The sequence below is a fragment of the Lepidochelys kempii genome, chromosome 16 (assembly GCF_965140265.1).
Source record: "Lepidochelys kempii isolate rLepKem1 chromosome 16, rLepKem1.hap2, whole genome shotgun sequence".
NCBI classification, from domain to species: Eukaryota; Metazoa; Chordata; order Testudines; family Cheloniidae; genus Lepidochelys; species Lepidochelys kempii.
This window is the reverse complement of record NC_133271.1, coordinates 17,325,407-17,395,323: the sequence shown is the minus strand read 5'-3', so window position 1 is coordinate 17,395,323 and position 69,917 is coordinate 17,325,407. Positions and strand designations below refer to the sequence as shown.

The following is a 69,917-nucleotide window of genomic DNA, read 5'->3' as shown; positions in this document are numbered from 1 at the left end:
GCTCCGTGGCTCTGCTATTTCCCGTTCTCCCCCCCCCACCACCACCACCACTCAGCAGCGAGATGGGAAAAGACTGAACTAAAAAGAAAAAAAAGAAAAAAGAAAAAATCAAAGCTGCACATATTGGATCCAGATGTGCTCCCTTGTATACAGCCCTCTCCAGCAATTTAATTAAATTCCCCCAGACAGCCAGGAGGGTTTCTTAATGATCAAATTTCTCTGGCTCTCCTCCTAAAATGCCCTCTCTCTCTCTCTCCCTTGCTCTGTCTCCCTGATGGATAGCCAACTGCATTCTTCCTGCAATCAGCCCAGCCAAAGCGATCTGGAAAGGGGGCAGGTCCCACCTCTGTTATTCTAGCAGGGCACAGAATGCTTGTGGCTGGCGGTGGCTAGAGAAGCTTTTATTCACAAGGCAATCGCTGCTTGTTTCCCATAAAAATGCACTTCTTCCAGCTCTGGAATCTGGAGTCACTTCCCCACTGGGAAGGCTTGGCTTGCAGGGTTTGGAGCTGGATATCTAGAGTGGGAGAGATTTGAAGAGGGATGTTATACACATGGATACTTTGACCCCGTTCTCCCTCATTGGGACGAGGGACAATAAAGAGGCACTCACCTATGCTTTGGGAGGCATAAATATTCATTAATAAGGCGGGGCTTGACCCATTGGATCCCTCTGGCCATTACACCTCCCAAGGCTGTTTTTGATCTGCCTTTGGCACCGAGCATGGACCCCTCTAAACTAATTTCTGACCAGCAGGGGCTATTCAGAGGTGGGGGAGGGCCTGCCTGGCCAGATCCACAGACTGCTGTACCCCTGCACCATGCCAATGGCATTTCACCGCTCAGGGCTACAATGGGCCATGATGGGGCAAAGGCTGGAGTCCTTTAAATATGGTTAATGAGAAACTCTACTAGGCTGACAGGGCCATTTCTGCAGCCAGCTCTGCTTGTCTTATGGCCAGCAATCAACCTTTGATGGGAGAAAAAAAGATTTAGATAAGTTCCTGGAGGATAGGTCCATCAATGGCGATTAGACAGAGATGCAACCCCATGCCCTGGGTGTCCTTAGCCTCTGATTGCCAGAAGCTGGGACTGGACAACAGGAGATGGATCATTTGATAATTGCCCTGTTCTGTTCATTCCCTCTGACGCATCTGGCCCCGGTCACTGTTGGAAGACAGGTTACTGGACTAGGTGGACCATTGGTCTGACCCAGTCTCGCCATTCTAATGGTCTTATGAGAAAGGGCTGAAAACCCTGTTCATTGGGTACCACCCCTCCACCGGAAAGGTGGTGGAGCATGTGAGAGCCAGGCCTGAAGGATGATGATGATAAGACCTCATGCTTATCTAGCACTGCCTTTCAGCTGAGTACCCTCGATTGACAGATGGGGAAACAGTGACCTAAGAGGGGTTCAGTGACTTGCACATGATGGCACAGCAAGACAGTGGCAGAACTGGAAATGGACCCCTGGAGTCTTGAAACCCAGCCTCACTGCTCTAACCAGTAGCCCACACTGCAGAGGCGGGCATCAAGTGCTTGTTCCTGCTCCCATTAATGACAATGGCAAAATGTCCATTGACTTCGATGGTCTGGCTCAAACCCCAAGAGGCGGACGCGTCCCCAGGGGGCATGGGGATATAACTAGGCTCTATGATCAGGGCGGTAGAAATGCAGTAGGAGGAATTAGCCTCAGTTTCACAACATAGCTCATGAACACATACAGTCTTTAAGCTGTTTCTAAGCCCCTTAATAGATGAAGAGGAAAATTTTGGTAAACGCTTCCAAACAGTTAATGTGTTTGGTAGCACGAGGGATTTTTTTTTCTGTTTTCCTTGCATGGGGCTATAAGACACGTTCATTTCCCCCCTCCAGAGTGGTGCATGTAGGAAACCACAGCGCCTGGCGATGACACACAATGCCTCCCCCACCCCCACCCGAATGCACTAATGTCTGTGAAGCGTTTGGAGCGCCCCTTCTGAGGAGCAAACTATTGTTAACGTGTCCCTGTGCAGCAACGAACCCAGGAGCCTCAGCCACTGCTGCTTGCTAGCCCCAGCAGCGACGGACGCCCCTGCTAGCCCACTGCCACAACTGAATAGTTACACTCAGGGACTCAGCCGCCCAGGGGCTACGCTCATGTAGGAGATGGGGTAGCCTGTGGTGCCTTGAGACCATGATTTGAGGCCTGCCGTAACTCAGCCAGAGGTTAGGGGGTCTATGTCAGGAGCGGGTGAGAGTCTGTGGCGTGCAGGAGGTCAGAGTAGCTGATCACGATGGTCCCTTCTGCCCTTAGAGTCTATGAGGCAAAGCCCATTTTAGGCAACAGGAGACTTTCCGGAGCCAAAGCCCACTGAAGCCAATGCTTTGGGGCAGACCCTTTGTTGGCCCACAGGTTCAGTGCCAGACAGCCTGCAGAAGCCCGTGCTCTGGGAAAGAAAGGAACAATTGTGAGCTGGGTGGTGAGTGAACTGGGGCAGATGGTTCTTTATGGACCTCACCGCAGCCTTCCCGTATGCCTTTGGGCAAGTCACTTAGCAGCTTGGTTCCCCATCTGTAACATGAGGCTAATAGCCTCGCCCCACCTCACAGGGCGTGGTGAGGCTAAATCTATTATAGCTCGAGGGGTGCTCAGATACTCCAGCAAGGGGGACTTGCTAAGTACCATCGATCACTAGCCCTGAAGACTTTATGCCTGGCAGCGCCGGGGTTTGGGAACAGGCGCACTCAATGGGCGGGCGATGTAAGGCTCTGCATAGTGGTAGCTTCCATTGCTTCCTCTCCTTCAGAGGTTTGTGTGTCGTGCCCTGATGGGGGACAACTGATTGGCGCCATTGTACAAACGTGTCCCCTGCACTCCCGGCCATTTTGGGCTCTGGTTCAAGCTCGGATGGCAGCATTGCTATGAATCTGCGTTCCTGGGGACCGCTGTGTCCTGCTGAGGAACCTAGTGGAGTTAAAGTACCTCCCCACAGTTACATCTCGGCTCCAGTTTAAAACTGCTGGGGTGGGGGGATGGGATTGGATCACATAGGACTGGTACAGGGCTCCATCCCGTTCATCGCCAGTCACATCTACTTCAGGTCAACAGCACTCAGAAGCCAGTCGTCCCAGTCTGACTGTATCCAGCTGTTGTCTCTCGTCACACTTAAATCATAAGCGCTTTGGGGCAGGGACTGCCTTTTTGTTCTGTGTGTACAGCGCCTAGCACATGAGAGGGAAGGGGCACATCCACAACTGGGGCTCCTAGGCACTAGGCTACTAACACTAACTAACTGACTACGCTGGGCTGCAGGAACTGAGTTCAGAAGATCAGTCTAGGCCCCAGGGAGAGCTGTCTGCCTTCCAGTAACGCTCACCAAGATTGGCATTTACACCCCCCTTTCCACTCCCCCCCCCCACTTTCTTGGTGGTCTCAGCAGGGAAGCCAAGAATTGACTGTGGAATCTGATCTCCCTTCTCACCACTAGAGGGAGACAGGCAACGCCCGGGCTGGGCTGAGGCGCACTGGCAGGGGGCAAGGTGAGGGAACTCATCATAACCCATAGAAGGTGAATTGGAGGCTGAGGCACAGAAGATAAGAGTCCACTACTGCTGCGAGACAACGGCATTAATCCATTGGTTAAAATGGCAGCGGTGCATGCTTTTAGCCCTGGCAGTCACAAGTTCAAACCCCACCGGTAGCTCAAGTGAGGGGCTGTTATACTTATTCTGTGGGGGAGAGGCTCTCTATAACCCCACCCTTTTGCTCTGCCTCCTACAGGAGACGCAAAGAGGAGGATAAAGGAGGGAGCATTTCATGACTACATGTCAGAAAAATCCCAAATTATTTGGGCTGCATGCCTTCTCTGACCACTCCCCCCCCCCCCGTCCCTCCCCGGGATGCAACTGTGTGTTGAAATTTGGATTGATTCCATTTAAAAAAAAAACCCATCACCAACCCTGCTTCACTTATTGTTAACTTTTCAGAGATCCAAATGTCTGGAAATGCTAATAGCATTGCTAAGACAAAATCAAAATCCTGGGATAACACCACCCTTCCCCTCCAGCCCACCCAGCTGTGTCAGCCTTGAGAGAGGGGCAGGGGAGATGTTGGCTGTAGGCTCACTGGATTCATTTGGCTGGAGAGCTTGGGCTCAGGAAGTCATCTCCCGGGGCTGCAATGCAAGAGGGGACCAGGCCAGGGCCTGCTGCAGATGGAGGAGAAAGCTAACATCAGCCTTGCAAGCACACACGCAGCTGAGCTCTTCCCTGCAGAAAGTACTGTTAATCGGGGCCAGGCATGTGAGTGAAGGAACAGACCTGGTGCTGGGCCCTGCAGTTGTGAGTGGGCACAGGGAGAGAGGGGTTTTTTGGGAGACAGTAGGTAGCAACAGTCCCGCCACACTGGGATTTCCGTACCCTGGGATGATGCTATTTTTGGATTTCTGTAGCATCTTGACCCTCCCTTGGGGTGAAGTGTTTTGCAGATTGTGCGACTGATTCTCAGATGCCCTGCACTTTTTGTAGCCATTTACACCAGTGCAAAATGGATGGATATAAAGATCCTAGGCTATTGGGTTAGGCAAGCTGCACTCTTTACTAGTCTCTGAGTACCCTGACAGGCTGCAGCTCCCAGTGTCTCCAAAATGCCTGCCTCGATTCTTCTCCAGCAGGACAGTCAGCAACTGGACAGTGAGGAAAAGTCCGGGGGAGGGAACGGCTCTGAACAAATCCTTCTTCCAGTATCTCAGTATGTGGGGAAATTAAAGTAGCAAAAGCAAGAAAGAAAGTGAGACGAGATGATCACAATGGAGCTGTCAGGTCTTGGCATCTGTAGGCCAAAGAAAGGGTGGAGGAAAACCAACATGAAATCAGCCCAGAGAAGGGAGCGTAGCTGAAAGCTGCATCTGAAGAACTCCTTTGGAAATAGCTGTAACCGATCTGCTCTGCCAGCAGATTTTCCTCTTGTTTGCATCTCCAACTTCCAGGTGCTAGGCCTCAGGTCTGACAGGTCTGGCTGTCTAAGAGCCTGGAGAGTTTTCCCAGGAAAACTCTGATGAAAGATTGAGTGAGTTTCACACCCATTCCAGGGCAGGAATAGTGGCAAGGGAGTGCGCCTCTTCCCCAGATTACAAACTGCTAATTAATTGGTGACAGAGCGGAAGCCAGCCTGTGGCTTACTGGCTTGGCCTCACAGCCTTCTGAACGCAGGGTTCTGACCTACCCATCAAGGTGGGGTAGTTGTCAGGGTTCATTTTCTCCCTAGGGAGCTAGCAAACACCCAGCTGTGATGCCCTCAGCACTTCCCAACCGAGGCTCAAGGAAATGTTTCAAAGTGCTGTCATGCTCCTGGATCACGAGCGGAAAGGCACACACTCGGAAAGGCTGGGACGTGCTGGCTGCATGTGAGTGGCACCTGGCCGGAGTTCCCTTTGCCTTTGGTTTTGCATGGCCTACAAGGAGATCATGGCAAACATCTAACAGCTGGCCAGAATACAGGGGTAGAAGGAGCTGGGAAAGTCTCAGCTTCACAGCTGACTTGGGGGCTTTACTAAAACTTAAAGGCCGGAGTCTCCTCTCACTTGCACTAGTGTAAATCCCTGGATTTTTGTGGCTTCATTCCTTGTCTACAAGAGAGGACGATCAAGTTCTTAGAGCTAGGAAGCCCAGGCTTCACCCCTCTAAGCAATGACTCTGTCTTGGATCCTATCGTGTTTACACAGTACAGTGAAGGGCGCTGGAGAAAATCCTTGGCTATGGAAGGTAGAGAATTTGTTCCTGCCATACACTGCAGGAAAGGCTGCTCCCTACCCCAGGATTGTCTTCACAGACTCTCCATGCAACCCTGCTCCTCTCCAACTCTCGGCCTCCCTCCTTCTGCTCCCTGCAGAGATGGCTTCAGCACGCAGCACGCTGTCTCCTCAGAGCTGAGCTGCTTGCGGCCACAAACTCACTCTTCATTCCCCACTCAGACAAGCTCCTGATCACACCCCCTCCACAGTGGGCATGGGCCACGTACAGATCTGGGAACCAGACACGGCTTTTTCCAGCTGCAGGTCAGATTCATGGCCCCGAGGAATCGCAGGGCCCTGGGTGCCTCCATCCCTTCACGAGTATGGCCATAGCTCAGAAAATACGAAGGACCCTCATCACTACTCCCCCAGCCCCCCACTGTGATCATGGCCCTAAGAAACACAGGGCCCGCCCCCCAGCAGTAATACAGCCCTGGGAAAGCCAGCCTGCAAACCAAACTGCACCATGCATCAAGAGACTAGCAGGATGATACAATGTCCATGGCGAAAAAACACGGGGTGGGTGAGGGAGGAGCGGAATACTCATAAAGCAGGCCGAAGCTCTGAGAAGCGGGGTATTAACTAGCAGCTGATGGAGCTGGGTAGTAAACAAGTCATTTTTTATTAACAGAAAGGTTAACAGGCAGATGAATTTCTAAAGACAGGAGCCTGACATTATGACCTGCGGAGTGGCAGTTATCAAAGGTAAGTCCCGCTGCCTCAGTTTCAAAATTGGGCCAGCACCAGTGCAGAGAGGAAGAGCCCCCTGGTCGTGGTGACTAGCCATTGGCCTTGCCCCTGTTAAAAAATCTTTTGCTTCATCAGTGTCTGGCATATGGGGCTCAGGCCCTACAATGATGTGGGCCCTGGAAGGACCTACATTATCCCTCTGACTAAAGCAGTGTGACTAATGGACTCTTCGGTTTGCTGGCCATTTGGGGGGCGGGGGGGGCACGAAAAGGTTTTGGACTGAATGGAAAACAATTTTTAAAAATTTTTTTTGGTGAATTGAAAAGTCGAAAAAAATTGTCTCAGTTGAAACAAAATATTTCCGGTTGCGTTTTGAGCATCATAAAACATCTTATTTTTTTTAAATGTAAAATTAAAGGGTTTTTTGAAACAAAAAGTCATTTTCAATTGGAAAATCTAAAGGTTTTGATCGTTGGAATGTTGCAGGGGGGAGGCTATTCGGGTTGGGTTTTTTGTTTGTTTGGTTTTGACTAAAACAATTCAGTGGAAATGACACAAATTTGCAAAATGTCACTGAATCTGCCCTATTTGGGGCGGGGGAAGTGCCCAGCTCTGCCTCTGAATCTTTGCTCTGTTTCTCCCCTAGGACTGCATGTGCCATGCCACATGTACTGTACTTCTGACTCTGATACAAGGCAGAGGGTGACAGGATTAACATGGGCAAAGGGCTAGCCTGGAGCCCTGTGAAAAAGCAGATCCGTAACTCTGGTTTCAGTGTCCCCAGAGCAGAGTGCACGATGCTTTATATCGAGACGTGGCAGAAGCAGGTTTGTTGGGTATAATTTCAATCAATCATATTGATGTGTATTTTAAGCATTTTTGTCTCTGTTTAGCTATTTAAATTTCCACACTTGCATGAAATGATGGGGACGGGGATCAGACAACGAGGGTCAGACAGTAATTATTTAATGACAGTAAACGCGCTGCGATTCAAAAAGTTAAACCATTGTGCACACAAATTGTGAGCATCACAGCAAAATGTACAAAGTGAAAAAAATCCTTAACTCAAATGCTAATAAGAAGTTGTCAAGCAGCTTTTTTCTTACTTAGCTTAGCTGTGAAGTTTGATTTTTGGTAGACAGATTATCTCTCTGACTAAAGCAGTGTGACTAATGGACTGGTGAAATCAAAGGTTACTGATTAAAAGCTAACCCTTCTTAGCCCACCCTTGCCTCAGGTCCCAAGAGACTGCACCAGTCTTCGAGGACCGAATGGGATGCTGCAGCTTCTGTGAGGGTCACTTGGGGGGAGCTATAAGGGGCATGATGTAATTACAAGCGCTTTCCCCTACTTACAAGTGGGGAGAGCAAGGCTGAGAGCCTAAGAGTGAAATTTTGGCCCCATTGATGTCAATGGCAAAATGCCCATTGACATCAGTGGGGCCAGAATTTCACCCGATAAGATTTGTTCTGTGACAGACGGAGCCCGTGTCAAAGACGGGATTAGAATGCTGGACTGCTGGGCTCACCCTCTTTTGCTTAGACCAGGTTTCTCTCCGTGTCAAATAAAAGGGGTTTTGCAAAACCTCATAGCAGCAGAAATGGTTACACATGAAAAAACAAATCACTGAAAACCATTTTTAAAATGAAAAGGAGTACTTGTGGCACCTTAGAGACTAACCAATTTATTTGCCCTCAAATAAATTGGTTAGTCTCTAAGGTGCCACAAGTACTCCTTTTCTTTTTGCGAATACAGACTAACACGGCTGTTAATCTGAAACCTGCCATTTTTAAAACGTGACTAATCCTTTGGGTTTTGTAAATCCAAGTGGTGATATTGTCCTAGCCTTGGAGAACCCAAAAGAGCTCTTGACCATAACAAAAAAGAAAATGACCTGCCTATTTTCACTGTCCAACTGAGTGAGCTGTAAAAACTAAATAAGCAGTACCTTAGTTTGGTTTATGGTTGTTGCAGTTGCAATAACTTAAGTAGTTTTCTTATCTTATTTATCTTGGTATCTTGGGTATTTCTAAGGCAGCTATCACCAAAGTTTCTAAGTGGCACATAGCTTATGTGAAGTATGTGTTTATTTAAAGTGTTTGCTCTCCAGGAGCACCTCACAAAAAAACAAACCTTGCTTCATGACTCGCCCAAGGAGCCAAGCAGGCATACAGACAACCCCCTGTGTTGTTCAGAGGCCTCTGAATCCAAAACCTTCCTGCACCATCAGACGATGCTTAGGGCAAGAAAAGGTGCTACCATCTCTGCCTAGCACTGTTCCCTCTAAGCTGTGTGCGTGATCCTACACCCCACGCACATGGTGAAATATCGCACGCACAAACATTTGCACAGAAGACATTTTTTGTGCACACGGCCCGTCAAAAATTAGAGGGAACATTGCTGCCTAGCCTGGGTTGCTGCTGGCATGTCCTCTATATTGTTAAGTTCCATAAATTACAGCTCATGGGGGTCATTGGGCCACATAAGCCTTCCCACCGTGTCAAGGGACAGGCCCCAGGGAAGGGTTCAGAAGCATAGACGACCAATATGATACAGGACACTTTGGATGGGCTTTTTTCAAAGGCCAGCAAACAATACCAACCAGTCACCATTTCAGGTTTTTTTCCATTGGCAAGGGCTCCCTTAGATACGTGTCAAAAATATCAGTCACGCCAGGTGGACCTGCATTCCAAGGAAACAAAGGACCAGGACATGAACTATGCAAGACAAAGCTTCTTGCTAAGGTAGAGCACCCCACAATGTTCTATTGATGGACCAGGCCAGCGATGGTCCAAAAATAATCAAACATTTGTATCACAGCGTATGAAACTTCGTGTGCCTTTTGTTACTGAAATATAGAACACCTTGCATCCTCTAGGGCCATGATACAGTAATGGGCCAGCAAGCACCAAATAAGGGCCGTCACGTACAACAAAAGCTGAGCAATCAGTTAGGCTGGCGCTGTAAATGGGACAGAGTGTGTGTTCCATTTGTCTGGAGCTGTGATCCCAAAAGGTAAAAAAAGTACTTTAAAAAATGCAATGCCTGGCCCTGAAGCTCACACACCCACGTAATTTCTTTTTTTGCGCACTAGCCCGTGGCAAGCCGAGCTGGCCCTGTTAGGTACTTTAAACGCTGGTTAACAGCAGATGGGCAAGTTGTCCGCATGGGTTAGCCGTGCACAGACTTAAGGTGCACGCTTGCAATGTGTGCCACGCTTGGCGGGGGGGGGGCGCTGAATTTTGGCCCAAAGGGTTGTGGCTACATTTGCAAACCTTTCGCGTGAACCCCGAGCCCGACCAAGTTTGAGGACGGGCATCTAGCCTGCCTGACAGTGCAGGACGCAAGCCTGGACCATTGCCATCGCTGATGGCCTTCAGGCTTTGGGGCTGGGGGTGGGGGGGTGACATACCCAGCCCCCGAGCTACAGTGGGGGGAGGGTGCCGTCAGGGGAGAAGGAGCCCCTGCAAAGCACGTGCCCTGCGGCCAGCCCAGGTTGCAACGTGCAGAGATTGCCTGGCTCCCCTTTCCCTGCAGGCGGCTGCCCTCTGCTGAGCCAGCCGTCCTGCAGCTCCCGCCTTCGGCCGCTAGAGGGACGGTGAGCTGCAGCCTGCGGAGGCGGTTTCCGTTTCCCGTGCGCCGCCCGCCAGCAGGGTCCCCGGGCAGGTAGGAGCGCGTGCCCCGGGCCCAGGCTGGCGCGGGCAACCCAGCACGGGGCGGGGGAGGCTGACGGCCCGGCCCCGGGCACTAAGGGGGAAGTGGCGCTGGGGAAGGGAACTTAGCCCTGCCTGCCCCCCCCCCGGAGGAGCGGGGCGGGGGTTCTCAGACCCTACTTCGGGTTTAGGCAGGACTCTTGGCCCTCTCTGGTGCAGCAGCGTGCAATGGCATACACGTGTGTGGGTGTGCGCACATAGCATGTGGGTGCAGCAGCGTGCAATGGCATACACGTGTGTGGGTGCGGCACCGTGCAATGGCGGGCGTGTGTGCGCACATAGCATGTGTGGGTGCAGCAGCGTGCAATGGCGGGCGTGTGTGTGCAATGGTGGGCGTGTGTGGGTGCAGCCGTGTGCTATGGCGGGCGTGTGTGGGTGCAGCCGTGTGCAATGGCGGGCGTGTGTGTGCTATGGCGGGCGTGTGTGGGTGCAGCCGTGTGCAATGGCAGACAGGTGCATGCTGTTGCTGACTGCAATGTCTGGTACTTGGCAGGGGCATGACTGGCTTCTTGGTGTGATGGTCACATCCCCTATTGCAATGCCTGGTAGCTGCCACTGTGGCAGGTGCTGCTGGTAGCCCTGACCGCTTAATAAAGGCAAGCTGCTTCTTGCAGTGAGAGATCCCACAGAGAGCCACCCTGCCTCCAGAAAGAAGTGCATGCCCCTACCAATGGCAAGCGGTCACTGAGTCACCTGGCCCATACCCTGGGACCCACTGTGTGAGGACTCATGATTGGGTTGAGCTGGTTGGGAAACATACATATGTGTGCGTGCATCCATGTAAACAGCCTTGCTTGTTTATAGTATATTTGTGAAATTTCCCAGCCAGCTGCGTGCCCTTAGCCTTGGGCTGTGCCTGGTCCTGTTTCAAGTGGAGGGAGGTGTTAACTGCTTGATTCCGCTCTTACAAGTTCATCATTTGCATCAGGTGAATTAAGCACCGTGTGACTGCTGCGGTAACCTTGGTATATCTTGATGTTTTGTTATTCCCGCAGGTGGTGGTATTCATTTATTATTTTTATTGTGGTGGCAATCAGAGGCTCCAGTCAGGATCAGGGCCCCAGTGTGCCAGGCCTTGAACAGACACACACACAAAAGATAGCCCCTGTCCTAAAGAACTTACAGTATTACACCCCAATACTCCGAAGATTTTTGTCTGTGCTTTATGCACTGTGAATAGTCAATGGAATTACTTGCAATGCTTAAAGTTAAGCACATGCCTAGGTCTTAGTAGGGTCAGGGCCATAGCAGTAGAAGAGTCAGAAATTAAATCTTTGCTGAAAGCAACGCACTGTCAGGCTAAAATCATACTGCGAAGAACCTGAGCGAGAAGTTCCTTCCTCTGGTTACTACTGACACTTAAAACGATTGAAACTGAAAAAAAATCTAATTTACTTCTGTCTATGGTTTTGGTTATTTTTACATTTTGTATTTGGACAGTGAAAATGGACTAGCTGCTTTAATGTTTTGGTTCTTCTGTATTAACGCATGAAACAACTCAGGGAATGTTTTTTAATTAAAAAAATTTGTTTGAATTTAAAGGGGCCCGACCTAGATAGGGGCCCAAATTTTTAAAATGTGTCAGGCGTGGGGGAAGCCCTCCAGCTTTTCTAAAAATCTAAGACCAGCATGGATTGTACAAATTAAAAGGGAAAAAATCCAGTGAAAACAGGTGCTTCTAAACAACTAGATATTTCTCCGCAGAGATTCCCACTCTGCCACACAGAGAACCTGAAGGTGAAATTGACTAAACAACAGTAGAGGTGACTGTGTTGATTCCCATTGTCTACACTGGGAGAAATGCAAAAAGTAAACAAAGGAACTAAATAGTGATGACTGAAATAAGATCCTTACAATCCTTTCATTTTTAATAATCTTACTCTGTTTAGGTTCTAAAATCCTGCTCGTCACTATGACATCAGAGCACCTCATGTGTTACTAGTAACTCAGCAAAAAGTGTATTGTTTGCACCATTATGATTTTTTAAGTTCAGTGTAGTTAATGGTTTTTTAAAACACCTATGGAGTGTTTCTGTTTATAGCGGGTGTTGAGAACCCTTCTTAAGAAACAGAACCAAGACTCCCTGATCATTGTTTCTAACTATCCTATTGATTAAAATTAGGCCACATCTAAACTAGGAAAAATATTAGTCAATGTGTTTTAACTAATTTGAATTTTAAACAGGGCTGTGGTCCTAGCACAGACAGGACAACTCGTGTTTAAAACCATGTTAGATGGTCATGGTTAACCCTCAGCTCCCCTTATTTCTCCTAGTCTCCCCTTAGTGAGACCTTCTCGCTAGTTTTGTGTGAATAAAAGATTTTTCAGTTCACTGGCAGTTTGTTTTTTTTAAATTGTGTTGGGTCAAACTGGAAACATTTTCAGCAAATTGAAAAGTAAAATAAATTTGTTTCAGGTCAAACAGATCATTTTGTTTCGATAAAACTGAAACATTGTTTTGAATAAAATCAAAGGACATTTTGAAACACAAAGTTGTTTCAAACTGAAAAATCAAAACATTTTAAAAACATTGAAATGAAAGTTTTGATTTTTTCCAGAATTGTTTAATGTTTTTTTTCCAACCCAAAACAATCGGATGAAACCAACACAAATTTGCTAAATGTTTTGGTGTCACCAAATCCTCATTTTTTGCCCAGCACCGTATCTGATGGTCCCCTTCCAGAAACCTGTAACTGATCCCTGTTTGAACGTCCGTCTGATTTCAGGGAGAAAAGAAGAATCCATCTCTTGTGCTTGAGCCAAAAGGATATTCTGGATGATCTTTGAATAGAAGAGCACAATGCCTTTCTTGCATGGCTTCCGCAGGATCATTTTTGAGTATCAGCCATTGGTAGATGAGATCTTGGGATGTCTGGGGATACAGGATCCTGAAAAGCAGGAAACTCTAGAGAGGTAACAAATATCAAAACTCTGGTGGCCTTTACTCTGTGACTTAGTTTATTTTTTAAGTAACTGAATGAAGGATTAAATAAGTGGTTGTGGGTTACTCTAAGCTTCTCTCCACAGAAGTTCCTCTGAATAGCTGTGTGGTATCTAATTAACACTCTGAAGTTATTGTTATTACAGTAGCATGTGGAGGTCATACCTGAAATCAGGGTCCCACTGTTGTATAGGCATGTTGTAAAAGGTGGTCCCTGCCCCAGTGAGTTTACAGTCTAAATAGACGACATACAAGAAGTGGACGAGGAAGCAGGGAGGTAAAATGACTTGCCCAAGGTCACCTGGCAGGTCCAGTGGCAGAGCTGGGACGAGACCCCAGGTGTCCTAAGTCTCCACCAGTGAGCTAACTGGTGTGCTATCCTTGAATCACTGACTGTACAATCAGAGGCCTTTGCTGTAGGAAAGCTGGATGCTAACGTTGGATGGATGTGGGTGCCAAGAAGATTTGGGGAGCCCTTTAATAGTGGAGCCAACTGTTTACACAGGGGTTAAAAGGCAGATTACGGTGTTCCCCAAAACCTGCAGAGAGGAGCTGTTTAACCCTTTAGAGAGCCCTTCCCTGTTAGAGTCTGTTGACCTGGAGCAAACTCTTGCGATAGGAACTAAGTGGAGTTCTCTCAGGCAGCTGACACTTAATTCTGAGCACAACAAAACATCCCACGGCAGTCAGACCCTAAAACGAGAGCAGCAGCGAAAGCAGGGTGCAGTGCACCGAGGTGCGGCTGGCTCCCACAACACAAGACTGGAACGAAGGAGGGCAAGACACCTGCAGAGACCGTTATTGGGCTGGGCTTTGTGAAAGAGCCCAACAGAGTCAAGTGCCTAAATCCCATCTAAAGTCAAAATATCTTGGGCACCTCGATCGCAGCTGTGCTCCTTGCAACCCTGGTGAGAAGGGAGAGTCATCTAGCGGTTGCAGTGCAGGTCTGAGAGGTTGGTGTGCGGGGCCCTGTTCCTAGCACGCCCTCAGATGTGCCATGTGGTTATAGGCAAGTCCCTCATGCTCTCTGTGCCTCGATTATTATTTTTTTCTCCTCTGCAAAGTGGAGTTGAGACTTTCCTACCCTAGCAACATACTTGGAGATCCTCTGAGGAAAGGTGCTGTCTCAGCACCTGATCCAAACACTGGTGGGCGTCTTTCCGTTGATTTCAATCAGCATGGATCAGGCCCTACGTGCAGATAATATCATTGTCAATTTTAGGCCTCCCTCATTCCCTTTTCCAATGCACATCCCAGGAGAAATGCATGGAGCTCTAACAATGGGCCATTTTTCTGTGTCTCAAGCCCCAGCTGCCTAGCTGAAGACAGCAGCAAATTCTTGGTCCTCAACAAGCTGTTGGAGAGAGAGACCCACTCCGCATTCTACCAAGAAGGAGTGAGCTACTCCTTGCTGAAGGTAGCTGAACTTGGGCTGGTGAATGCAGCTGAAATCCTCCTGCAGAATGGGGCCAATCTTATCTTTGAAGGTAAATCTGGGGGAGATGATGTGTTCTAAGCGCACCCCTGTTCCTGATGCAAACAGGCTTTGCAGGCGGCAGAGAGGGAGGGAAGGTCCATTTGTGGGCTGGCCGGTGGATTGGAGCCTGAACAGGTGTCCTGGATCTGAATTGAGGTCCCAAGCCCTGCCCCTTCCTCATTGGGTTGGTCATTCCCAAGTTAACCTGTCTAATGCGTGGAGCAGTGTTCGATGTGTTATGGGTTTTGGAAGAAGCCAACGCCCAACCCCCTTCCATCAGGGGGAAGATCAGTGAGCTGGGTAGGATCATAGGATATTCCACTTTCCCCTCCAAACCCCCTTCAGTGGGTAATAAAATTGGTCCTTTGCGATCTGTCTCCTAAGACCTTCCATGCCCCTATCCCTCACAATGGATTGATTTTTTTTCTTTTCTCTGAACTCAAGCCAGGGAGAGGATGCTGTGTTGCCTTTTTTTTAATTAACGTTAATGAAAATGCAATTGCTGGCACTGGGCCTGGTCTCTCCCACCGTTCCTTGGTGCTTTTCTCTGAGCCAACTTGGAAATGCATTATGCTTATGTTCTGGGCATCGCAGGAAGCTGGTGAGTGCCTTTAGGTTTAAATCATAAGTCGGAATGTGCCGGCTTCCCAGGGCACAAGCACCAGCGTGGTTCCAGGGAAACAGGAACATATTAGGCCAGAGTCTGATGGTAAAATCCAAGCGGTGTCAACTCGTGGGGCAGGCGACGGGCTAGTGCAGTGGTTTGTCTGGCAATCCCTGTGCCCCTCGCCTTTAGGTTCACGGTTCAAATCCACCAACAGCAACGAAAAGCTGTTACCAACTGCTGGCTGCTTGTTGAATAGAGCAAGGTGGGGTTCAAGCCAGTTTAGTGGCCACAACAGACCCCCGTGTTGCCAGTCCCAGCAGCGAGCACAAGGATGCGAGCCCCCGGGATTAAACCACCCCTTCAGCTCAGGATTGAGACATGCTGGCTGGTCTGTGCCGACTAGCTTGCCCTAACCATGGCAACGCTATCCCTGGGCTGTGGATGGCTAGAGAACTTCAGGGCTGTATATCTGGCCTCTCTCAGCAACGCTCCTTGAATTAGCCTTGTGCGTCAGCGCATGGGCCTGTTTAATAGGGTGAAGGGTTTAAAAAGCTGCAGAAACCAACACTGACTCTTCTGTTCAGCCCGTGTCAGAGAAACCCTCCCACCCTGGCAGTGACTGGGCGTTTGTGACATCACACCTGGAATCCTGGCCGGGCTCCTGCAGGGTGTCTGGGTTTAAACGGAGCCAGCTCCATGATCTGTGGAGCATCCAGCTGTTGGGAAGGGGGTGGGGATGGGGGTATTGGGCCATGAATTGCTTCCCTTGCAGGCACAGATGCAGCAGGGTACCAGTGACAAGCGGTGAGTCTCTTGTCCATCCATTGCTGTCAGGGAGGCGGTTGGGACCCGCCTGTGGGTCGCAGAGCATATAGGGGCTGCGGGCTGCCCCACTGTCACAAAAGCAGGGCTGCAGCCTGCCAGAAAGGGGCTGGGATGGAGTTGGCTCTTCTGATCCGGCTGCTGGGAGCTTAGGGCCAGCTTGTTCATTGTCCTAGAGACAAGGCCCCCACAACAGCAGAGCCTGGGCAGTCAATTGCTTTGCTTCAGGCCAGCCCTCCTTGTAATTCCTCCAAGCCAAGCAGGATCCCATCCCCTTCCCACGCTCTTAGCCCCGTCTGGGGAGCTGGACTCTCTGAACCCAGCTGCTTTGGGTTATTCTGCTTTATCTTGGACCGTTTCATATTTTTGGAGGGCGTCTTTAGTTCTGAAACTCCCTGACTTGTCATTCGGTTCTGGCCCTAGATCCTGTCACCTATTACACAGCTCTGCACATCGCTGTTCTCCGAAACCAGCCGGACATGGTGGAGCTGCTTGTGCACCGTGGGGCGGACATTAACCGGAGAGATCGGGTATGGAAAGCACCCACCTTAGACACAGGGCTAAAGGATCTGACCTCTCCTAGGTTTATGGTACTGATAACGCCTCCTGGGAGATCTAGGCCTGTGATTTGCTCTGCCAGAGTGATGCCTGCTTAACTCATCTCCCTTTATCTTTAATGTGTTGGGCTGCTCAGGTCCAGGTGGAGCATTGCATGCTGGGACTTGTAGTTTGCACAGGCTGCAGTCAGTCCTTTGCTTGCCCTGCCCCATAGCGCTAATGCTGACGGGACTAACTTACGCTCTTCCCTTCCGGCCGTACGAGCCCTGCTTTTCACCCCATTGTCTGACTGTGGATTGTTCTGTATGATCAGCCTCCACAGCGAAGTGCTAAAGCGGAAGATCATGGGCTTTTTCCAGTTGCTGTTGCCTTTCCTCCCCTCAGATTCACGAGAGCAGCCCCCTGGATCTTGCCAGTGAGGAGCCCGAGCGGCTGCCATGTTTGCAGCGTCTCCTGGAACTCGGTGCCGATGTCAATGCGGCTGACAAAAATGGTCTGTGCCCCTTTCCATCATACAGGGAGTGAATTTCCCGCTGGCCCCCTGCCCCACCCTAACTCCTGGGGCACTTGGTTCTCACAGAAAGCAACCATTGGTATGCATAGCAAAGAGAATGGGCAGACAGCACGGCCTAGTTAGAGCAGGGGACTGGGAGGCAGGACACCTGGGTTCTTTTATCTAGGCTGTTAATTTGGTACTGGATTTCTGAGTTGCCCAGTGTTTAGCCCATTTTAGAAGCAGGAACCACCTGTGGAAATTCAGATCCAGGTTAAGACCTTCAAACCCGACCAGGGTTCAGGGGCATTTGCCCCAGGGCTATTGGTATCTCTAGGACAAGCAGGGATTTAACCACAGTCGAACATGCTTTAGCAGTGTAGCCGTGCTCCGACTACCTGGCACTTCTGGCTAGGACGCTTAATTCCTGCCCACACCAGTCGGGGAGATCACACTCAGTCTGTGCTGTGACATGCTTGCAGTTGCCCTGGTATGCTCAGGGGCTAATGGAAGAGCCACAATGTCTGGTGCTCCCTCTGGTGACTCTAAAGCAGTATTGTGCGAACACGCACTAGCCCCAAGTGGGGTTGCCAAGCCTCCCAGTTTCACCGGGCATCTCCTGGAATCGGCCTTTATCTCCTGGAGGCCACTGAAGCCAAACTGGGAGATTTTACGCTGCTAGAAGTCCAGCAGTGCAAAGGCAGGCTCTCTGCCTGCACTGGCCCTGTGCCGCTCCTGGAAGCGGCTGGCATGTCCCTGTGGCCCCCGGGGGAGGGCGGGGGCAGCACGTAGTGACCCCCTCCCATTCTCCCCAGAGACGTGCCAGTCACTTCCGGAAGCGGCACAGGGCCAGGACGGGCAGAAAGCCTGCCTTCGCACTGCTGCACCACTGACTGGGGGTGGCCCGAGGTAAGCACCTCCTGGCCAGAGCCCGCATCCCTCACCCCCTTCCAACCCCCTGCCCCAGCCATGAGCCCCCTCCCAGAGCTTGCACCTGGACCCCTACCCCAGGCTCAGCCCAGAGCCCCCTCCCATATTCCGAACCTCTTGGCCCCCGCCCGATGAAAGTGAATGAGGATAGGGGAGAGCGGATGGAGTGAGCAGGGCGGGGCCTCAGGGAAGGGGCGGGGCAAGGATGTTTGGGTTTGTGTGATTAGATAGTTGGCAGCCCTATCCCCAAGGCTGTGTATGCTCCCTCTGCTGCAGCCTTGTGCGGTTTGAATACCTCATTAAGGGGGTTCATTATTTTTCAGAGCTATATGCAGAGTGTCCCCTCCATACTGTCATGGTTCGTGGACGGGGCAGGCCCAAAAGGGACCCTTCCTAGAAGTCACTCTGACGTAATGCTCCCACTCCCCGGTTTATACTCTTATCCACAGGAAAGACAGCCTTACTGCATGCCCTGGCCAGCAGCGATGGAGTTCAGATCCACAACACTGAAAACATCCGGCTCCTGTTGGAAGGAGGTAAGGGCAGCCGAGCAGCTGTCGGCTCATTTCCCGGTAAAGACCAAGTGTTCTTTTGGGCAGGGCCCGTCTGTTCTGTGTTTGTACAGCACCTAGCACCATGGTCTATGCCAGGGGTTCCTAGGTGCTACCACAATACAAACAAATAACGGCCTCTGTGAAGATTGTTTTAACTGGCAGCACAGGTTGGTACAGAGAGATGCTGTCTCTCCAGGTGAAACAGTCGCTACTGTGCGCTCCATCAAAGCCCCATCTACTCCCTAAATGGCAGGCAGAAGAGGGCTGGAGGTGGGTGACAACGATCAGGGGCTTGGGGCTGCAGTTCAGAGGAGAGGTACCACGTGCTGGGGTGCGACACATACCTGCACCTGCCATTCGGTGTCAGCCCCCCGTTCCAGGGAGTCGGTGTCCATTGCGGCGTCTGACTGTGGCTCCCCCTTTTGTCTCTGGCTTCAGGAGCAGACGTGAAGGCCACCACGAAAGACGGCGACACTGTCTTCACCTGCATCATCTTCCTGCTTGCCGAGACGGTGGGCGGGGACAAAGAGGAGGCGCGAATGATCAACCGCTTCTGTTTCCGGGTCACCCAGCTGCTGATGGCCCACGGCGCTGACCCCAGTGAGTGCCCAGCCCGTGAGTCCCTCACCCACATCTGCCTCAAGAGCTTCAAGCTCCACTTCCTGCTCCTACGCTTCCTGCTGGAGTCGGGGGCCTCCTACAACTGCTCCCTCCATGGCCCCTCATGCTGGTCGGGCTTTCACGTGGTCTTTGAGAGACTGTGCTCCCACCTCAGCAGCTCGGAAGACGACTGCTTCTCCGCTGACCTCCTGCAAAAAGCAGAAACGGTCCTAGAGCTCATGGTGGCCAGCTCGCAGATCCCCAAACTGCCCAGCAACTTTGACATCAGCTCCACCAGCTGCAGGTTCCATGGGGAGAAGATCAAGGCCCTTTTCTACTCCCTGAAGCAGCTACAGCACGCGCCACAGGCCCTGAAACATCTCTGCAGGGTGTATATCCGGCAGCGCCTCAAACCGTGGCCCGTGGATGTGAAGATCAAGGCCCTTCCGCTTCCCGACAGGCTAAAGTGGTATCTCCTCATAGACCACGGCAGTGCTGGTGAGGAGGACATCTGAGCCAGGCAGGGGGCAGACCTGGAATCCTCACTCCAGTCCCTCCCCCAAACACTCCGGTGACTTGGTTTCCCCACCTGGAAGAGCAAGAGGTTCCTTATGGTCCAGATCAGCTTCCTCCACTGCCAGCCAGTGCTTTGTTTGATCACACCACGCTGTCCACAAATACCGGGGCCAGGCTTCTCTGGGAAGGGATACCCTCAATAGCATGTTACCTGAATCCCCATGAAGTGTGATTTGGGGTGGGAGGGCAGAGGGGTAAGTGGATTGGGCTGGTCATCTGGACTTTGTGCCTTTACGAGCGATGAGCATTGGTAAGAAGGCTGCTTCGCAGGGATGTTCAAGAAATGCCTGCCTGGATTTGGGATCATGGGCCCGGTCTGAGGAGCAGAGATTCAGGCGATGCACCCCACAGGTTGCGCGAGCCGTCTTGTTTGAATAAGGCCGAGGAACAAACATTCCTCCTCTCCCTTCTCCGCCCACCGCGCAGGAAGGGCTGAAGTGGTGCCTCAGGCGAATGGCGGCTTCCAACGCTGTCGTCTCCTGGGAGCGCAGCCCGGGGCAGGAAGAAACCACGACCTGCTGGAGAAATTGTTCAGCGAGCGCCTCCTTGATAAGCTATGCGGGCGGTTTCCCCTCGGGCCAGGCCCAAGCGCGGGCAGTGCTGTCTGAGGGATTGATGGCCTTTTGCCACACCCCTCTGTGCAGAGCCTGGAGCAGGCACGTCTCCCAATGCTTGGAAAGCAGGAGACGTGGCGTTAGGCAGCCTGGGCCACATGCCAGAGGAGCAACTAACTTCACCCAGGATTTCAAGGGCCATAGTCACGCTCCTCTCGCAACAGCTTGTCCGCTTGTTGTACCACCTTCCGGGACTAAACGAAGAGCAGGGAGAGGTTAGCGTTCCCTCTCTTTTCCCCAGGCATCTGCCAAGCGGTGGGGGCGAAGGCTGGTGCCCCGGTGATCGGGGGGGGCCTTGGGCTCAGCGAAACCTTTACAAAGGAGAGGGAAGCGGCAGGGCTGGGGGCAGCATCTGACTCTCTAGCTCAGGGCTTTGCAAGCTGCTGATATTGCAAGTGGAGGGTAGCACCCGGAAATGATGGGCTTGTGAAAGGACGTGCTCAGGGGCAAGGAGGAGACTGTAGGAACAGTGCTAACATGGGGCCTGGTTGTGGATTCCCAGGCCAGGCAGTCCTTTCGGCTTAGTCTAGTGGCACATTCAGCCCGGCTCCTACAGTTCGGGGGGTTTTAGTGCAGCTCTCCACTCTGTGCCTTGGGTGTGGTGGCCAAGTCTACTGGAGCAGAGGAGCCTCTAAGCTTGTTTCCAGCCGAGGCTCCACTGACCCTCCCCGTGAGGCCGTGTCTTGGGCTGGAGGTGCCTCCTCCTGGAGGCCACGCACCTTGGCCAAAGGAGCACTTTGCAGCACTCGCAAAAAGAAAAGGAGGACTTGTGGCACCTTAGAGACTAACCAATTTATTTGAGCATGAGCTTCCGTGAGCTACAGCTCACTTCATCGGATGCATACTGTAGCTCACACTCAAATAAATTGGTTAGTCTCTAAAGTGCCACAAGTCCTCCTTTTCTTTTTGCGAATACAGACTAACACAGCTGTTACTCTGAAACCTTGCAGCACTTGAAGCCCTGGCAACAAAGGGTGGGGCTCTCGTTTTCTTTGGTTTGTGCCCTGCTAAACCCTAAGTGTGATCTCAGCCCTGGGGCTGCAGAGATGAAAGGCTGAGTTACAGCACCATCCACTCAGGGCAGGTTTCCTTCCAGTGTGTTAATTTCTCTAAGTGCCAAAGCCAAACAGCTGCTAAGCCATTCTCACCCCCTGGGAGAAAAAGCAAAGTCTCCAGTGAGGAAATCCACTGTGATTTGCCTATAATTACCAGCTAGGCATGAAAAGCCTTCAAGTAATTGTGGCTAACGTTTCAGCTGGGTACAACATGGGGCTGTTCCTCCCGGGCCATCACTTCCACCCATTTGTTAACACTCATGGCAGGGCAAGAATATGCAATTCACTTTCCTGCCAAAATCCATCCACCCGATGTCTTTGCCCCTCCACCCCTACCCCCAACACTTCACAGAAGCAGCTGATGATCATATTGACAAATGGGTGTAAAATGGAACACTGTGTCAGTGTCTTGCTGAGATCAAGCCATTAAACATGACCTGTTGTAACAGAAAATGGATGTTTGTTTCTTTTGGGGTAGAGGGGCTCAGCAGGTGGGATCTACCTGTCCTGTAGGGAGATGAAGACTTAACTGCAGCACTCTTTAGTGTGTGGGAGACTAGTCACCCCGCTGTCAGTAAATGGGTAACACGGATGGGGCAGGCACCGTGGACTCATTCCTTATTTTCAGTGAGATTACACAAACGAGGCAGCGATTGCCTGCACGCATCTCTGACAGTGGGCCTAAGTGTAGGACTCAGTTTTGATCTTGATGAAACGAGTATAAAACTGGCATAACCCAAAATGATGCTAACTCACAGGATTTACACTGCTAACAGCAGTACAGAGATGCCAGATTCACACTAGACTGTGACCAGAATCTGAAAGAAAGAAGTCAGGCTCAACTATTTGTTTACAGGGCGGAGAGAATGAAAACATCTAAGTTATCCGCGGGGGGGGTGGGGAGGGGAGCGAGCCTTCGCATTGTCAAAGCCTGGCCCTGCAGGCAGGACGCCAAGATTTTATTCCCAGTTCTGTACTGGGCACTTGATCAAATCACTTAACTGCATGCTGTTTGCACGAGAGGGATATTTCCCTCCTCCCAGCCAGCGGGGGACTTGCTGCTTGCAGCTCAGTAAAGGTTGTGGATAAAAAGGTACTAGACGACACGTGGTAAGACACTGTCAAGCAGCGAAGTCAGCCGCCAAAGACTGTTACTCTGCTGGTACATGGGCCTACCCCAAACAGGGCAGCCACTGGGCCTGCTCTCTCCCTCTTTAGCTGCCCTCTTTATTAGCTGACGAGGGGCTCTGAAATAAGGGAGGGTGCCCCTTTGGATCTTAATTCCTGCCTAAGTAACATGGTTGCTCTTTACAACACAGACCGACTTAGCATCAGGTCCAAGGGGCTATCGCTGCAGGCTTGCCCCTTGTTAAATGGCAGAAGCCAAGTGTGAGCTGCCCAGGGCGCGGATCGAAAGCTAGCGAGCGCCAGAATCACAGCCTGATTTTGCACTAAGTCACTGTGCAAACAAGCCCTTAAACCCACCCCACCAGTCAGCGTTTCCTTTCGGGTTGCTGCTCAGCGATCACGAGACGAGTGGCAACAGATGGGAAGTTGCTACAGCGGGGGGTGGTTTGACAGGCCGGGCGCAGGCTCCCACTCTGAAATGCTGGAACCGCCCTGTACCATGGCGTGCCCGCTGGAGCGAGAGGGACACAGCAGTTCAGAGCCAGGCTCTCGCCCTACCCTGGGCCAGGCTCTTTATTCTGCAGCGGGTGGCAGGTGTCGGTGCTTGCTTGGAACATGCTCATTCAGGAAGTGGCAGATACTTCCTTGCCCGAAATTATACAATGGCACCACGGCGAGGGGCTGGCCTAAGCTCACAACCCCCACTCTGGGCGAGGTGCCAGGGCTCGATTTGGAGTCTCTCTTAATGCGTAGTTGGCCACAGCAACATTATTTTAAAAATCCTTTAGGGTGAGAGATTTCCCTTCTCCTGGACTGGGAGGGAGGGAACAGGAGAGCACATCCCCAGCAACCCGTGGGCAGCCTGACTCCCCCCTTCTGACTCACAACTGTCGAACAGGTGCAGCAGGCAAGCTGTCCCCGGCTGAGGTTGGGTATTACCCAACTCTGCTGTGCCCCTGGGGAGGGAGCACTGGCCCCACAAGTTCTCAACCTCTACGCCACCCGCCCCCACACAGATAAATATGGATTTGATCAAATCTTGAAAAAGTTTTTGCTCTGACAAAGTCCCCGAGATTCCATGAAGACACGATTTTGCTACTGATTTTGCGTGGAAGATACAGTGGTGATGGGCAGCCATATAAAACCCCACGACAGCCCCAGGGCCTCTTTTCTTCCTCCCCTTGGAAAGATCTGCTCCATCCCAAGGAAATGGCAGAGATCTTCAGACAGACAAACAAACAAAATCACCCCTTTTCCATCACTGTGAGAGAGCCCGAACATCTACCCCTCTGCCTTTGTGACAGATTTCACGTCCCAGGAACCTACAACCTCCTGCCTCAGACTGGTGTCGGGAAGGCAGCAAGAAACGCCTAGCTGAACCGACCCCAGTTCAGGCACCCAGAGGAGAGGAGGGTTAGGACCAGCGAAGTAGGGAGCTGGAGCAGGAGCTAGTGAGTTCTACCCCCTGCAGCAGGGAGAGCTAGTGCGTCAGCCTCCTCCGCACGCCCTGAACCGAGCGGCATTCAGGCAGCGCGCACGCAGCGTTGTCTGGCGGCAGGCACACACACCAAGGCAGGGCAGTTGCAGGAGTTCTTACTCTGCCTCTCGTACCCCTACCTGGTGCAGCATCAAGGCTTTTCCTCTCTATAGAGCCAGCCTGGGTGGGTGGCGTGGGGGTGTTTAAGCAGAGTCCGTGTACAGAGGTGCAACAGCAGGAGAGTGTATTTGGCAGCTGTCTTTTCTCACAAATAGCAGCAACGCAGAAGACCCGCCCCGATCTTTCCAGCCAACCCCAGCAGGGTTATTCAGGACACCCCACCCCACCCCACCCCGAATTTTAACCGTGAAGTGTCTGGACTGCACGATAGGTGTCCTCCTGGTCCCCCCAGAAAGGGCCTGCTGGGATGGTCCTTTGCTCTGAGCTGGCACAGTGGTACCTTTTGGTAAACAGCCTCTCCCAGCCCGGGTTCATCTCATGGCAAATGTATAGACGTGGTAGATTTCGTCAGGGAAGTTCTCTTGCCTTTCTTCAGCCAGGAGGTTGAGGCCTGCACGCCGGACGATCATCCGCACCACGTCCAGGTCCCGGCACACGCTGCTGTCCACATCGTCCATGATGACTCCCTCCTGGGCCATGTTGTCCTTGATGACAATGATGCCATTGGGGCGCAGGCCAACCTTGCATCTCTTCAGGAAGTCAGACAGGTGGTCGTCAGTCAGGTGTCCTGGCAAGGGGGAGAAAGCGCACGAGCATTAGCAGGGAGCCTGTAGAAACACAGACCAGCCATGAGCACTGGACCAGCAAGATTCCCTGACCTACTCCAACTGCGGGGGTGGAATGGAGCAGCACAGACGGGCAGAGTACTGCTGTATCTGTGTGGGGAACAGCAGGTGCTCTGTTGATCCACCTCTAGACAGGTGCGTGGGTCAGTTCTGCAGATCATGGCATCACCTAATGGAGTAAGGCAAGCGGTTCTACCCGCCCTCCTTGGGTAAATCCCACACCAGCCAGGGCGTATCTTCCGTACAAGGGAACAGAAGTAGGCTGGGGACAGCAGAACTGAAGGGGCCTTTTCCATATGGCAGAGGGAGGGGTTCTCTCACCTATTACCCACTGGATCCAGATGACGTCGTAAGAGTTGGGCTCGGGGCTGAAGTCCTGCAGGCCGCAGCAGAAGTAGTTCCTCACTCGCCTGCCCTCTTCTCCCAGGTAGGTCCTCGCCTTGGTCAGAAAGTCCTCAGTCACATCCACCATGTCCACTGCTTTGAAGAGAGGCAACAGCAGCCTCTTGGTGATCCTGCCGATCCCAGCCCCACAGTCCAGGGCACAGGTGGTTCCCGTCCTGTTAGGACCATCCTGAAATGAAAGTGAAAATGAGGGACAGGAGAGACGTAACTCTGCCAAGAGGAGCCTAAAGCTCACAAGCTGTAACAGAGGGACGTGGCAACTGGTGCTGGGAACTGGACCTTGGCAGTGCCAGCCGGGGCCTGAGGGCCTCTTTCTCCAAAGAACAGCTCTGCCAGGGGCACTACAAGCTGCCCCCGTGTTGCCCGGCAGAGAGGAGCCCCACTCCAACAGGGAGTGGGGGGCTCAGTCTCCACGGGTTAGTCTATTGGTGGCCTCTCAGCTGAGACACCAGCAAGGGAGTTCCCTGCCCCCTACATTCACAGTGAGACTTGTTTGGGCTGCATGAACACCTGGTTGCTATCGGATTTGAACGGAGATCATTTCCCAGTCGGGTTGGCTTCATGTGGCGTGATTAGCCAGACATCAGGACTGCTCACAAATCCCCCTTTAACAGTGGGTGTGGATGACCAGCTAGGCTTTGAAGGAGATCGTTCATAGACAACCAGCCTGGTGGCACTGGACAGCCAACACACACAAGGGGCCAAAGGAAAGAGACAGCGGTCAGGTCTCTAGAGTGCTTTGGAAAGCTGTGGGGAGGGAGAGAGCCACTCAGCAGGTGTTTAGACATCCACTCACAGTTAAAGGACAAGCTGTAGGACACCTCCGCCCCTCCCCAGACGGATCCAGACCACCTACCCGAAGGAACTTAAGCAGGAATTTTTTGGAGCTGTTGATGTCAATGCTGGAGATGTGGCCGTACCCACCCAGCATCCCATCCACCGTGGGCGGCACGTCCTTCCAGTATTTCTCAGCCTTGGAATAAAATTCCATCTCATCCTCCACCACCTCGCTTGTCATGCTGCTGAGTGGAATTGCCCCCTGGGTTAGGGACTTACCCTGCTCCTCCAAAGAGAGGAAAAGAAAACAAAGGTACGTCAACCTGCCAGAACCAAAAAAAAGTTGCTTTGCACCAAGAGCAGCACAAATCATGGAGACCAAGCAGGGCAACATATTGTCAGGCCCTGTCTGCAAGCCACCAGCGTTCAGACCACCTGGGCCCATTCTGAACAGGGTTAAATAGCAGTTTAACCACCATCTTGTCCATAGTGTTCTCACTTGCAGGAGCCGCAGGAGGGCCTGGTTAATTTCACTTTACGGATACTTGACAAAGTTTTGGGCAGTGGCACAACCTGCAAGCTCAATATACAAGTGCTGCACTGGCTTGCAAGCTGAAGTCTTCCCCTTTGCAGCTATCAGGCCAAGATTTACCCCCCCCCCCCCAATGAAAGTTGATGCCTGGGACACCGCCCCCATTAAGGAAGGTTTCCGACCAACCACCCGCAAACAGCTTCTCCCATCCCACAAGCCCTGACAACTTCTCTCCCTTCCTGGCATCTGCTCTCTTCAGATTTATACATGGATTTGCCCTCTGTTCTTGGAGCTTTGACAAGTGTTTGCAAATCCATTACAGCCTCCTTTTAAGAGCTCGCAGCCAGACTATACATACTGAGCTCTGCTAACCTTTCCTCCAAGTCAACCCTTCCTGCCCTTCTCAACTCCCTGTCATTGACAGGGTGAGATTCTGGGCAACATCTTGGGGCTTTAAGCCACTTTTGCATCCTTCCAATCCTGGGCTCTTCACAGGGCCGCCCAATGAGCCACAGCACGGCACAGAACCTCTGCAGCCCCCAACACGCCCCCTCCCATGCCCAGCTGCAAGGCTTGTGAGGGAGTCCGAGCAAGGAGGCCTTTAAAGCTGATTTCTGCTGGGCCTGCACTGATGCAAGTCTCCCCCAGCCAGATACAGACTTTTAGGACCTTTCAATGCCAATCTGGCCCTTTTATGCAGCATAAAGAGGCAGGAGCGGGGAGGACGACTTCACCCACTTTACCCATCTGGCAGTGATGTGCCCAGAACTGGATGCAGTATCCGAGGTGCAGTCACACCATAACCAGACGGTCATAACCTTGTTCCATGATGTGCATTTTCGGAGGCTGAACTCATTTTCACTCACCCTTCCCTTCCTACCCCTGCTTGAAAGCCTTATGAGAGTTACCATTTTATAGATTACATGTTTATTTAGGTTGACACCCCATCAATCACCCCCAATTACATCCAGGGTCGCTAAAAGTTATTCTAAGCACCTACCTAAAGACTGTAAATTTCAGTCATGACCATAAGTTGGACGCTTGGCAATATAATAAAGTCAAGGTATAATCAGGAATACAAGCTGTAAATTCCTAAAGACAGCTCATAATTCAAACCACTGAGGACTTGATTCAGGGCGCTGAGGATTAAAATCTAGATTTAATGTGGCCAAAGAGTAAATTCAAGGACTTCAAACACCTTTACAGCGAAAGAAACAGATGGTTTCATGGACTAAATTTCCTGCGAAACATAAAAATCTTTTCAAGGGAAGCCTTAAGAGCTTCCAATACCCTGGCATGATTTTAAAGAGCAATAGAGAGTGAACAAAATAAAAAGTACCCAGAGACTAATAGCTCAAGGAGATGGTAACAGGTTATGGGCAGTCTCACCTTGATCACCAGCTTGAATCCAGCTTGGGTTGCTAATGACGAAAAGCAGATCCCCGTTCTATGGCCTGTGTGGAAATAAATGGCTAGGTGTCAGTCCAATGGCTATAGCGCACACGCAAATTCAATACCGCAAGTGTAACTGATTAGCTACCATCTCAGCAAGGAACCATGGCCTCAATGGACCAGAGAGACTGAAAGAAAAGGAGGACCTGTAGCACCTTAGAGACTAACCAATTTATTGGAGCATGAGCTTTCGTGGGCTACAACTCACTTCATCGGATGCAACAGACTCCAGCGCAAGACAGCTGAATTGGAATCTCTCTAACCTGCAGGGGGCTCCTGCATGGCAATGCTGAGGCACCTTCAGGTTTGGGATCTTGTTGCCTGCACTGTTCCTGTTGTGGGGATCTCAGAGGGTGTCAGTCATCAGGGCAGTCACACGTGACAGATGTTAGCTATGTCCCTCACGGCACAACTGGAAGGGGCTCATGTACTATGGGGCTGAGGGCAATGTAAGAACCTATAGAATAGAGCCGTCAGCCCCACACCTTTCATCAGCAGTAAATTCCCTTCACAGACACTTACGATGCAATGCAACAAAATACTCACACTTGTTCCCTGATCACAGGGAGGGAAAAACGAGTACTGGGTTCTATGCCACAATTTAAACCCTCCTTTGGGGACTTGAGTTGTGGCAGATTTCACTGTCCCGGACAGGCACACAATCCCACGCTCTAGGTGTCCCTAAGCCTCTGACTGTCAGATGCTGGGACTGGATGACAGGGGATGGATCACTTGATAATTGCCCTGTTCTGTTCATTCCCTCTGAAGCATCTGGCATTAGCCACTGTACCAAGACAGGACACTGGGCTAGATGGACCCATGACCTGCCCCCTTACAGCCATTCTTGCGTTCTTACGGACAGGAAAAGAATCGGTTGTGTCAACCCTTCCCAGAGGGGGCGGCAATATTCCAGTGGGACATCGGCACTTTAAGGGCTTGTTTATACTACAAAGGCTGTGCTGGTAACGCCTGCAAATCTAGCTTGGGTTGCTAGTGACCAAAAGCTAATGCCAGCAAAGCCCTCTAATGGAGATGCAGCTTTTACTGACAAAAGTTCTTTTGCTGGCATAGGGACTCTTCGCACATACACTAGGGCTTTTGCCAGCACAGCTATGTCAGGCAGGGGGCATGATCGTTTTTCCCAACATAACTACACTGGCAAAACTTTGTCCCGTGGACCAGGCCTAGGAGAAGGTACCAGGTCCACAGAGGAAGCACTGGGAGTTCATTTTGCCCTTGGTATGTTCGGGCCTTACCCCGCTCCAGGTGAAATTAAATACATCAGGTATGTAGGGAAACAAAGACACTTAAGCACAACTCAGAGATACTGGTGTTAAACTGTAAAAAGAGGAGAATGTGTGTGTGTGTAGGGGGGGGGGGGGGTTAGAATCCACTGCACAGATCTGCCCCCGACTCACTGCAGGGATTGGGGCCCCTCTCTGCGTGCCTCCTTGCTCAGGCTGATAGGAAGAGGGAGTGTCAGTGTTTGGAGGCCTGTGTCTGACTGCCAAAAGAAGAAAGATGCCCCAGACTCCAGTGAGCTCCCCCAACAAACCCTCCTCCTAAGGACGTCCCCGCCTCTTGGCATCCACGCAGACATTTCACAAGCATGTGGGACACCTGAGAGTGCCATGGGCACAGGTGACACTGAACAACTGTAGCAGCCAACAGCTTCCTCCTGGGACGCTGCTCTGGTGTCATATGAAACTGGCTGCCCAAAGCCAAAGGTTGGGTCCTGCAGCCTGGCTCCTATCTCCAGGGCCCCTATCTCCAGCTGTCAGGCCGAAGAATGCACTCTGCATCCACCCCAGCAGCCAGCACTCTAGTCACATGAGCATGCAGGAGCATGACAGAGTCAGCTAAATATACATCTGCTGCCTCTTCGCATGCTAGGGTAGTTCCATGTTTCCAACCAGACAAGCACAGGAGAGCACTGAGTATCCTGTATACCCAGACGGTGCCAGCAATCCCAGGGCAGAGAACATGGAACCACATCTTCCCTGCTACTGGTCAAAATCCTGCCTACAACAGGGTGTAAGTCCGGGCAGGGTCTGGCCAAGTGGACCCATGTCTGCCCTAGGGGCTTGCACTCTTGCAGCTACCCTGCTGGCTAAAATCCCAGCCTAGGCAAGGCCCAAGAGTTCAAGGTTTCAGTACGTAGCTCTCAGAAAGGCCAGCCAAGTCGGGCTTCACCCGAAGAAGCACCTGACTCGGCATGCCAGAGGCATTTGCATGATGCTGTTTTGTTACGTGCCCATGCCCATGCCCATAACCGGTCAGAAGAGTCACTGCACTTTCTCAGGACAGGTCTAATTTGTTCTACCTTCTTACCACAGTAAGAGTCAGGCTGGAGCCAGACAAACAGGAGCAATTACACCGAACCCCCTTGAACCAGTCTCTTCTGGAGGGTAACCTGGTTGGCCTCAGGCACTCTTTCACTTGCAGTCAGAGGCCTTGGCTACACTACAAGAACATGGGGAAAAGTAACTCTCCCTGAGGGCAGCTGGACCAGCAGAGGGAGCTACAGAGTAAACAGCACACAGGATGTTGTACCGCCCCGTGCAGCGGTAACGACAGCCACCCACGCCCAGGGCCCATCACAGGGTTCCCCATTACTGGAGCCACGTGGGTGGAGAAGTACAGATCCATATTTCGATAGACCCAGCAGGTGGAAATAAACTCCGGCTCCAACCACATCCTCCTCATGTGAAAGGCAACCCCAGAACACTACACGGCACTGGAGACACCAGCCCCAAAGCTGTGGACAAAGCTACGGCTAGTCAAGCTTTTTGTCCCTTGCGACAACAACGAACAGGTTCAGGGCACTGCAGCGATGCAGACAACTGGGCCTTTTCAGTGACGGTTCCCCCTCCCTATCTCCTCAATCCGGCCCCACATTTTCAAACTTGGGTCCATGCTTAGACCCCTAAATACATGGCCTAACTATCAGTGGTGCTGGGCACCCACAGCCCCTACTAAAGCAGTGTGAATCCAGCTGCTTTTATTTAGGTGCCTAAATTCACACACCAAGTCTGAAAACTGGCCCCGGTGAATAGCCGCACACAGCATTCCCCAGCATGTGGTGTGGCTGCTCATCAGGAGAGCCTGGCACTGCCCAGCTGGGGAAGCCAGAAGTGAACATGCCTCAGAGGCAGAAATCCCACATGCACCTTCAGGCACCCTCATGCAGGGAGCAGAAGATGACTGCAATGCCCAACCCTCATCCCCCCTCCAGCACACAGAGCAGAAAGACGTGGCTATGTAGATGGTTAGGAGGTTTATTTAACACCCCCTCTCCTTGCCCATTAAAGACCCCTGGGTCACGAGAGTAACAACCAGAAGATGCACAACTCAGCTCACGAAGCAAATGCCAGAGGCCAAGACAACTCCTCCAGAGATGGGAGGGAATGCTGCTCTATTTCCAGGCACAGTGGGGATCCAAACCTCCCAGGAGTAAGTCCCCATTCACAGCAGCTTTCCAACATCCTTCCCTGCTTACCCTCCAACCCCATCCTCTGCAAGCACACAGGGATCGCCCCATGCAAGATAACGCTGAACCCATCGGCAACCCCCTCCATCCAGTGATGCCCCCTTCTCACAAAAGCATTCACAGGCAGGCATCAGCAGCGAGCACAGGGGAGCCATGCTGCCATAGGGGAGAGGGAGAAATGGGGAGCAGTGTGGAGGCCCCAGGTGGGTGGCAATTTCTCTGCAGATCTTGGGGTACCAGTGGACTAAGAAGGCTGAACCTCCTGCCTGCTCTGTGGAAGGACAAACCAGGCCTACCCCCGACCCCACCCTCCTGGCAAGATGGCTCAGGGAAAGCAAATCCTCAGTGGAATTGGTCTCCTCCACCTGTTTCTCAGCAGAAGGGCACAACACGGACTCTAAGGCCACGTCTACACCTGCACTTATGTCAGCAAAACTTTGTCACTTAGGGGGGTGGGAAAAACCCCCACCCTCCTGAGCGATATAATTTTTGCCAGCATAAGTGCTCGTGAGGACAGCGCTACGTCCGCAGGAGATGCTCTCCAGCCAATATAGCAACCGCCACTCATTGAGCTGGTTTCATGTCGACGTTGGCATAACGCAGCTCGGTATCGGAACAGCCGTGCGATTGTAAGCTGGTACCTGCAGACGTGGCCTAAATGCTCAATTCAGCAACGCAGTAGAGAGATTTCTAAAGACAGGGGAACGAGCCACAGACCCAGGTAAACAGGGCATGGCAGTATGGTTAAGAAATAATACTTTGCACCTACAGATCACCTTTCATCCGAGGAGCTCCAAGCATTGAGATTTCACGTAATGCAAGCCACACGAAGGGGGGGGGGTGTGCGCATGTGCGAGCCTGCGTGTGCACACACCCCGTGACTATGGGGGTGCACACACACACCTGGCGTGACCTGAGTGACCATGCACAGAGCCAGGAGGAAAGCCACGGTTTGAGCTTTGGGGTGGGCAGTTCCCAGATTCCCACCTCCCCTTACAAATAAGCTCAGCCAGGCCTCTTGACACACACACACACACCCCCTGGAGATTCCCCCCAAATCCGGAAGATTGACCAGGGGAACTGAACTCGCTCTCCCTAGATTTTAACCTGCTGCGTGTAAGGCGAACCGGTGTCTGTGGCCAGGGCCCTGAGAAGATCACCCTGCCCTCAGCAGCCGAGGACCAAAGCCTTCCCCACGTGCCAGGGTCTCCTGCTTGGAGGAGCTGGCGCCCGTGCAGAGGTCCGGCTGCCTGGGAGGCACTGGGGCCGCGGGTGCATGGGGGATCCGGGGGAACCGGGGCCCGGGGGCTTGGCTGCGGGGGGGGGGGGTTCTGGTTGATGCGGAGAGGCAGGGAGCACCGGGGTGGGGGTGGGAGGCTGCTGCAGCGGACGGGGCTCGTCTCTCCAGGCCCGGCGCGGAGGAGCTGCCCCCGGGTCACCCCGCCCTGGAGCAGCCCCGGGATCCGAGCCGGCGGGCCTGCCCCTCCGCTCCCCCAGCTCCCGTGCCACGTGGGCCGCGGCCGAGCCGAGCCGAGCCGAGCCGGGCCGGGCCGGGGGAACGCAGCGAGCCCGGGGCTTCGGGGGAACTGGCCTGGGGCGGGCCCCGCGGTGCGGACTCACCCCGGGTCTGCAGCGCCTAGCGCTGCGCTGCGTGGGGGAGGAGCGGGGGGGGGTCTCCTCCCGTCCCGGCGGCAGCGATGTACCCCCTGGATCCCCCCCGCTGCAGCAGCGGCTGCACGCTGGCCTGCCTGCGCCTCCTCCGCTCGAGCGTAATTTCCTTAAATAGTTCAGAGTGAAAATCCCTCCCACCAGGGCCAGGGCGAGAGACTTACTCCAGGTTGCAGCAGGGAGCCACCTACCAGGGGGAGGGGAGAAAGGCAGGGGAGTCAGAGAGTCTCTGGCCTTTCGCTGCTGTTCGAGCTCCCCTGCTGGCCTCGGCCTCCTCCTCCTCCCTCGGGAGAGCAAGGCAGAGCCACCAGGGCAGGAGGGCTTTTAGGAAACAGCACCCTTGGACCCAGGCAGCTTGAGGAGGGCTGGAGAGTTAGGGCCTGTTGTCAGAGCACGCCCAGCTCAGACTGAGGCCAGAGCGGGGGCTCAGCGCCCCTGGAAACGTGGGTCCCTTTGCCTGGCAGGGTCTGTCTCACGCCCCCGCCTTAAGGGGGTTTGCAGCCCATGCCCGGGCAAGCCCCCGTTCGATTGGCGCGGTGAGCTTTACTAGCGCTGCCCAAGCTAGTAAAGCTCCTCTGGCCCCTGGGTCTCTCTCTGTACAGCGCCGCTGAAATGCAGCTGCCTATGGGGTGGAGAGTGGCGGCCAATTCGTGCACATCGATGAACAAAGAGGGCGAGGAAGGGAAAATTTGGGTGAAGGGCATCAGGGCAAACTTCCTGTTCTTAGGAGGGGAGGTATCTTGGAGCAGGGGGTATGGTCCTGGCCAGGCTGGCTTCTGCCCTTAGCTCTGCCACTGACTGTGTGACCTCTGGCAAGTCACATCACCTCATGTCACAGCTCTGTGCCAAGTTTCTCCACTTGCAGAACTGAGTATTGACAGTAATTGAGCTGCTCGGACTCAGGCCAAACCCCAGAGCCCTGAAGCAGGATTCTCAAACCAGGCAGGGGAACACCTGTCTCACAAGCTGGGCTAGATCCCACAGGTCTACTTAGAACGTGCTTAACACCTGGCATGCACCTGCCCCTGCTGGAGGGCTGGAGCCAGGTCACTGACAAGTAGAGGAGACAGCACCAAAGACAGCTTCATTCCCTGTCCAGGCTGATATTTCCAATGGAGCCCCACAATGCCACACCTGGTCATTTTCACATATTGCCATTCTGTGAAGCTGCTTGGGGTGTTTGTTTTTTTCAATATTGACTAGTAGGGAGGGGGTTTTAATGCTTCTCTACCAGGTAGGTGAGCGATGACCCAGGGTGAGCCGTCACTCTATCACAGGTACTTGCTGTGGTCATAGGGGCCATATATCTGAGCAGCTCACACGGTCCCTGTGAGGTAGGGGAGGGTCATTGCATGGTTGGGGAACTGAGGCAGAGAGACCAAGGCCCGGATTCACAAAGGGATTGAGGTGTTGCCATGCTGAGGAGCCCAGAAAATCCCAGGAACTGTGATTCACAAAGCCCGAGTTCAGCACCTCGGTGCCCCGTATAATGTATGGGGAGGGAGGCCTTAGAACACGATCCACAAAAGCCAGCCTGCTAAATGGTAGGATGACCAGATTTAATGGAGAAAATATCAGGGCACATGGGGGAAGGAAAAAAAAAAAGCAGCCAGAGTTGCCGAAGCAAAATAAAAATAAATAAAAACAAACACACCGGAGCAGCCAAAGCTGCAATATCGGGACAAATGGCGTCCCGACCGTGCATCGGACAAAGATGTAAAAATCGAGACAGTCCCGATTTTACCAGGACGTCTGGTCACCCTCGCTAGGTGGGGGGCCGCCTACACTAGCCCTGGGGAGATGCTGACGAGAGGGGTGTGCACTAAGCCCTGCCCATCTCCTGGAGGAAGGCTCCCAAGAGGAGGTGGCAGGGAGGTGCCTATCTCTGTTTAGCGATCCAGGAATGGGAACCCATCGCCGGGAGTCAGGCAGTTTAGGAGCCTAAGTAGTTTCTTGTGGGAATGAGTTAGGCACCTGCCTTGTACTACACAGGAGGTGTCCAGTGGTTAAAGCTCTCCCCTCCTCCATGACCATGTACGTATTTATCCACGGTAGAACAGTCATTGGGCCAGAGAGCGACAGAGAGAATGACTCGAGCCTGGTGGTGAGGGCAGCCCCCCGGGAGGCAGGAGACCCAGGGTCCAGTCCGCCTACTCCAATCACTCGTTATCCCCAGTGAAGCAGCTTCAACGGGAAAGACAGAGAGCCCCACATCAGAATATTCCCTAGCTCAGTGGTTAGAGCGCTTTTCTGAAAGGGGGGAGATCCCTGTTCAAAGCCTTTCTCCCCCTCGGGCAGAGGGGAGGAATTGAACCTCCCACATCCGAAATGAGCACAGTAACCACTGGGCTGAAACTGAGAAGGGTTTCAGATTTTGAATGGGACCCGATCTGGCAGGCAGCCTCTGAGCACGCCTATCAGCCTGGGCCCTGCCTATCGTCCCCTAGCTTGGGCTGAAGCCAGGTGTCCAGAGGCTCAGAAGGAGGCAGCAGTGCACCTGTCTAGAGGCAGGAATGCAGGTGCCTGCAGCAGTTTTGTGGATCACGGTGCAGCCTAAACCTGGGACTTAGGCACCTAAGAGACAACACCCCAGGTCCCACATGGGCAGGGAATTGAACTCACGTCTTCCAGGTTCCAGGCTTGAGCCCTGACCAGCCTCCCTCCCTGCCAGTCATTGAGTGGCTGTGCCATGGGTCATTCCAGGGAAATACATCAAAGGATTTAAAAAAAAAAAATCAAAGAAATTACCTTCTGCTGGAAAGTTTCAGTCACATGTTACCATGGATACAGGGTTCTGTTACCAGAATTCATTGCTCCCTGGGAATCACTGGCAGGTTCAGTAACCAATAGGAAAGTAGCACTTCAGCCTCAGTGTTCCATAGGGTGTGTCTTTACCAAAAAAAAAAAAAAAAGTACATCATTTTCTTTTTTCATCAGCAAGGCTACACTCCAAAAAATGCTTGTTTTGCACCAAAACAGAAAGGCCCTTGTGGCCATGTGCAAACCAGAGTGTGGTGTGGGGAAACACCAGCAGGCTCAGGGTCATTCCCTGCAGGCTCCACTGCTGATAAAAGAAGCACAGCTTGCGATCCCCAAAATAAGGGCAACAACCCACAACATACCAAGGTGGAGTCAGTCACCTCAGACACGGGCTCAGTAAACTCAGGAAAAGCTACGTCCACTAAGTTATGGTCCAGGATTCCAAAGTTCAGGGGTATTGGGATCCTGAGTTAGGACCCGAGCCATAAAATCTGGATTCAGATCCAGACTTGTGGGGGAAATGTTAGGCCGAAACCTCAGATCCCATCTCTAAGGAATGAGAAAATATGCTTTAAATTGTTCATATGTTCAATACATATAAACATACTCACATGCCCTACCGCAAGCACACACAGTTGCACTCCCCACATTGTTGCACAATCACGTAAGCACATTTTCACACCTCTAACTGAGAGGATTAGGAAGAAAATTCCTTCATGGACAGGTTAATCCATAACTTCCCACCTCTGGATTCTTGCACTTTTCTCTGAAGCAGGGAACTGAGGAGATAACAGGGTGTTGGAGAAAAACAAATGTGGTACCAACCTTCAAAATAGGAAAACAGAATGATTCTGGCAATTATCATCTTTTAAAGTCTAATTTCAAACTTTCAGGGACCAAATATTAAGAGAAAAGAAATCTGTAAGCACATCTAGTGGATAACGAAATGGGTTTCCAACAAACAAATCATGCCAGGTATATTCGGTGTTCTCAAAGAACTCAAATATGAAATTGCAGAACTACTAACTGTGGTATGTAACCTATCACTGAAATCAGCCTCTGTACCAAATGACTGGAAGGTAACTAATGTAATGCTGGTTTTTAAAAAGGGCTCCAGAGAAGATCCTGGCAACTACAGGTTGATAAGCCTAACTTCAGTACTGGGCAAACTGGTAGAAACTATAGTAAAGAAAGGAATTATCAGACCCATAGATAAACATAATTTGTTGGGGAAGAGTCACACAGCTTTCGTAAAGGGAAATCATGCCTCACCAGTCTATAAGAATTCTTTGACGGAGTCAACAAGCATGTGGATAAGGGTGATCCAGTTGATAGAGTGTACTTGGACTTTCAGAAAGGCTTTGACAGGATCCCTCATCAAAGGCTCTTAAGGAAACTAAGTGGCCATGGGATAAGAGGGAAGATCCTCTCATGGATCAGTAACTAGTTGAAAGAAAGGAAACAAAGGTAGGAATAAATGATCAGTTTTCACAATGGAGAGAGAAGAACAGCAGGGTCTCCCTCTACGATCTGCACTGTTTAATATATTCATGAATGATCTGGAAGAGGGGGTGAACAGTGTAGTGGCAAAGTTTGCAATCTGTACAAAATTATTCAAGGTAGTCCAAAGCAGACTGCGAGGAGTTACAGTGGGATCTCTCAAAAGTGAGGACTGGGCAACAAAATGGCAGACAAAATTCAACATAGATAAGTGCAAAGTAATGCACATTGGAAAAATCATCCCAACTATACATATATAATGATGGGCTCTAAATTAGCTATTACCACCCAAGAAAGAGATCTTGGAGTCACCGTGTATAGTTCTCTGAAAACTTCCCACTGAATGCACAGCAGCAGTCAAAAAGGTTAACGGTATGTTAGAAACTATTAGGATAGAAAATAAGACAGAAAACATCATAATGCCACTATATAAATCAATGGTGCACCCACATCTTGAATACAGTGTCCAGACCTGGTTGTCCCATATCAGAAAGGATATAGTGGAACAGGAAAAGGTTCAGAGAAGGGTAACAAAGGTGACCAAGGATATGGAATGGCTTCTATACAAGGAAAGACTAAAAAGATTATGGCTGTTTACCTTAGAAAAGAGACAATTAAGGGGTGATATGATCAAGGGCTATAAAATCATAACTGGTGTGGGGAAAAAGTGTTATTTATCCTTTCCCACAACACAAAAAAAAAAAAAAGGGAGCTAGAGGGGTTAGAAATATGGGCAGAGCTAGACTGGACAATAGAAGCTAAAGTCACTGCTATTTAATAGAAAGGAGACCCTTGCAGAGCAGTAACAGTGACAGCAACATTAGGGTCATACTGGACAATGAACTCGGTATGAATGTCATACGCTGTCAAGATGTCGACTCCTGCTGATCGGCCACTGACCAGCCTCTGTCACCCACTTATTACCTTGTCAAACAAGCACCGGCATGATTTCTCCCAAGCTGCCCCTCACGCTTGGGAGGAGCTCCCTATAAACTTCAGCAAAGCCACCTCTTTATCCTGCAAATCCCCCCTTACAACTTTCCTTTGCCAGGATACCTACAAAAACTTGACAACAGAAAGGCAGCTGGCATGCTGGAATCACTGCCCATCATGTCCAACGAGTGTTTCCCTGTGCTCCCCGTTCGGGGTGTCTGTCTCCGTCTATTACCTCTTGCAAGACTGTAAGATTTTAAGTGGGCTTGGCAGAATTTGATAGTTACTTTTTTATAATTTTGGCAGATGATATCAACATTTATTTTTAAGCATTTTTAATTGTTTTAAATTTTCACAGTTGTGCAAAATTAAGCATTTTTTCTGATTTTATCGCTTTACATTTTCACAGTTGCGGGAAATTATGGGGGTCGGACAAGGGGAGGGTCAGACAATAATTATGTAATGACGGTAGACACGGAGCTGTACAAAGTTGAAGCTCTATAACTGTTAAAACACAAATTGTCAACGGCACATGTCAAAATAGACAAAGTAAATATCCTTAAATCAAACTTCTATAAGTTCTCAAGCTGCATTTTTCTTACTTTTCCTATTTGTAAATTTCGGTTTCATTATGGATATATTTTTTCGTTGGTTTGTGTGTATGCGGTAAAATCAACGTTTACCAATCAAAATCTGACCCTGCCAAGCCTAATTATAAGCTCACTGGGGCAGGGATTGTCTTTTTGTTCTATGTTGGTACAGCACCTCGTGCAATGGGTCCAGGACTGGTGCACTTAGGCACCAGTACAATACAGATAACAACTTGCAGTGTGATGCAGCAACGCAATCAAAGCCAACATCATTCTGGGCTGCTAACACCAAGGTATCTCCTGATGGTGCATGGAGGAGTAGTCTCTTTACCGAGCTGGAGTAAGGTTGCCCCTGGCATGCTCTGCTCAGATCTGGCCACCTAAGATCCAGCTGAACTGGAGGAACTTCAGAGACGAGCAGGGCAAACTGGTGCAGAAAAGATCCAAAGAATTAAACATGCAGAGCTTGGCTAAACCTCGGCTGCCCTGGGGTCTGGTAAGTGCCTACAAATGTCTGTAGAGTGAAAACATACATGTGGGGTGGGGGGAGGAGGGTTGCTTAGGATGCCATTCGGGGGTGTAAGAACAAGAGGATGAAACTGTGACACTAGGGAGCATGAAAAGCTTCCTGGATGTGCGTCTTTCAGACCAGATTTGGCGGAGCACGGGGAGCGCAGCAGGGTGATACTGATGGAGACCTGGGACAGCAGCTCTGCCTGATTCTGATCTTACCCTGGGTTTAAGGGTGGAGTTATTCTTGGTTTACACTGATGCGAGTGTGATCAGAAACAGGTAGGGGCTGGCGCTGGTGATGACCTGGTGCCTCCCTTCCTCCCCCACCTGCAGTAACCGGACTTTGGGTGTCCAGTCAGTAGACCTGACTGGACATCGTCAGGTCCCCTTTTCAACCGGACTTCCTGGTTGAAAACAGGACACCAGGCCCTCCAACCCTAGCAACAGCCCTTTCAGCTCTTCTTGTGGGGATGAGGCAGAGGGAGGACACCCTGGGCTAAAACCACCAAACTCAACGGCAAGATACCCCCAGACTTTGGAGGGAGCAGGAGCAGGCCCTGCACTGCCGAGGTCCAGTGGGGAAGCACAGCCTTGCATCTGCCAGAGCCGGAAGTCGGTTGCTGTGACAGGATGGGGCTGAGCCCTGAGGGACATGGGCCCTGGTATCTTTCAACTTCCCTTCTCTGCAGACACAGGAGGGAACCAAACCCCGCAGGGTTCCAGAGCACTGGCTCCGCACAGCCGCCCAACACAACCATGCCTAAGCCTCCAACTCCACTGCTGACTCCAGTTACCAGGCAACCTGAGTGGCAGGCGGCTGTGCGGGCAAGGGGCATGGGGCGGGGTGAAGGGCAGAGCCTAGGAAAGTTCTTCAGAGGCCTGGCAGGCACAGGACAGGACTCCGCAGCCGTCCGCTAACAACCGCCTTCCTAGCAACAGAAACATCACAACACCCAGTCCTGGAACCAAAGGGCCGGGCTGGAGACAGCCCACTGGAAGGAACAATCGCTCACCAGGCAGAGCAGCCCTTGCCAGAGGGATGGCACGGACGCTGTGAGACGCTTAGCAAGGGGCCGATAAAACACACCCAAGGGGAGTAACACAACCCAGAGAGATTCCTCTACTGCTCTTTACTTCTGTCTGCTTAGGAGAGTGTGTGTGTGTGTCTTTACCTCTGTCTGCTTAGGAGAGAGAGAGAGAGAGAGTGTGCACACGCCTGGATCTCACTCTCTCTACATCCTGGTATACATCTGGGTGAATGTATAAATCAAGTGTGTGTGTGAGTGTGTGTGTCCGTCCATGCATATATGCATCTGGATGAAGTGTGAGTGGGCGCACACACACACACACACACACACTTGCATGGAGAGTGGGTGCGTATACATGTGCATCTGAGTGGACTGTGCGCACCCTCTGCATTTACAAAGGCTGAGCCTTACAAATAAACCATATAGTCAGCTGCTGTTTCATTAACATTCACTGTGTCATCTAAACTCTACGGGGATTTGAGGCTACCATGTTTCTGGACTGACTGCCCATGGCTAGTGCCCTTTCTCCGGGGCTCATCAGTACGTCCAAGCAGCATGGGGGCCAACTGCATGTTGGCACACCAACAGGACTGCCGGATCGCTGCCACACCTGTCAGGAAGGAGGTGCTGCTGTGCAATCCCTGTGTCTAGCATTCAGGAGCCTGGCATGTAGCTGCTGCAACTGGCATACGAGAGGAGGGCATGGAGCTGCCACATCTATCATAAAAGAGCTGCTGTCATTTGATTCTAGGGCTGGTATATGGAGGCCTGGCATGGGCTACTGCTCATGAAAGGGAGGGTGGCATATGGCTGCTGCAACTGGTATTCAAGGAGCTGACATTTGGCTGTTGTGCATGGTGTCGTAGGGGTGCTGACATGAAAGCGCTGCACCCAGCCTGCGGGGGCATGGGGCTCGGCCTGCCCTGCCGCACTAGGCAAACAGGGAGGAGGGGAGGTGGCACGGCACTTGGAATACCGGGAGCGGGGACGTGGCCACTGCCTTTGGCATGCTGATGAGGGGACTGGCCTGGACTGCACTGCACCGAGCACACATGGGCCTGGCACCCGGTGTTATCAGTCACAGGCATCTCTAGACTCCTACCACTAATACCCAGGCGGTAACGCCACCCCCACCAGCTCTGTCCCGAATTCAGGGGCACGGGGCCTGACATTCTCCGCAGGGGGAGTCCAGAACGGCCCCTGCTGGGCACTGGGGAGCCAAAGAGGGTGGGCTTGTGAGTCTTCCAACTAGGCCTGCAAATGTGTGTGTGGGTTGGGGGGGGGCAGTAAAGTGCCCAAGTCCAGAGCTCTCCCCAGCAGAGCAGTAAGTGTCTATAATGAGCCTGGTTCCCCACTGACATGGAAAGGGGACTCTCCCCGACGTGGGTGCAGTTGCACCCATTTACCCCTGCAGTGCATGGAGCCAAAGGGCCCTTCCTGGCCAGACATCGCAGGGACACACAGCGAGGTGGGGCTGGGTAAGAGGAATAACAAAGTGAAGGACTAACGCAGCCGCCGCAGCAGCTAGACTCCGCCACCCGGCAGCTCTGCCAATTCCCCCCGCTCCGGCTCTGCCGCAGCCCCATGCCACCCCTGTCCTGGGCTCCCAGACACACCATTCCTCTGCGGGATCTCTGCAGGCCAGTCACAGCGGCAACGTTCCTTTCACCGAGGATTATTAGCTTTGCCAAGGCCCCTCAGTCACGACCTGCAGCATTCCCTGCTGCTGCTGCCGGCCCTGGACTCCCTCCAGCATCCGGAGAACTGTCTGGTGCTTTAGTGACATGGGCAAACGGGGCCTGAGACCAGGGGATCCAACTAACAGGAGGGCGACCAGCAGCAGAATTTGAATGCAGAGCTCCCAAGAGGTGACAGGCTAATGCCCTACGCAGCACCACTGCATAGCCCCGTTAGCCGGTCTGCCTCTTCCCACCGGACAGCAGCTGCACAGCTGGGCCCTCAGACGGACCCCCTGACACTTCCAGCAGAACCCCGACCCCCGCCACGGAACCACCAGAGCGCAGGTAGCCGCCGCTGGCTCCTGCAGTACCCCTGCACTGGCACATGGGGGCAGTGTTGGCTTTCCTTTGATGAGCCTTGGGTTTTTCCCCCCTACACTGAAGCTGGGCTAAACTTCGCACCTTCTTGCTAATGGGTTGGGAAGTGCCTCCCCCACCCCCAGTGCTGCCAGTGATAATACCAGGCTAGCCCCTCTCTTGTCCCCTCTACCTCCACGTCCCCTGCAAGGGAAGAGGAGGGGCTTTAAAAGTTAAATAAACGTGTGTGTGTGGAGGAATCCTGCCAGGGTTGCAACAGTGCTGGAAACTGAGTCACGAATGAACCTTGGGACACAGGGCAGCGGGGAGAATGGGTCCAGTTCCCAGCCTCTCTCTCTCTCCTGTCTGCTCCCCCCCACCCCATCCCTTCGTTTACAGGACAGCACTAAGCAAATCCCCAGGGCCAATCTCCAGCGCCTTTAGTCAGAGGATCTCAAAGCACTCTGCAAACAGGAGCTACTCTGGAGAGCTGGGTCTTCCCCATCACCACCACCACCACTGCATCTCAGCACCTCCACCCCTCCTTCGTAGCTTTATCCCATGCACTCTTCGCTCACCCTGCCCGGGGTGATGAAGGGACAGGGCTGGGGATTTAAACCCCCCCATTTATATCTCCCGCCCAGGTCAGTCAGGGTGCAGCCAGTCCCACCAGATCCCAGAGGCAACATCTCCCAGCCTGTCTCCCTCCAGCCGGAGGCTGCTGGCTCTGGCAGGGAGCCATGTTAGGCTTATGCGGCTGAGGGGCTGAGGACTAGCACGCTCATAGCAATCAGCTCTGCAGGCTGCATTTGCAGAGCAGCACTGGAGGTCAAAGGGATTGGCCAGCCCGGCCCGAAATCCGCAGAGGAAAGCAGGAATCCTGCTCCTAAGCTTCAGGCAGCCTGACTCCTGGAGAGCTGCTGAGCTTTGGACCCCTGGAGGGGGTGGGATGGGGGGGGAGGATTCTCCCTCCCCTCCCCAATGTGTTAGCCAGGGACTGTGCTTTGTACCCCTCTCTGGTGCATTCAGCAAGGGGGTGCACTGTGCAAACACTCCAGCCTCCTCTCTGCCTTGCTCCTCTGCCAGCAGAGGAAGCTGGGGGAGCTGGTGTCTCACTGGCAACCTCTCCTTGTTGAGCTGCATGTGCAAGGACTGTGCCCAGACCCAAACAGGACAGCAGGGTCTGTCCCCCCAGGAGCCTGCCCTTGCCTGGCTGCCTTCTGCTGAGCTCTGCTGTGGGGGGCACAGAGGTAAGCAGAATACCCAAGTTTGGATGAATGCTGCCTACCCGCTCCAAAAGCCACCTGGCTCCCTTGAGCTAAGAATGCCCCGGTGCCGCTGCAATCCCTAGACTACTTTCAGGGAGAGGAGGATTTGTTCTGCCCAATTTCAAATCCACTCCCACACGGTAGCTCTGTCTCAAACTCCAGCGCCATTGAGTTCCCCTTCCGCTACAGAGAGAAATGAGGGAGTGGAGAAGGGGACAGAGAGAAGGTGCCAATGTCAATAACAGGGTGAGAAATGGCAGATTGTGAGCCACGAGGAAAAACAGACACAGAGATTTGGGGAGCAAGGAGAAGAGCAGAGATTAAGTCCACTGGAAACAGACTTTCCCCCTACATAGTTCATACAAGACAGCCCCTTTGCCCCACTCCAACTCAGGGGAACTTGTCCAGTCGTTCCTGCCTGGGATCACCGCTGCCCTTGACCTACAACAAATGTAGGTTTTCTAAAAACGGAACCCCCCCCCCCCTTGAAAAGCAACGAGTTTCCAGTAGGACCAAACCCAGAGCACTAGATCCAGCCACCGCTGAGACCTGGGGAAGTTGGGATCCTGATCCGAATGCCGGGCCTCTCGCTAGAGTGGCCTCAATGGGAATGTAAACTGAGTACTCCTAGCCTCAGGGGAGTCGGGATCCCAGTCCAAGTCTCCCCCTGCTGCTCGGCTCCATCTCGAGCTTAAATTACAAGGATGGGGAAGGTGCAAGATGATTAATTATTTGCATTGTGGGAGCACCTACGAGCCCCAGACGCGGCTCAGGGCTCCACTGTGCTAGGCATTACACAAACACAGAACAAATACTCCCTCTCCTGAGAAGTAGACACTCTAACCAGCTTGAGGTTCACCAAGCCTTGAATACCACAAGGTTCCCTCATCCCAGGTCACTTTCCACCTTTCTTTGTCACAGTGGGAGGAGACAGGTGAAGGACAGGAATCCTCAGTGGTATAAAATCACTCCACACCCACATTTTCCCACCCTACCACCCCAGTCTTCTCACACATGGACTGGTTCTAGCCTTCCTCCTCGTTCCCCTGGACAGCGAAACCATCTGCACATGAAGCAAGGCAGGGCTTGGTCACTGGCCAGGCGGCGGAGAGGCTGCCCCGTTGCTAGGCCGGGTGACTCAGGAGACTGCAGGCTGAGCGGCAGCCTTGGGGTTGTGGCTACCTCCGAGCCAATCAGTCACTGGGGAGACGAATGCAGACTCCAGGTCTCCTGAATGGGATGGATCTGGGAGTGGCCACTGGAACAGATGGGCTAGAAGGATGGGGTGGAGGAGCCCACTGGGCTGGGTTTCTGCATCACTGGAAGACCTGCTGTCGAACAGTGGAGCGAGTCCCCTGATGGTGCGGGGAGAGACAGACATAAAAGCCCGGCTGGCCGGCTCTTTCCGGGAGACGGTGCATTTCCATTTCTAATGGCTGGATGGGAGCCAAGCTCCTTTCAGAGGGCTTCATGGGAAAATGTGATGTGAACGCCGGCTGGGCTACAGGCAGCTAGCAGGCAACGCTGCAGAGAGCCAGAGCTCTAGGGCAGCTGAAGACCCACTGGGCACCCCCTGCCTGCCCCACTCAGTACCTTGTTGGACAGAACGGGAAGAGCAGGGAGTTCAGGCCAGGCCTCTGAGCACTGCTATCCCTCACCTGTCTGATCTCCTGTCCTACGTCTGGGGGAGGACAGAAAGGGGATGGGGTGGAAACTCTGGTCTCCCATTTATGTTCTAATGCCAGCCTGATCTCAGTGAGAATTTGGGGGGGAGGTGGATTCCCAGCCCCCATTCAGCAGAATTCCCAGTCCAAAGCTCTCTTTATTGCCTAGCTCAGTTGGTTTGCTCTCTGCTCCTGCCGCTCCCAGCAATGTTGTGAACTATTGCAAAGAACCATGTTAACTGGAGGGGGTGGCTTAGTGCACTAAATACCCAGATTCACTGTAAACCCAAGTTCCAATCACAGCAAGGTCCCTTCATCATCCTCAGGCATGCAATCCATGGACTTCATTTTGTGTGGGGGACGTGTTTGGGGTGACCCTTAGACGCTGAGGACCTGTGCTTTGTCTGCAAGAGAAAGGCTTTGCCATAAGCAACAATAGCTCCTTCCACCACCTCACCACCACGCCGGCTGGCTGCTGACCTCCTCCCCAGAGGTGGCTGCATTTTAGCGGCGCTGCATGTGGATAACTTCCTGGCCCTTTAAAATTCCACTTGTGCAGGGTATTTCCTACCCTGTGGTTGAATTCCACTGATGCTCCCTTTCTACTGGGAAATTTTAAAGTGCTAATTGGGAAGTATATTGGGATGAGAGGCACTGTAAGGCAGAATCATTATTATGGACTTGATATAACAAATGAGACGGAAAAAGACGCCTACAAGCCAGGGGCACAAGAGAAGGGGATGAGAAAGCCCAAGGATCTCCCATTCCTTCCAACCCCTGCTCAAGGGCCTGGCGCACTGCAGGGTCTTTGGCTCACTGAGCGCACCCATAGAAAGGTAGGGCTAGAAGGGACCTAAGAGGTCATGTAGTCCAGCCTCCTGCATTGAGGCAGGATTAAGGTTGTCAGGGGTGGTCCACGTATCTCCTCAGGGGAGGAGAAGTGTGCAGCTCCCATCAAGTTACTAGAGCCCCCTTTTCCAGAGTTGCTGAGGATGGGGCCTTGTTCATCTTTGGCAGTGCAGGCCAGCATGGTTCATAATGACAGGGGGGAACTTGTACTGATGCAAAGAGCAGTGGGACCTGGGCACTGCTCCCAACTGTGCTTTTGGAAACCTCCCCCCTGTGATCCCTGGTTTCAAAGCCAATTGAAAAAGATCACAAACTGATCACACGGATGCAAAGGGACCAACCCTGGAATACCTTGAAATGAAGCACACGCGACCTGGCCCCTCAGCTCTAGATCCCACTCAAGGCCCCGGCCCAGCGCTATTAATTATTAACATCACCGACCACGTTAGGCCTGCATTCAAAGAAAATTATTTATGGGGCTTGATCCCAAACCCCACGCAGAGGCAGGACTCCCACTATTATAATGAGAACGCTTTGCATTTGTACAGTGCCTTTGGTCTAACAGGCACCCAGCATTTGCCAGCCATGAATTAATTGTCACAACATCCCTATGATGTAGGTCAATATTAATAACAGCATTTCACCTGACGGGGAAGCTGGAGTTCAGGGATGTAAACAGGCAGGTCGTCTGCCCAAGTACATATTGTGGGTCAGTGACAGAGCAGAGAATAAAACTGTCCAATAATAGTATTTGGCTCCATAGTTCTCAACTCACTTTACAATGGAGGGTAAATATCGGTAGAAAAGAGACTTGCCAAGGGCAGAGGCAGAGCCAAGAACAGAATCCAGGTCTGTTAACTCCTAGTCCTGTGGTCTGCCTGGTGGACTATGCTACCATCTAGCCCCTACACCACACCCCCACTGGGTGGGAGTGCCGCAATTTCTTCACTGATCCTCCAAGACAATCTCTCTTTTGTTGTGAGGAACCCCCCCACACCCCACCCCGAACCACTTAGACTCAGTTTGCAGCTGCACCCTTAGACATGAAAGACAGTCCCAGAGGAGGGCACTCCTAGTACCTGCTTCCCACCATGCTCCTCCTCACCAGATGTTGCACATTACATGGAAATGGTTCATGTTGCTGATTGGCCACGCATGAGGGCCACGGAGTGTGTCGTGGGTCACAGGAGCAGAATCGGCATGGTGCATCTTGGCAACACTCAGTTATCTTAATACGCTGGACACTTCATGCTCTGCTGCTCGGATCCTGTGGAGTAAAGGTGGGGTTTTCCAAAGTGCTCTGCCCTGGCCTACCTGTTGTCTCACTGGTGTCAATGTTAAAAAGAGCTGGCTGAAAAAGGCCAGTTAGTTTGCAGGAGATTTCAAAACTCACTCCCTCCCCTCTCCCCCTCGCAAATTTCCCCAAGTAACTGTTTGGATTTTTTCAACGAAAAGCCAAAGGAGGAAAACGTTGTGAAAACGGTGTGCAGGAAATCTCTCCCAGTGCTAGAAAACCAAAACCCACATCGTTTTGCTTAGAAACGTTATTTTGACAAAAATATTTCGACTGGCCCGAAGGGTAAATTCCCGTTGACTTCAATGGGAACAGAGTCAGACCAACACTTAGGCAGGGGTAGTTAATTATTTTCTGTCAAAGTCCAAATTTCTTGGCCAAGGTATAGTCAAGGTCCAGATTCCAGAGAAAATAATTTAAAAATGATAATAATAAGTAAATAAAAAGATTTCGCAGTCTGTTCAAAAGCATCTGGCAGTCCGGATTGGGCCCACAGTCCGCCTATTGACTACCCCTGAATTAGGGTATGTCTACACTGCAATCAAAGACCCATGGCATGGCCATGGCTGCCTCGGGTCAGCTGACTCAAGCATGTGGGGCTCAGGCTGCAGGGGGTATAAAATTGCAGTGTAGACATTTGGGGTCAGTCAGGAGCCTGGGCTCTGAGACTCTGGGAGCAGGGAAGGATCTAAGAGCCCAGGTTGCAGTCTGTGCCCAAATGTCAACATTGCTGTTTTTAGCCCCACAGCCTGAGCCCCATGAGTCCAAGTCCATGCTCTGTGACTTGGTGTGGTGGGATTTTTATTGCAGCGTAGACGGACCCTGAGAGCTTCTGCCTCATTCTGCCTGCCCAGCAGTTGGACAGATCATAGAATCATAGAATATCAGGTTTGGAAGGGACCTCAGGAGGTCATCTAGTCCAACCCCTTGCTCAAAAGCAGGACCCATCCCCAATTAAATCATCCCAGCCAGGGCTTTGTCAAGCCTGACCTTAAAAACTTCTAAGGAAGGAGATTCCACCACCTCCCTAGGCAAAGCATTCCAGTGTTTCACCACCCTCCTAGTGAAAAAGTTTTTCCTAATATCCAACCTAAACCTCCCCCACTGCAACTTGAGACCATTACTCCTTGTCCTGTCCTCTTCCACCACTGAGAATAGTCTAGAACCATCCTCTCTGGAACCACCTCTCAGGTAGTTGAAAGCAGCTATCAAATCCCCCCTCATTCTTCTCTTCCGCAGACTAAACAATCCCAGTTCCCTCAGCCTCTCCTCATAAGTCATGTGTTCCAGTCCCCTAATCATTTTTGTTGCCCTTCGCTGGACTCTCTCCAATTTATCCACATCCTTCTTGTAGTGTGGGGCCCAAAACTGGACACAGTACTCCAGATGAGGCCTCACCAATGTCGAATAGAGGGGGACGATCACGTCCCTTGATCTGCTGGCTATGCCCCTACTTATACATCCCAAAATGCCATTGGCCTTCTTGGCAACAAGGGCACACTGCTGACTCATATCCAGCTTCTCGTCCACTGTCACCCCTAGGTCCTTTTCCGCAGAACTGCTGCCTAGCCATTCGGTCCCTAGACTGTAGCTGTGCATTGGGTTCTTCCGTCCTAAGTGCAGGACCCTGCACTTATCCTTATTGAACCTCATCAGATTTCTTTTGGCCCAATCCTCCAATTTGTCTAGGTCCCTCTGTATCCTCTCCCTGCCCTCCAGCGTATCTACCACTCCTCCCAGTTTAGTACCATCCGCAAATTTGCTGAGAGTGCAATCCACACCATCCTCCAGATCATTTATGAAGATATTGAACAAAACCGGCCCCAGGACCGACCCCTGGGGCACTCCACTTGACACCGGCTGCCAACTAGACATGGAGCCATTGATCACTACCCGTTGAGCCCGACAATCTAGCCAACTTTCTACCCACCTTATAGTGCATTCATCCAGCCCATACTTCTTTAACTTGCTGACAAGAATACTGTGGGAGACCGTGTCAAAAGCTTTGCTAAAGTCAAGAAACAATACATCCACTGCTTTCCCTTCATCCACAGAACCAGTAATCTCATCATAGAAGGCGATTAGATTAGTCAGGCATGACCTTCCCTTGGTGAATCCATGCTGACTGTTCCTGATCACTTTCCTCTCATGTAAGTGCTTCAGGATTGATTCTTTGAGGACCTGCTCCATGATTTTTCCGGGGACTGAAGTGAGATCCACCCCATCCATGCTTAAAAGCATTTTTCCATTCTTGGTGGAAGATTTTTAAAAATCAAACACCAGGAAATTTTATGCAAAGAGCTTTAAGAGCCACCCGTACTGTCCTGGTTGGGTCAGTAGGAACCCCACGGCCTGGAGAGTCCTTGGATCCCCAGGAAGGGTGGGGAGCTTACAGATGGAGTGTCCTCCTTAATTCTCAATTTCCTTGGGCTCTATGGTTTTAAGTTAGACCCTTAATGCTGCTTTACTGTGGATTTGGGGGTGTGTGTTAATTGAACTGACAGTAAATCTATCTTGCAGATTCCCCCCTTGATCTTCCTTTTGATTATTATTAGCTCATCAGAACATGCTTTAAAATTAAAAATAAAGTAATGTTTCCATATTTCCCTTGGTCTCCATTCCTTAACTGGAACCAAGGGACCTCTTTCTCTTCATCTGTCCCCTTGAATTACACACAGATTCCCATCAGCGCACATATCCCAACGTTTGCCATCCAGCTAAATCTTCCGGCATACACACAACCGTGGGGAAGTTGGCAGCCATCATATCTCTAGGTGAATTGCCAGAAACAGGTGCCATAACCAGTGCTATGCAAGCGAAGACACCTGCACGCCTTACCTTACCTACAGAGGGCTGTATATGCTGACTACAAAATTAACTGCAGAATCCACCCCTATGACTCCAGAATCAAATCTTTCATTAAAAAAAAAAAAAAGAAAAAAGAAAAAGCTTCCAGCCTTCCTAGTTGCAAAGAAAACCTTTCCAATGTGACCTGAGCATGGACCAATACGTCTGCCTGAATTTGAAGACAGCTTGAAGCAATAGTTCTGAGACAGGTATGACCTGCTCCATTGTCAAACTGGGCTGTGGCTTCTGAAACCTAATGATGACAGATTAAATGTCAGCCCTATTAACTGTTTCACTGATGGTACTTGTAGCAGAAATGTCCAGTCACCCTCAATCCCCAACAGCCCAAACCTGAGCTCACCCCCAACAGCTTCTGTGATGTAGTTTTGCTTGGTCAGTACTTTGTAGCATGTGGCAAAGTAACAATGTAGGAGCAGAGTAAAATAAAGTGATTTTAATCTTCATATAAATTACCCAAAAAGAATGTGCCCTATTCACTTCTGTATTTAATCCAGCAATCCCCCTTCCAAACACACACACACATACACACACACACACAGACGACAAACAGCTGGAAGCTGTGGCAATATTCCCATCCAGCTACAGAAACCACGACAGCTTAGGTTGAGCTTACTGTAAATGCACAGGGCATGTGTTCTCAAGGGTCTTCTTCTAGGCAAGAGTGAGCAGGTGACTCCTTATGATCCAGCCTACCCAGAGCCTCTGCTGTGACTGCCAGCAATGAGCCTACCAGTCTCAACTGCTATGGTGGCTTTTATTATGTAGAGACCTGTCTGCTAAGAACTGGACTGAGGTCCCCAGCTTGTTCTCATGGACACCTGAAGAGATATCAAGAGATACAGGACATTTTGGTCACAGCAAACCTGGATTAGATTTTAACTGCTGGAAGGCTCTCTATCTCCTCCATCCCCCCAATCAATCCAATCCCCCAACTAAGCAGCCACCTCCTGTTGGGCCAGGAAATCCATAAACCTTAATTTTGATAAATTGGGGTGAATTTGATACATAGAAAATTGAGGAAGTGCCACCCTGGCTGGAGACAGATTTGGTGCATGGGTTCTTCCATACCATTCTGTTACCCCTTCCCAAGCCTGATCTTTCCCAATGGGGTTCCTGTGGCAGTACCGATTGGGTGACGATGAGATCTCTGCTTTCTTCGTGAAATACCAGGGGTGATGACTGTACTTAGTAGTAGGAATCAGCATTCTAGCCTCTGTCTCTGGAGCATCTTTGAATGTGAGGAATGAGGCTCAGTGCTCTTGCTTTAATGGAACCGCTATGACATCCCTCTGCAACAGGTTTCATTGGGGGACCATTACAGCACTCCCAAGGGGAGGCAATGTGAATTCAGCCTTAGTCACTGGCTACGTAAGGTGCTGCTGATTGGTGTGAGTCCAGATGCGCCTGAGTCATGTAGTAAGGAGGTGGAGCTGAACCTCCCCAAAGCCCAAGGCTACCTGGATACCAGCCTTTGATCCAATCTGTGTAGAGGTAGAGTCCAGGGCCAAGTACGGATCTGACCACCCGCAGAGTCAAGGAATGTTTGGATGCAGGATTCTGAGCAGGCCCATCGCTGTCCCTGGGATGGTGCAAGGGGCCAGTCATGAGAGCCAGCACTGTGCCATACCGAAATACTTGCACAACGATAGCCCCATCTCTGCTTTTCTGGACACCCTTAGAGTCACTAGCAGGCAATGTCGGAGCACGTACCATAGGGCTATTACTGCTAAGCTTAGTGGCCAATGTGCTTGAACTTGCCAGGGCCTCCAGAGGTATTTGACACGTCAAAGCATCGCGGGATGAAAGGGAATCTGCTGAAACTTGTCTCCCCTCACAGATCACATCACCTCCCTCTTCCAGCAACCGGATCTCACTCAAGGCAACCACCCCTTTGATGTTAAAGGAGAGAAAGGCTGCTCATCCCCACTCCAAAGGAGCTAAGGAGACAATGAGGCAAACATCAAAGGATAAGCACCCACGCCCCCCACTCACCAGCTGAACCCAGAGAACTGGAACAAGGCCAAATGGCTTATTGTGCTGGGCACATCAACTGGGGATGAGCTTTGCAGCCACCTCTCTGGTCTCTGGTTCCCAGCTGTGTTTTCCTCAACCCCAAGCACACCCACCTCCTTCCAGTGTCTGACGCAGAGCGGTGTGGGAAGGGGATAAGGTTGCAGGCAGAAGAAGAAGGAGAGGGTGTTGATAGGGCGCTGGAAAGAAATGAACCTTAACAGGGAAAAGAACAACGCAAGCGGTGAAAGGGATGGGGGAGAGATGTTTTGAGGATCTAAGTGGAGGAGATCTCCACCAATCTGCTTGAAATCAAAGTGTGATGGGGAGTCAAAGGAGAAGCTGCTGCTTCACCTAATGTTGTGGCAATATGGAGAGCCACTGACCCATCCCTCTCTTTTCCCTGAAACCCCCCATGTGGGAGACTGGAGGTCACCCCCAAGGCATCAGCAGCCGTATGTCCAGATGTGCTGCAGGCAATAGACATCGTTGTTATATAAATCACAGCCACAAGAGGAGACAGCACGAGAATCCTGCTCCTTCAGCTCCCAAGCTGGCCTTTATCTAGCGTTAGCAGTAGATTTCCTATCCCCGCTGCAGGTCAGGCCCTAGAGAGCCACACCCCACACTCAGTCACATGCATGTTACAGAGAGGTAGAAGAGGCAGACCCAGCCCTGGAGGACACGAGGCACTGAAAGAGATGCAGACAGGAGCAAAGCACGACCCCAGGGGGTTACGCTCCCAGTTTCAGGGGAAGGAGAGATTCTGGGAATCTGACAATGAGACATTCCAAGTCCGAGAGGCCAAGATTCCATTTCATTAAAATGTAACATGATGTTAGGCCCTAAAGGAATGGTTCAATATGGCTGGAATTTTGACAAGGTCCTAGCACACACATCTGGGGGCCAGATTCTCCAAAGAGCATGACACGCCTTGTGAGCGTTGGGTGCTGAACAGTTTTGAAAGTCTGGCCCTTCTTTGCATAAATGGGAGCTGAGAGCTTTTGAAAATCTGGCCCCATGAGTAGAAATATTGACCTGTGAGGTCCTGACACAGGGAGTGTGTTAGCCTTCAGCATGGGATGGTGGGGAGATGGATGGTCTTCAGCAGTGCTTTCAAACCTGGAATTCCATCAATATATTGTAGATTAATATTAACAGAAATAAAATTTGATCCAAAATGTTGGTGGTCTGCAGATGATTATTTCATATCTAAACTGCAGTAACATCCAGTGGCCCCAAAGTGCTGGGTTCTGGACAGACAGATAGGAAGACAGTCCCTGCTCTGAAATAGAAATGGTCTACATATCACTACGCCAGGAAAAATAGTTCCCAGGAATGAAAAGGAAAAGAATGGTTTCTCTTGTTTGGCTTCCTCATACACTCTGCTCTCAGAGGCTCCAGTATATTTCTGGTTTGTACAGTGCCTGGCCCAGTGGTCCTACAGTAATACAAATACAGAATGATCATCCTGATCGGAGTTACTCCAGATGTTACACTGGGAAATGGGAATGGAATTTGTCTCTCAGAACGTACTCAGGCCAAACTCCAAAGTCAATGGGAGTTTGACCTGGGGAAACACCGAATGACGATCTCAGGCTTAGGCCTCTGAACTATCTGCATGTTTTGATATTTGCCAGTCATCTTACTAGGAACACAGGATTTGCCATAATGGATCAGATTATCGAGTATCATCATGGCCCATCTCATGATGTCTCAAACGAAGACACTCACTCTTCCCTTGGACTACTACTAATTCTCTAATGCTGCACATGCTGGGGGGGGGGGAACGACACGACACAGCATTACCACCTGACCGCTGTAAGCCATCAGCTTGTGCCCTGAACCGGGAGAGCTGATTGCCCGTTACCTTAGCTTGTTTAGCTAGAATATATCCAAATGGTCATAACGTCACTCCGCCCTTGTTTAAAGCCAGCAACGGTATCTGGCTCCGTCACTTAAGGCTTATCCAGCCCTCTAAATAAATGAATTACTTTTAAGGCTGGAAACATCACAATTGCATCCCAACAGTTATTAAAAATGTTAGAAGAATCAGAGAAAGGCCAACACAAGTTAACCTAAATAAACAACAATTGACTGATTTTATAATTTGGTCTCTGTTGTTATTTTTTTCACAGTAGCACCTAGAGGCTCCATTGTGGTAGGTGCTATACAAACAAAGCAAGAAAGAGTCCCTGCCCCACAGAGCTTACAATCCAAACAGACAACTCAGACTTATTATGCATATGGGAAACTTAGGCACAAAGAGAGGAATGCTGGGATTTTCGGAGACTAAGGTAGTAATATGCCCAATTCACACTAAAACTCTCTCACGCTTTCCGGAAAATCCCAGCCTAAGTTGCTTGCCCCACCTCACCTAAGAAGCTTTTAGGAGAGCCAAACCCAGCGTTTGAGTCCCCAGCCAGTCCCTTAACCGCAAGGCCATCCTTGCCATCAACAAAAGGTAACTGAAAATGTATGTTTTATTTGAATTCCTGAGCACACCGACCCCTCCTCTTGAAAGATCAACTTGTTCAGACTCATGCAGACATTACTTAACTTTCTCTTACATAACCATAGGCAGCACAGCAAAAAGTGTTGACATTTTGGCTGAAAAAGGGCCTTCATCAAGTGAAAAAACCCACTGGCTTTTTGTTATATTTCTACTCCCTAGCCATGACCTGACTCATGGTTCTGCCACTTGTGATTTAATAAAAGCCTGCAGCAAATTTGCAAAATAATAAATCTGGTATTTTCTTTCTGAGCCATATCATCTTCATGCAGGAACAAAATCTGCCAAAAAAACCCCAAAGCCCCACTGACAGAGGAACATACAGATTGCCAGACAGGATCATATCCAAAGTCCATCTAGCTCAGTAACCTGTCTCTGACAGTGGCCAGCACCAGATAATGTTTCGAAGGATGGTGGGAGAACCCTGCAGTAGCAGGCATGGGATAATCTTTCCTCATGTTAGGTCTCATCCTGGTATCTAACAGTCAGAGACTGGCTTCAGCTCTGACACATAAGGTTTAATATTCCTTCCACAAAATTAGTTATCATTAATTATGTCCAAACATTTTTTAAATCTTAAGTCCTTGGTCTCAGCAACCTCTTGCGGCAGGGAGTTCCACACTCTAATTATGTGTTGTGTGAAAAAGTATTTCCTTGTATTGCTTTTGAATTTGCCATCTTTTAATTTCAAAGCTGACTGTGAAGAGCTACAAAGGGATCTCACTAAACTGGGTGACTGAGCAACAAAATGGCAGATGAAATTATATGTTGATAAGTGCAAAGTAATGCACATTGGAAACATAATCCCAACTCTACATACAAAATTATGGGGTTTAAATTAGCTGTTACCACTCAAGAAAGCAATCTTGGGGTCATCGCAGCTAGTTCTCTAAAAACAACTGTTGAATGTGCAGCAGCAGCCAAAAAAGCTGCCAGAATGTTCAGAACCATTCGGAAAAGGATAGAGAGTAACACAGAAAATATCATGCTGCTATATAAATCCATGGTACTCCCACACCTCAAATTCTGCGGGCAGTTCTGGTGCCACATCTCTACAAAGATATATTAGAACTGGAAACTGTATACAAAAGGGCAACAAAAACGATTAGGGGTATGGAACAGCTTCCATATGAGGAGAAATTAAAAAGTCTGGCACTGTTCAGCTTAGAAAAGAGATGACTAAGGGGGTATATGATAGAGATCTATAAAATCATGACTGGTGTGGAGAAGATGAATATGGAAGTGTTATTTACCTCTTCACATAACAAAAGAAGCAGGGACCATCCAATTAAATCAATAGGCAGCAGGCTGAAAACAAGCAGAAGGAAATTTTTTGTCATACAACTCACAGTTGCCAAGGAATGTGGTGAAGGCCAAAAAGTATAACTGAGTTCAAAAAAGAATTAGATAAATTCATGGAGGATAGGTCCATCAATGGCTATTAGCCAAGATGGTCAGAGATGCAATGCCATGCTCTGGGTGTCCCTAAACCTCTGACTGCCAGAAGCTGGGACTGGATGACAGGGGATGATGGTTCACTTGATAATTGCACTGTTCTGTTCTTTCCTTCTGAAGCACCTGGCACTGTCAGAAGACAGGATACTGGGCTAGATGGACATTGGTCTGACCCAGTATGACTGTTCTTACGTGCTTATTGAATGTCCCTTTATTCTGGTGTTATGAGACAGGCTGAACAGAAGCTCCTGACTTACCTTCTTTAGACCATTCATTTTTTGATTATCTCCCCTCTTATTTGTCTCCTTTCTAAGGTACTGATCCCAATCTTTTCAATTTCTCTTCAGAGGAGAGCTTTTCCAGGCCTCTAGTCATTCTCATAGCCCTTCCCTGAACCCACATTAATTCTGCAATATCCTTTCTGTGGAGGGGTGCCCAGTGCAGCATGCAGTCTCCCAGAGGAGGCTGCACCACTGATTTATAGAGAGGCATTACAATAGTCTATGTGTTATTCACCATTCCTTTCCTTATGCTAGCTTTTCTGACCGCAGCTGCTCGTTGAGCAGGGGTCTCCATGGAGCTGTCTACAGCGATACCCAGGTCCAATTCCTGGGTTGATTCAGTTAATTTAGAACTCTCTAAGGTGTAGGAATCGTTTAAAATTTTCCCTCCAATGTGCATTACTTTGCATTTATCAACTTTTAATTTCCTTTGCCACTGCGTTGCCCACTTACTTAGGTTCTTTAGGTCTCTCTGAAGTTCCTCACACTCCTCTCTGGTCCTGACCTACCTAAATAACTTCCTCGCATCTGCAAATTTTGCTCTCTCTGATCACCCTACTTTGCAGTTCAATATATTAACAACATGGAACCTAATATGGAACCTCGAGGCACGCCATCAGTACCCCTTTTCCATTATGAATATTGATCATTTAATCCTACTTTTTGATTGCTATATCCTAGGAAAGTTTTGCTCCATGAGAATACTTTGACTCTCACTCCAGACCTACTTAACTTCTTGAGGAGCCTCTTATGTAGGACGTTGTCGAAGGCCTTTTGGAAGTCTAAATACATTAGTTCAGCTAGTTCTCCTTTATCCACTACTTTATGGACATTTCCAAAGAATTCTAAGAGATAAGAAAGACACAATTTTCCTTTGCAGAAACGGTGCTGGTTCGACACTATCATACATAGGTGCTCAGTTTTAGGTGTTCCGTTTTTTAATTGCTGCTTCATTACCAATTTGCCAGGGACAGATATATGGCTTACTGGTCCAGATCACCCTTGAGCCTTTTTTAAATACAGGTTCAGCATTTGCTACCCTCCAACCCTCTGGAACAGTGACTTTTTAAATGAGAGACTGCGTATTCTGTTAGCAGCTCAGCTCCTTCATCATTAAGATCCTTGGGAATTCTTGGATGGACCATCTCAGCCTGGCAACTTACTGCAGTTTAAATGATCAATTTGCTGCAGCAGATTCTTCTTCTGACACCTCTGTCTTTTTTATTGTACCTCACCGTTATTACCAGGAAAGAGCAGGGCCGGGGTAGGTACTTCTTCAGCATCCTTAGCAGTGAGGGTTTACACAGAGAAATCATTTAGCATCTCAGCAATGTCCTTATCATCCTTAACTGCTGCTCTTTATTCCTTTGGTGATCCAGTGGACCCCCTGATTCTTTCACAGGCTTCCTGCTCCTAATATACTTAAAGATTCAAAGATTTTGTTATATTAACAAACAGGTCAGTAACTCAGCTAGTTTAAACTGGCATAGCGCCATTGACTGAGCATCTGTCCCAATGCTTTGTTAGAAATTCTGGAAAAGGCAACCAGCAATCATACATACTCCAACCTGGGAACATAGCTGGAGCAGGGACTATCAGAGTAATGGTTAATATCCAGACAGGTGTGTAAGTGTTGCTCCTCTTCCTAGATGGCTGCTAGGGATGCACTGGGCATCTGATTTACAAAATATTGTATTGTATTGCTAATCAGTCATGACCAGGCTCATCAGGGGCTCCTCAAAATCAGCCGGTGGGATCATTCCTCATTCCCTGGTCTCCATGAACATTACTTTTGTGGCAATGGGTGCAACTGATCCTCAGCTAATGCAATTTGGCACAGCTCCATTGACAGCAATGACTGACACAGAGTTACACTGTTTGTCTGTGGAGAGAACAGTAAAACCCTTTGCATCTTAGTGAGATTTAATGGCAAGCCCAGCCAAGGACAATCCCTGCTCAGTGCTGGTGTAGAAGCCGTGCTCTGTATTCAGCACAGAGTCTGCTGACATTTGTTGTTAGCCTTGGATAGTTTTGCTAGGGGAGGCTTAAAAATCATGAGATTTGAAAAAGTAAAATGTTGGGTTCTTTTTATTTGCCTTCTGGTTTTGAGGGCTTTACAGTTTGTGTTTTTGCTTTCTTCCATGATCGCAAGGACTAGAAACCTACTGTTTGGGGTTGTTTTTTTAATTGAAAGCTGAGATTCTGCTGTATTCACATGACTCCAGGAGCTGGGGCTTTAACAAACCTACTATACACCATGAGACTCATGGTAAAATGCTGAGTGACATGGTAAAAAGAAATTTTAGTTTTTGTATTTCTCCCTGACTTTTAATAATCTGAGGAGTCATATGTGTGAGTGCGTATGTATAGATCTATATATCTACAGAGATATAGGGCCTCCTCCTGCTATCACCAGTCAATTACAAAAAAACCATTAACTTCTAGTGGCCCAAACCTTTAAGACAGTGTGCCCTCCCTGCGTGGTGTTGAGTACCCTCGGTGGTTTAAACGAGATGCACCTCCTCACAGGGTTGGTCCCATAATTCTTACATTTGATCGCATCTCTTTACAAGAAACGGATATTTAAAGGGGAAGGCATCATATTAACAGTCACGATGGTGCAGCATTAAAGTATTTCCTCTTGTCACACAGTAAATTCACAGTGATGTTGGATACAGACCCACTTGGATCCATTTCAGACTAAAGCTTAGCAAGCTCCCATTCTACCCCTTCGCAAACCTCAGGCAAACCCATCTTGTGGGTCCATGCAGTTGCCCCCCCGCCCCCCAGCTGCCGAGTATCTATAAACACAAATTGAAGCCTGTCCATCATTTATTATGGTTGACTCATGTCTGTTGGAGGGCAGTACAGTCAACCTGGAGTGAGGATTCTGCTTTTGCCCCAGGCACTTTCCCACCAGAAGTGGATGGCCAGCCCCGAGTGCAAAGGGGCTCGAATCCCAAATTAGGGTCTGTGGGTGTGACCACAGTACCAACAGAGATAAACCCATTTCCTCCCCAATCACTCTTAGAAAATACACTAGCTCTTTACCTGACAACCTGCATGTCCTACATTTGGTCTCTGGAAGGCCAATAACTATGGACCAGACCCTCAGCTGATGTAAATTAGCATAGCTCCATTGACTTGAATTGCTCCATTGACTTAAATGCCGCAAAGCCGATATACAGTGAGGGAGATCAGAATGGTGGAGGAATGTGGAGAGACTGAAAGAGAAAGAGAGGGAGGAGAAAGAAATGCAGAGGAGGGTTCATAGGAGAGAGAGAGAGGAGAAAGAATACAAAATACTCTGAATTATAAAAGCTTCCATATTTGATTAATTGGGCTTTCTGTTTGATAAATGTTACTCAGGAGTATAACTATGCAAAGCACTTAACAAGTTCACATTATTAAAAGAACTCAACTAACTACATTAAAATTCCATGATATTAACCAAACCGCTAAAGATCAACTTCTCCTTAATGCAACATTTGGGGAACCAACCCAAGCCAATGATTGTTACACGGGCAATTTTACACAGTTAAAACAACCCAGGCCATGTTTTCCCTCCAAATGATTATCGCAAAAATTTAACGGCAAAGAGAGCAGGTTTGGTCACAGTGGCGACGGAGAGGGTTACGGGGAGGCGATCTTAGAGTTAGGCCATGTTGTCTAGTGGTTACAGCAGGGAAGTTGGAGCAAGAACTTTAGGATGTTATTGAAAGCTCTGTCAATGGTTTGCTATGTGACCGTGGGCCAGATTGGCAACAGAGCCCAGGACACAAAGTACTGAGCTCTTCTGAAAATCTGGCAATTTATTCAGGTGCCTAAATAGGAGTTGAACTCGTCTGAAAATTTGGGCCCAACTGAGAGTGCTGGGCCCCTCAGAAAACATAAGTCTTAGCCGCTACGTGCCTCAGTTTCCCCACCAGAAATATTTCTCTGCCACACAGTGGGGTTGTAAGTCTTCACTAATTAACGTTAGCAGAGCAGTTACAGATCCTTGGTTGGAAGACGCTACCATAAGTACCATGCCCTGTTATTAGGGACATATCTATTTCTAAACACACCATATCTGTGAGACAATCCATTGCTCAGAGCACTCCAGCTCTCAGAGATTACAATGACACAGGCCTAACTCTAGGAGCTACTGAGCACCTTGTGTCCGAGTTCAGCGGAGGTTGAGGAAGGTTCAGCACCTCACAGTATTGGGCCCTGGGTGATTTCATTCCTTCTTTTCCCTGAAGAATCTTCTCCCCGCAGGAGCAGTAACATACCAGAGCAAGGAGTAACCTGGTGATAACTAAGACCTGGCTATTCCTCCTCCCCTACGGCCTCAGCAGTCTCGTTCTCCGCTAGGCAGAGGCCAGGGGAGGGAGGGTGGAGGAGTAGCTGCACCTGGCATTTCGGCTCCCAGGTTCAGTCAGACTCGCTCAACCTGTTCTCCGCCTCCAGGGGCAAATACCAGGGCGTGGAGAGAGGGAGCAGTGAGCATGACATTGTCTTTCCCTGTGTGTGTGTGTTTGTGTGTGCGCGTGCACTAGGAGACAAGGGGGATGCCAGTGTATTGCAGCTTATGTGCAGGTCCCCCATTAATGAGATGTGCAACTCATGAGACTATCGCACAGAACACATAAAAATACAACAATGGCCTCAGTGTGTGTCTCTCTCATCGCTTAGCCTGCATGTTCTCCCAACGTTAGGGGTTTGTGGGTTTGTGCGTGTCTTTCTCTCTCTCTCTCTGTCTTATGCCTGGAGTGTTGGTGTGTTCTGAGATTGCTCGGTGCATTATGTGAGTCTCATTGTTTGGTATGTCTGTGTTCTGCCATTGTCTAGTGTGTGTGTTCTCCCATTGTTTTGCGTCTCTCATTGTTTGGTGTCTGTCTGTGTTAACGGATTGTTTGGTATGCCTCATTGTTTGGTCTGTGTGTGTCTGTTTTCTCATTGTCTGGTGCATGACCCATTGAGGGGGATGTTTCATGGTTGGCTCTGTGTACATGCGTGCGTGTGTGTGGTTATCATGGCTGTTCAGCGTGTTTGTCTGTCACTCACTGCCCATGCTGAACTGTGCTTCAGGAAGTGCAACCTAGGTTAGAAGGCAAGAGGGAGAGGGAAGGTGACTTGAAGCTACTTTTGCATCCTCTGGATTCCGGGGCCAGCTCAGACAGGGAAACCGAGGCCCAGAAAGGGTAGGCTTACTTTTTCAAACACGTTTACATTTTGGATGCCCCTGTTTTCAGGTGCCCAACTTGAGGCACATTGGGACTGATTTTCAAAGCAACCTCAGCTCCCCTTGACTTTAACTGGCGGTAGGGCAGCTGGGCAGCTTCTAAAAATTAGGCCCCGGGTGTCTCAAGCAGAGTGCCCCAAAAACCTGAGCGCTCAAAATGAGTAGCCACGTTTGAAAACGTAGCTCTGCTGGCTTCACAGAAAGTCAGTGGCAAAACTGGGGGCTAGTACTCAGGAGTCCTGGCTCCCGGTCCTGTGCTCACCCAGTGGAGCACCCTATCTCAGGTAACAGGCAAGAGAAAGAAACACACACTCATTTGTTCTTATATTCTGCGGTGTTCTCATCCCTTCCTTTTATATCCTATAAATCACCAACTCCCAAATCCTCCCCGCCCTCTCCTAAAAGGGAAATCTGTCTGGTACAGAGAATTGAGAACTGCTTTCCTGTCCGCTGCTTAACGGTTCTGACAGTTCCCCATCTATTCCCTCATACATGGCTCACAAGGCTACAGTGTGTTTGCTAAGCAGTTTCCATGGTTTCCAGCAAGGGGCGTACGCACAATCCACTCCAGATTGGGCACGGAATCCAGCCTGGGATTTCTCTGCCACTGTCCCAGGTGAGCAGGGTTTGCAGAAGGAGTCTGCAGTGCACTCAAGTCAGACAGGTAGAGGACTCTTTCAGGATCGCATTTTAGAGGAGAAAGGGGGAGGAAAACCTGGACTGGAATCGAGTCTGGCTGACTCCTGGCTCCCAAGAAGGAACACAGCTGAAAGCCTCAGCTGAGAAGTTTAAACATGAGTCCTGAAAGCTTCCCTTGGTCCTAGCACCCGCTCTCTTTATCAGGGCTGGAAAGAGAGGGCTGTCTAAATTAGTATGTGCAGGTGAGAAGCGGAAAAGGGGGTGATTAACATGAAGACATGCTGGATCCTTGAGATGACAGAACTCTGCAGCTACCCAGGGTCCAGGCTCGCCGTGCTGTACAAAGCCGTCCAGAGTTTACTTGAAACCACAGGTTTATGGAACCGTATTGCAGCCTAGATTAACCGCCCCACACTAATGCACTCTTCTTTCTCCCACTCTCTGCTCTCACTGCCTTATGCTCTGTGCTTTAGGAGCTGACTCTCGTGCTCTCCAATCCAGAGTGCTGGATTTCTCCCTTTCCTGAAAAATCTGACAAAACTCTTTGCAGCTCAGCACGCTCGACTCTCAGCGAATGCAGGAGAGGAGGCCACTCAGGATCAGGCCCCAGAGAAGTAAAAAGGGCAGAGAACTCTTGAAACATAGAGACCAAATTTTGCATTGATTTCTGCCTCATTAAGGGGCCGTCTGAGCCAACTGATCTGCAGCAGGTGTAAATCTGGCTGCAAGGCTATGTTAAAGCTGTGCTCTGACACTATCGTCTCCTTTTCGTTCTTCTCCCAGATTCTTCTCTCAAGGGTCACCAAACAGTTTGGTCAATTACAGCAAGTTACGTCAAGAAATGGCAATCCAAGGAAAATGTGCAGGAAACAATGAATCAAAGAATATCACAAAAAATACAGATCCCAATACTGGCATGCTCTTGGCAAAGTACGTGCCAATCCCTCTTCCAGTCCCCATCTTCTCATTTGTCTCTCCAGGCACTTCTCCTACCCTTGCCATTTTCACTGGGTCCCAGTGAGCTAGCCTGGAAGCTCCTTGGGGCAGAGATCCTTGGCCAAGCTCTGCCCTGAGGTGCGCAGGTGCCAATTCCTTTGATTTCTTCGCCCATTTCATACGTTTGCAAAGGACCAATTAGGGACCGATCCAATGCCCATTGGAGTGAACAAGAGACCCTCTGGCTCAGCTCCGTAATCTCCCACCTCCAGTCCCTTCCAAATATTCCTTCCAAATTCCTCGAATTGCCTTGCAAACATTCGACCCCCACAGCCATCAGAGTCTGAGCCAGGGAACTCACCACTGAGGGTTAAACGTGCAAGACCTTGGCACAACTAGGGCAGCACCCACTGACCCTGGACTTTGCAGCTTTCATCCCCAACTGTGAAGGGCTGCAACTGCCCAGGGAGAGGGGCAGTTTACCTTTGACCTTTGTTGTAGGTTTTGTCATGTGGTGTCAACCATCAATCTCTATAATACTGTGTTTGCATTTGCGCATATAAGGCATTTGCAATTGAGGGACAGAACACACACACACACACACACACACACACACACACACACACACACACACACACACAATCTCCTGCACTGCCTACACCTCCCTGATTAAAAAGACATGCATACCATCCAGGAAAGGGTTAACCCATTCGTTTGCTCTTCAGCCTGCTTGTTTACAGCTCAGGCCCTGCCATGTGATGCCGGGCTGCACTCTGCATGCAATCCAGTCCCCTATAAATATCTAAGCCTTTTCCTGAGAGATCTCACAGCTGAGCCCCCAACATTATAGCCTGAACCTCTGAACTCTCCAGTACCCAGAGTGGAGACAAATGTCCAGCATCTCTCTTTGTCAACACACTATGGAGAAGCTGTCAAGGGTTGAGGGGGAGTCTCATTTTCTGCTGGCACCCTTCCCACTGGCGATTGCTTTTAAAAAGCCCGGCAGCCCCATTAGGTCAGCGGTGAGATTAAAAGATCTGTCTCTATCCAAGCTTAAATGGGAGGAAATGAGCTGCCATTCGTCCTCTGCCAGAGCTGAGTGCTTAGCAGATGTGGGTGTCCATGGGCAAGTCACCTACTCTGGCTTTAGCCCTGGCCCGGATGGGGGAGAGGCAGGTGACCCCCATTGTCTCCCTCCACTCGTTTCAGCCAAACAGGAAGTGAGTGTCTGCCCCTGAATGCTGACCCCGGCACCCCACACACAACAAACACACACACGCAGCAAGGGGCTGGGCCGTTCCCCAGCTGTCTATGCAGCAGCAGGACAGAATGTTACGACAGCACCTGGTGACTCAAGCTGAGCTCCAGAAAGGCTTTGGCTCCGGCCCAAGTCCCGACTGAGTCAGCGCAAGAAGCCTCGTTTTTCTAGGTCACAAGCAAAGCCTCAATCCTTGCTCCAGTCGTTTTGTAATCCACAGACGCCGCCCGGCCCCATACGGGCTAGGCGCTTTCTCCTGCTTTGGGCAAGCAGCCAGCTCCTGTTATAGGAGGCAGGAGTGTGGCAGGGTCTGCATCCCACTTCTCCTCTGTCTTCTGTAGCAGTTGGCCTTTCTTGTCCAGGGAGTGGGCCACCTTCCCTCTCCACCGTGCATGCCACGGCTTTGCAGCGACCCGGAGAGCCCCAGGGCCAGAGTAAAGCTTGGTGTAACTCAAATAAAGGCAAAGGACTTACACCAGAGAGGAGTCTGGCCCTGATTAGTAACAGGCCCCAGGCTCATTCCCCCTCTGCTCTCCACCACTCTCCAGCTCTGAGTATGACCGAGAGCATCAGTGCCGTTGGAAGCTGCCAGCTAGAGTGCCCCGGCGAGGGAAGTCCTCTGTCCACAGAGCGAGCGGGGTGCAAGGAGACAACAGTCCCAGCTTCCCTGTACCTCTTGGCCAAGGTCCCTCTGCCCTCCCTTGGCGGGACAGGCACTCTGGCCGAGAGGGAACCACAACCTCCAGGGCCATTTCTGTCTTTAGCACCTGCCAACAAGGAGCCAATTATTGCCAGTCGTGGTTATGCTTCTTGGTTTGGGGGGGGGTGCGGGGGGAGAGGGAGGTGCGTGCTCTTTAATTGGAAACTGGATCAAGACCCACCAAACTCATTTTACATGCTGCAGAGGGCCCATACAGCCTTCAGAAGATAGTGACTTTCCAAGCTGGGGCAGGAGGCTTCCTGCTCTGTGGGCTGGCCATGAAAGAGGGGAGCTGTCAGGAGGCCGGACAGAGGGGAGTTGGGTGCATGGGGGATGTGCATATACTTGACCATGTGGAGTGAGGGAGGAGGAGACGCATGAATGAGTTAAGTACATGAGCTGGGGAGGATCTGTGCAGAAGGGGTGTGCAGTTTGAATGGGTATGTGGGCACAATGCTGTGAGGGTGGGGACCCTTCACGTCTCAGGACACAAGACTCCAAAAGCTCTTGTCCAGCAGGACATACAGTGGTACCCAGCTGGGCACAGACCTTCCTGCAAACCACCCAGCTGCTAGCTACAGAAATGTCTCCTGTGGTGTATTGGTTACATGTGCCTGGTAATAACAACAGAGTAATAATCCAGCCATGCTGCTCCATGCTTCTTTCTCTCTCTACACCTCCTTTCCCTCTCTTCTGCCACCTTCTCCCTTTCCCATCTTGTCTCACCTTCTCCACAACCCCACTTCATTTCCTTCCCTCTCTCCTCCACAATTCCCCCCCTTTACTCCTCCTTTTTATGTTCTTGGTTCTCCGCTCTCTTCCTTTCTTCTCCCTCCTCTCCTCCTCCTCTTGTTATCCTTTCTTTCCAGGGTGATGATAATTATAACAGCCTTCACAGCAGTGAATGAGCTCAAACACAGAGGCAAGGGTTGCTGATGGGAAGAGAGTAGCTTGCCATGGCCCGTGTATATGGGAAGGGGGATGGTCATCCATAGTGGAGATGGGTCTTACGAACAGAAATCTTGACTATGCTTACACCATTAATAACCACACTGGGAAGAAACTTGCATATGGCAATTAAGGACCAAAGTCTCATGAAGAAAAAAAAATAGATGAACATTTTTTCTTCTTTGACTCACCTCCCCTCAAACAGCAAACTATCTTCTGCCAAACTCAACAAGGCTGTTTACTTTCTAGCCTCTCTTAAAGGATCTCTATGGTTACATTTGTCAAGGTAAAGTGGCAGTGAGTAAGAGATTGACTTTCTAGCCTTTCTTCAGGCTCTCTATAGTCAGAATCATCACCAGGTGGGTGACATTGGTGGAGCAAACCTGATTCCGAATGAATTTGCCAAAATGTCTCTGCCCTGAGCTTCCGACTTCAAATAATCCCTGTTAATCCAGGACCTAACACCTGTAGCTCAAGGTTATTTCATAATCAAATCCAAGATAACGATTTGAGTTACAGCCCATCCTTTCTCCCTTGGTACTTGGCGTTGTTTCCCCATATCTATTTTAGGAGGGCAACACCTGCCATCCTTTACTGCAGAACAATCTTCTGCATTATGTTAAAGGGGCACAGTCAGCATAAAAATTACGGGTCAAATTCTGCTCTCAGTTACAGCCACACAATCCCCAGTGTACCATTGGAGGTTAAACAGGTGTAAATAACACCACAATTTAGCCCCATAAATGTAAATAAGAACTCCTTATATGCATTGCTCGTTAGAACGGCAGCAGGCATGACTGCTATAGTCCAGTTATTATTACTTTTACATTAGCACCTAGAGATCCCAACCAAGATCAGGGTGCTGGACATACACACAGTGAAGAGTTTACCTTCTAAGTATTAATACAGCTAAACCTCCCCTTTGCCGTGATGCCTACAAAAAAACTTGACACTGGCTAGGAAGCTGGGGCACTGAACACAGCCCATCCTGCCAACCAATATTGTCTCATAGTTTCCTTGTGCTCCCTAATCTGTCTCTACCCATTTGTTGGCTCTCGTCTGATCCTTAGACTGGAAGCTCTCTGGGGCAGGGCACCCATCAGTTTGTTCTGTGTTTGTACAGTGGCCTGCACAAGAGAGGCCTGGCCCATGCCTGGAGCTCTAGGAGCCACCCCAATACAAATAAATAGCGAAAATAATTCACAAGCAGACAGAAGCTTGTAGGGGAAAGAGAGGCAAAGTGACTTGACCAGTTGCACAGAGCAGGTGAATGGCAGAGCCAGGAATAGAAGCCAGGACTTTGACATCCCAGACCATTCCCCTCTCAGCTGACAATACTGCCCTTTCCCCAAAATTACTTCTGCAATTTCCATTCTAATCCCCTGACTGTTAGCAGCTCCCTTGCTCCTGGGTCCATTCGAACTCCCAACTGATGCTTTAAAAACCGATGGTTTTTCAGTCACTTCTGAAATGTTCCCTCTGGAGGGCTGAAATTTCCCAGGCTTTGGCCTCTGTCTGCAGATGAATTTGTCTGGAAAGTTGGAGCCTAAACCATTCAGCCGGTTTGGAGAACAAGGCGAGGGGAAAACAAAACAGCGCTTCCTTCACGGGGAAGGAACATCTTGTGAATTTTGTTTGCTTGCCTCTGCAGAAGAAACAGCTGGGGCTAGAGAGTTGAAGCCACACCATATTATTTGACAAGATGGTACGTGGTCAAACAAAGACTGCATCTCAATGCACAGGGGCAGAATTAAGTGAGTGCGAGCATTTCCAGACTTTAAAGTTCTTAACTGAGGACACTTGATGTTCTATTAGGGTTTGATTACACTTGTATTTTTAGACGTTTTAACACCTGTTAACTAATGTGATTGTAAGACAGGACACAAACATTTGTCTCCTGCAACACACATTTGTGTAGTGTGGACACTAGAATTTACAGTCTTATTAACACACATTAAAACTTTGAATTTTTAGTAAAGACCAGTTCTCATTTATACTGAGGCCACCTTGAAGTTGATCTGGCAATGTAAAAGGACTTTGGAATGGGAGTAAAGAATATTTATACCAAATCTAAAACCTCTTTATACAGCCAGAGTGGTGTAAAGGAGCCTTAGTATAATGAGAATCAGTTATAAGTTGAAATCTATCTCTGTGCAGAGTGCCGGCAAAGACCTATGCACCATATAGTGGACACATGCGCTGGCTCTGTGCAGAGCAATGGATTTCACTCTGAATGAGATGATTTTGGATTACCAAAGTTGCAAGAATTTTTAAAATCTCATTTGTTTTTCACCACCTAAATTGTTTCTTTGCTTTTCACTTGGCTTGGACTTAGTTTCACTTCCCATTTATAAGCAATTTCCTTTCATACACTGAAAACCCAGACAATGCAGCACTGTAGTAGTGCTAGATTTCCACTAGGAATGTGTTTAAATTGTGTGTGTGTGTGTGTGTAATGCTTCTATTAATTTTTGTTTAAATTAGCAAAAACATGTGAGTGATATTAGTCACTGTGAAAGCCCGTTGCTGCTCCAACCCTAAATTTTGGCCTACTTTACCCTGAAGCATCCCTTTAATTGAAACAGTGACTGCTACTCAGGGCACCATTTTGGTTAGCATGTGCGTAGCTATTCTTGCAGATGTGAGGAAGATAAATGCATAGAAGGGGAGTAAAAGGTATTGGAAATTACCCTACATCAGCTGGGGTCTTTTCCCAGGGGGAATCCTGTTTTCATTTATTCTTTATAGGCCTGGCTCAAAACCCACTGAAATCAACCACTGACTTCAATGTGCTTTAGATGAGGCCCCGTCTGAGGGTAGAAGCAAGCCACAGCATATCAGGACCACAGGGATCTCAGCCACTACTGCCACGGGGCAATGACTAGGAGATTAATCCCAAGTCTTTTAGCTCCAGTCATGAGCTCTGTGGAAGTTTGGGCTCCAGACACACACACACACGTTTGTGAGTGGGGAAGGATAAATGGTTCTAATTCTGTTCTTTTCCTAAATGTCATTGACCCTGAGCCCCCAGTAAGACTCGAATAAGCAAAGAACGACTCGTCTTGGCACACCACTGTAGGAGCTCTATCATCTAGACTATGCGTCTTTCTGGAGGATAGACATCTCTCTCTAGCTATGCAGTGCATGTGTGCAAAAAAAAAAAGAAAAAAAAAAAAAAGATACAATCAGAGCTCCCACAAGAGCTTGCCAGCTCCCCGATTGTTTGTCTGAGGAACTGCATCCATGAAACCTGCTTCTTAAAGACTCCAAACCCGGAGCCTGGACTTGCAGAGTTCCTTGGCTCACCACGGTAGGTTAGATAAAATTGTGCTGACTGTGTTCTCCAAGCCTCTGCTGACAAGCCTGCTGCTTATTGTTAGGGGAAGGCAGACGCCTCGCAGGCTGCTCTGAACCTTCCCTACTGCAGGCTGGGCTCTTCTCCCTCTCGCTCGCTCACTCTCTCTCTCACTGCTATCCATAATCTCGACAGCCTGCTCTTCCCCTGTATT

General features: G+C 50.3%; 2 protein-coding genes across 10 annotated transcripts; one reads left to right on the top strand and one right to left on the bottom strand.

The window, feature by feature from the left end:
• Nucleotides 1-10,050: 10,050 nt before the first annotated feature.
• ASB6 (ankyrin repeat and SOCS box containing 6) lies at nt 10,051-21,857 on the top strand. Of its 3 annotated transcripts, XM_073314902.1 has the most exons (8): nt 10,057-10,130; nt 11,003-11,105; nt 12,904-13,090; nt 14,424-14,605; nt 16,448-16,554; nt 16,967-17,075; nt 18,455-18,541; nt 18,998-21,857. In XM_073314902.1, the coding sequence occupies exons 3-8, from the start codon at nt 12,978-12,980 to the stop codon at nt 19,672-19,674; spliced, it is 1,275 nt and encodes a 424-aa protein (XP_073171003.1). In that variant the 5' UTR covers nt 10,057-10,130; nt 11,003-11,105; nt 12,904-12,977; the 3' UTR covers nt 19,675-21,857. The 3 variants fall into 3 exon arrangements, with proteins under 3 accessions (XP_073171005.1, XP_073171003.1, XP_073171004.1); XM_073314904.1 differs by lacking the exon at nt 11,003-11,105 and having other exon boundaries at nt 10,051-10,130; XM_073314903.1 differs by lacking the exon at nt 10,057-10,130 and having other exon boundaries at nt 10,398-13,090.
• A 2,379-nt stretch (nt 21,858-24,236) lies between these two features.
• Nucleotides 24,237-35,906, bottom strand: NTMT1 (N-terminal Xaa-Pro-Lys N-methyltransferase 1). Of its 7 annotated transcripts, none has more exons than XM_073314909.1 (5): nt 35,888-35,906; nt 27,919-27,983; nt 26,077-26,277; nt 25,137-25,389; nt 24,237-24,757 (listed from the first exon to the last, which is right to left on the bottom strand). In XM_073314909.1, exons 3-5 carry the CDS (start codon nt 26,236-26,238, stop codon nt 24,501-24,503), a joined length of 672 nt encoding a protein of 223 aa, XP_073171010.1. In that variant the 5' UTR covers nt 26,239-26,277; nt 27,919-27,983; nt 35,888-35,906; the 3' UTR covers nt 24,237-24,500. The 7 variants fall into 7 exon arrangements, with proteins under 7 accessions (XP_073171010.1, XP_073171009.1, XP_073171013.1 ...); XM_073314908.1 differs by lacking the exon at nt 35,888-35,906 and adding an exon at nt 35,762-35,780; XM_073314912.1 differs by lacking the exon at nt 35,888-35,906 and adding an exon at nt 33,304-33,366 and having other exon boundaries at nt 26,077-26,283.
• Between the last annotated feature and the right edge of the window lie 34,011 nt (nt 35,907-69,917).

Excerpts from the sequence above, each read along its gene's own strand:
- ASB6 (XM_073314904.1), top strand. The coding sequence starts at position 12,978 with ATGCCTTTCTTGCATGGCTTCCGCAGGATCATTTTTGAGTATCAGCCA. Across the intron at positions 13,091-14,423 it reads AAGCAGGAAACTCTAGAGAG|CCCCAGCTGCCTAGCTGAAG; the intron begins GTAACAAATATC and ends CTGTGTCTCAAG. Across the intron at positions 16,555-16,966 it reads ACATTAACCGGAGAGATCGG|ATTCACGAGAGCAGCCCCCT; the intron begins GTATGGAAAGCA and ends TCCTCCCCTCAG.
- NTMT1 (XM_073314909.1), bottom strand. The coding sequence starts at position 26,238 with ATGACAAGCGAGGTGGTGGAGGATGAGATGGAATTTTATTCCAAGGCT. Across the intron at positions 25,390-26,076 it reads TCCTGCTTAAGTTCCTTCGG|GATGGTCCTAACAGGACGGG; the intron begins GTAGGTGGTCTG and ends CTTTCATTTCAG. Across the intron at positions 24,758-25,136 it reads CTGGATCCAGTGGGTAATAG|GACACCTGACTGACGACCAC; the intron begins GTGAGAGAACCC and ends CCCCCTTGCCAG.